At 44.6% G+C, this 60,948-nt stretch overlaps 1 protein-coding gene across 4 annotated transcripts; it reads right to left on the reverse strand.

Annotated features, from left to right (window-relative positions):
* Positions 1 to 23,088: 23,088 nt before the first annotated feature.
* PDGFA (platelet derived growth factor subunit A) lies at positions 23,089 to 50,902 on the reverse strand. 4 transcript variants are annotated; one of them, XR_001373935.3, is made up of 8 exons: positions 50,532 to 50,902; positions 50,155 to 50,251; positions 41,721 to 41,825; positions 39,272 to 39,459; positions 28,299 to 28,425; positions 26,597 to 26,679; positions 25,464 to 25,577; positions 23,089 to 25,355 (listed from the first exon to the last, which is right to left on the reverse strand). XR_001373935.3 is itself a non-coding variant. In XM_006272354.4 (7 exons), exons 1-6 carry the CDS (start codon positions 50,592 to 50,594, stop codon positions 26,624 to 26,626), a joined length of 636 nt encoding a protein of 211 aa, XP_006272416.1. In that variant the 5' UTR covers positions 50,595 to 50,902; the 3' UTR covers positions 23,089 to 25,355; positions 26,597 to 26,623. The 4 variants fall into 4 exon arrangements, 2 of the variants coding, with proteins under 2 accessions (XP_006272416.1, XP_006272417.1); XR_001373936.3 differs by lacking the exon at positions 26,597 to 26,679 and having other exon boundaries at positions 50,532 to 50,900; XM_006272354.4 differs by lacking the exon at positions 25,464 to 25,577.
* Positions 50,903 to 60,948: the final 10,046 nt, after the last annotated feature.

The following is a 60,948-nucleotide window of genomic DNA, read 5'->3' on the forward strand; positions in this document are numbered from 1 at the left end:
CCCAGACAGGACATGAGAAAAAGAAGGAGGAGTTCAGCGTAGTTCAGGGGATGCCATTTGGGGATGGTCCATTGGCTTAGGAACCCACTCTGGTTGCAGGCATCATACGGTTATTAAGATGGGCTGGGAGACAAAGAAGGAGTTCATTGTAGTCTGAGGTCTTCATTTCAGAACCAAATGTCCTTCGGTGAAAGGTTTCAGTTATCTTACAAAGAGGGAAGTTGCACGTTATGGAGCTGCCATGTGGATTTTAACTTAAATTCGCGCCTCTTCTCTGAGGTTTTACATTTAATAACATGTAGAAAAAATATAGAAAATTTATGTTTTGATATTTTAAGGGACCCTTTATCTCTGGCTTGTTATTCCTTCATACTGTTTGAGTCAAGGCCTTACAGCTGAGTTCAACGTGTAACATGTAGGTATAATGTTAAACAAATGGAAGCCTCTTCACTCCATTTTCTTTTTCCCTTTAAAGGAGAAGCACTTATTAGGACACGAGGTTGCGGATAAAGCCAACAGAAACCACTCACTGATATTTTATCATGTATATTGTATTGGAGTCATATATATAAATCAGCATTCACTAATGACTCACGCAGTCATTCAAGTTAGGTGAATGAGGAGGAAATCATGACATTCACTGATTAACTTGCTAGATAAATATGTGAGTTGCTCTAACTGACAGGTACATGATGTATTCAGTCTTAAAAGAAGATAGTAATGGGGAATGGGGGGGAAGTGGACCAAAAAACAAAAGAGCATACTGGAATGTGTTTTGCTTATGTATCCCCTGGACAGCAGTTCATTTTTAACAATACAAAAGATACGTGCGCTGGAGCTGAGAGCAAGATGCATGGTTAAAATATGCTAAAAGACATTGCAGCTAAAGAACTTGAGACAGAACATTTAGCATCAGGTTGCAAAATGAAAGTTATTGGATGGTTGATTTATACCCGCTGTGGATCTGTCCAACAGAGTTTAATAAAGATGCAGGGGACAAATGTGTCAGTATGCCTTAAAACAGGGGTGCTAAACATCCAGCCCACAGGCTGGATCCAGCCCCCAGAGCCCCACAATCCGGGCCCCGGTGTTGATTGAACCCACGAAGGGCACAGTGGACTATGCCAGATGAGTCTGACACCCCTGCCTTAAAACCTTGAGGGCCTTATCCATCCTTTGTGAGACTTTCTGTCCCTCTTGGGCATAAGCACTTGAAGCTAGAAGGGACAGGCACACGAGACTAGCAGGTCAGTGCTGTGCAGTAGGCATTAAGGGTAGATGGATTATGTATGCTGATGACTGACTCTTTTTATGAGCTCTACCACAGACAAGAACATACACAACTCCAGCCAGCGCACATGGGCACAAGCCGTCTCTCAGGATTAAGCCCAGAAAGATATAAGTCAAATGAATAGTCATGGCTGAAAGTGCAGCCACAAGACACCAGTCATCTCACCAGAGCTGCTGTTCTCCGATGAATTGTCTCATTCTACAAGCTGGCCGCTGGCAATTTTCTAGTCAATGGAGCCCATCAAGGATGGGCCAATAATATTTTTTCTTTCAGAGTAAACAGTCTGGAAAAGTAATTGCATAAAATGTGTCCAAATCATTATTAACTAGTTGACTTTGCTAACCCCATTCCCTTTTCTGAATGCTGCATAGACTGACACAGCAGTCTGTTCAGAGTTAAATCACTCGGGACGTTCAGTAACTCTGCTCCCTGAATTTGCTGCTCCATCAGACAGATGTAGAAAATTATATTCCCATCTAATTTTCGAAAAATGCCCAGTGAACTTACTTTGCCTGCACTCTTATACTTGTGATTAGAAGGGTTTCCTGTGTGTCAATCCTGCTATAGTTATGTGCTAAATGACAGGAGATTGCAACATGCTGACTGGGTTATTGCTGATTTAAAAAAAAATCCTCTCTCTGAAACATCAAGTTCTCACCTTAATTCACAGCTGTAGTGGGTAAGGAAATCAGTACATAGAGAAGCAGCGCTAGAGGAACTGGATGTAAAGCAAAGACAACAAGTTGTTCACTATATATTGCATCAATTAGACTTCACCCTCTGGGGAAGGTGACTAGTTGTCACTGGCTTGTTTAAAGCGCTGCCAGTATCCAGTTGTTCTGAGAGTTTATGTCGGGGCATTAACATGTCTCACTTTTTCCTCCCACTGTGTCACCTCCTTCCCTTGTGCTGACAAGTGAATTCAACAGCCTGCCCTGCTGGCCCTGCACTTGAAATGTAAATCAAAAACATGGGACATAAAGTAAGGTTTCAAAGTTACCCATTAACCAGGGCGGAAGGGGTGGTGCAGCAAAAATAAACATTTCCAAGTTCAAGTCTGAAACCATGGAGTGTGATGAAAAATCTTCCTCCTTCCCCATTACCTACTAACCTTTAGAGCAAGCCCTTTTCCCCAGTGTAGGAAATGTTCATTGGCTCCAGGACTTCCCAACTCAGGTGCTTGGCTTACAAATCTGAAGCCACACTTCAAAGCCAGAAAGACACGGTAGGATTAAACCCTGCCACGCTGCAAATTAGCAGCATGGTGAATCCTTGCATGTGCAGCATGTGTGGTTTGCAGTGCTGCACACTTCATGTGCACACTCATGGGGATGCACCCTAATGGTCTACATTTTCCATTTCAATAGGAGTTGAGGACACTTACTCAAAATCCTTCCAAGCCTATCCTCGTTAAGGTGTGCTACTTTCTGCAGCCAGCCACATGCAAGACAGTGATGTGGCTTGTGTCCTCTTGGATGACATTTGACTTCCCAGTCCAAATGGCTAGGTACTTGCTTCCAGCTCGGGCAACCTGGAGTACAGCTCCATAGCGGGGCACAAGCTAACACCTGTGGAACCACAGCAAGATGCAACAACCACTCTCCCACTGCACCCCATGAGGATGTTCAGTCCCTCAGGCTGAATAAATCAGGTGTGCCAAAGCCATGCCATCTCAGCCAAAGATGCTCATTTAAGGCAGTGGAAGTGTTGCCTAAATAAATACGGACAGGCTGGACTCTGCATCCCCAGGATAGCTTCAGTAGAATGGACTGGGATGAACAGATCTGTAGCAGGCAGGGAGTACCTAACATGAGTTTTAATACCTGATCACATTATTTTGTGGGTCACCTCGAACAGTATCAGATGAAGCTCACAGCAATTCCTAATTGTATCTAGCAAAACCATTTCTAAGAGGCCCCTCCTAAAGCCAGTAGCTCAGCGCGATCTGTAGTGTCATCATCACCCACTGGGGCCTAAGCTGAAGATTGAATTTAATACCAGTAGGTGAACTTGGAAGAGCGTGAAGAATTGGCTCAGCTCAGTTAAACCCCGACACTCAGCCAGAGAATTTTGCCTGAGCAAGAAATTTTCTTGGGAGATTTCTGAGTCCCTTTGATTGCTGTCACCACCGTGGTGATGATGTTCTGTTGTCTTCTTCCAGTCCTCAGCAGAGCCAAGAAATGCTGGTTGCTGGGAAATGTATTCCTTTAAAAATCTTGTTGTGACTGAATTTGAGGTTGGTGAAGATGCCCAAAGGGAAAGGGACCTCTTCCATTCAGCCACCGGACAAAAACCAGGTGGGTAGCTGCTGCGGGAGTTCAGCGTCTACCCACAAAGAAACATTTTGGTGAGAGACTACCTCCATTTCTAAACCCCAGGACCTCACTTCCCCACAGAGCCTCCTAGCAATTAGCCTCAGACCACCAGTTTACCAGGGAGGCAGAATAGCCCAGGGGAGATGGTCCTGGCTGCAAGTCAGGAAGTCTGGGTCCCATTCCCAATGCTGCCACCAGTCTTACACAAGCTATTTCATCTCTAGGAGCTTCAGTTTGCCAGTGTGTTAAATGATGGCACTCACCTTCTTGGAAAAGTGCTTTGAGATCCATAGATGGAGAGCAGCTGGTGTGGTTATTTTACAGAAGCCCCCCATCGGCAGAACAGTTGGTGAAAACATTTCCTCCCTAAAAGTCTGAGCTATTTTCAAACAAGCTGACTGTATATTCTTAGTTGTCTCCTTGAATACTGAAAAATTGCATCCTAAAGCCTGCGCATGCCTACGATCAAGTAGCCTTTCTGGAAATAGTGTTCCACTCTGATGAAGTAAACTCTTCCTCCCTCATTAGACTGCATCTCAGAACAGATCAAAGCCACTTTATTGGCAACGCAATGGCAATGTCATTGTGTGAACTCCTCTTCTATTAAGGAACTGGATCTCCTTCTCTTTATTTTTAGAATAACCATGCTGAGCTTTAAAATTGCCTAGATTATAATGTAGCATTTAAATGATTTGCCCTGGCGGATCATTTTGCATTTGAAAGTTGCTACAAGCTGGTAAAAAAAAAAAAATTCCACTCTGTCTTCCTCTATTGCTTAGGAAATTGCAATCCTCAATCTGCAGCTTGAAAAACATGTTGCCATGGAAATGATGACTGTGCTGTCGTAAATAAAAGTATTCTGGGGTCACTGGGGTCTGCAACATAAACAGGGACACACAAAACTGCCTGGGAAAATGCCAAAATGCTTTAAACATATAGAAGGATTATTTTAATAGTTTAGCATTTGCCCCCTTGCCATCACGAGGGCTGCTGAAATTAGCACCCAACTATAAATAACAAGATCCCTTTAAAAACAGAATACAAAAATCTCTGCTATTAGCATTAATAGCAACAGATTAGGAGAACAATATTGTGACCGTGCTGATAATATTTCTTTGTTGCATCTGATATGTATTTCTCTCTGCAATGTGTTCAGCAATTAAAGAGAGCAACATAGCAGTTCTGCAGCACGCAGTGTCATACTACCAGAACGCTCCTGTGAAAATTGGAGGAATCTGTCTAGAGACAACCTACAAAATCCGGTTGATGTCAGGAAATTGTTGAATTGTAGAATGCATCCATTTGAAGCGAGTCTGCCAGGGATTCACAGACCCTGTATCATACATCTGTCAGATCGGGGTAGGTCATTAAACCTGAATAATCCCTGGTTCAAGTGGAAACACCTTGGGACAGTGAGTTCCTCCATCTGCCCTGTGCAAAGGGAAAAATCTCCAAATACAGCAAAACACCAAAAGGGGCACGCTGCACAAGTCCTGTGCAGATCCCATTAAAACTAGCGCTGCTTTGAACAGCAAAAGCCGTGTTAACCGGCACTTTATTAGCCGGAAAACTCTACTAACCAGCATCCGAGGGACGCGGCAAAAGCGAAACCAGAAGTACCATGTCTGGGGGACTTCCAGTTTTGCCGCCGTGAGCCGAGTTTTTCTTTGTCACTTCTTCGGCCTACAGCCCGGGGCAAAGCAGCCTGCGCGGGGCCCCCCACCCTGTCCCCTGGCACACTGATGCCAGGGAGTGCACCAGATGGTGCACATTTGATTAACCGACATATTTAATTAACCAGCATCCCCCATTCCTGAGGGATGCCAGATAACAGAGCTTTTACTCTACTAGCATCTGCATTGGGCACCTGTAAATCTTGTTGCAGGAAGAGGAAACTTTGGGTCCCAAAGCTGCAAAACCCCAGGCCTCTGTTTAACTTTGGATGTGCAAGTGGTCCCATTGACTTGGATACAGCTGCTTGTTGTTGTTGCTTGTGTTGCAGTAGCACCTGGAAGTCTCTATCGGGGCTGTGAACCCCATGGTGCTTGGGGCTGTACAAACATAGAACAAAAACATGGCCCCTAGCCCAAACACCTTAGTATCCAATGGGCATGAGCATATAGCAGGGCCGGGCAATTATTTTGGGCAGAGGGCCGCTTACTGAGTTTTGGCAAGCCATCGAGGGCCACATGACAGGCAGCCAGGGGCAGATAAATATTAATTTTCTACATTTTTAGGGGCCCCGCAGGCCAGCTAGAATGGCCTGGTGAGCCACATCCGGCCCCTGGGCCGCATTTTGCTCACCCCTGGCATAAAGTCAAGCACATGCATACATGTTTGGATGGAACTTAATCTGGAAATGAAACATTTAAAAACTGGACATCTAATGCTCCCTTAAGGCAAAAGCCTTCACCAGAGAGGGTTTGGGGCACGCCACCTGGAGGGAGTAAGGCTTATGTGGCAAAGACACATGCCCTTCTCCTCTGCTATCTGCACAGGCTTTTAGAGCATTGAAACACACCTAAAGGAATGGAAAATACACGTCTCGCTTGTTTACCTCCTGTCTCTTACTCTGCCCGAGATGGGGAAATAATGTTTCCTGAGATGCTGGAACACATATGTCTACCGAGGATTCTGGCGGCTGTCCTGGCTCCTACTGCATATTAAAAAATGATTCATTTGCTCCTCAGAGGCAAGGAGGACAGTACCAGCTGTATCACCTCTTCAGAGCTGAGTGACAGCAGCAGTGATGTTTCCACAGGGAAGCTTCCTGTTTGCTTTTTGTACCGACATTTATAGACCAGAGAAAAGGGAGGCAAAATGGAGGAAAGATTAGTGAGAAGCTGAAACAAATGAGAATTGGAAGCTATGCCACCAAGCCGTACCCCCAAAATGTGCTTGTGCCCTTTCTTTTTCCTAGAGTTTTCTTCTGCCTTTTTTTTTTCAGTGGGGGATAGGCTCCCCTCCATACCCTCACGTTTCAGACCTTTATGATAGCACCATCCCTCTCCAGTCATCCCAAGGGTCCAGCAAGTAATATTCCTCATATCGATAAATTAGATATGCACAGAGAGCCAACCTCGGCGAACTCAACCGATCCTTTGAGTTCTATAACGATAATATATCAACAGAAAGCGTTTTCTCCACCTTTACGAGAAGCCTAGCTGTGCTTCTGGCAGTTCAGTGTGCCACGTATCAGACCAGCACCACCATACACCATCCTAATAGACCAGGGGTGGGCAATTATTTCAGGTGGAGGGCTGCTTACTGAGTCTTGGCAAGCTATCGAGGGCCACATTACAGGCAGCCAGGGGCAGATAAATATTAATTTTCTAAATTTTTAGGGGCCCCGCGGGCTGGATAGAATGACCTGGTGGGCCACATCCGGCCCGCGGGCCGCATTTTGCCCACCCCTGTAATAGACAGTCCTACACATTGTTCGCAGAGCCATGCATATCGTTGTCCATTGCTGTCCATAGGGACCATGCTATCATTGGAGAAACCTAAACTGATTTGCCGCTTGCCAGCTGGAAGTTCATGCTCATTGTCCTGATGGCTTGTTTATGGTGTGGGTGATGGAAAAACCAGGCTCAAAAGTTACCCAGGATGACGAAATGAAGAAATAATCTCTACCGTGCCAGGCACAAAAGGGAAGTGGAAAGGAAGCTTGGATCCTTTAAGCGGTATACAACCAAAACAAAAAAAAGGTACATACTGAATCGTGCAATCGATAGGAAATGCATATGAGGTGTTAAAACCCACTTGAAAGCAGACCCCTGGCTGTTGCACATTAGCTTTTGGGGTACTACTCGAATGGATTGAGGAAGATTTGCGGTTCCTTTCAAATTGCTTTCAAAATGATCCCCTTTGATTTTATGTCAAGCCTTAGCTGCTTGCGTTAGCTGGAAATTAGAATGAGAGCTTTGCTTGAGTGTGAGATCCTACAAAGTCAAAGGTCTTTATCACGGTGTTTTGTTCTGTTTTCCTTCCTTGGTGTGAGAAAGGGATGTACGTCTGAGCTACCAACGTAGAACCAATGAATCAGAAATAAGTAACAGTAAAACCAGTCTAACTTTTATACATCCAAAGCGCCTCTTCTAGGCACACAAAGGCAATACGTAAACACAGAGAGCTGCCATTTGGAGATGGATCAGCAAACCACGCGGTGGATTTAATCAGCTTTGAGAGAGAAGTGAATGTGTTGTGTTGCGAGGGAAGCTGGAGCCTTCTTCCATGTTGGTGTCCTTCTGCACAAGCACAAGGTGAAAATAGTGTCCTCACTGAGCTTGGAGGCTTCATTCACCATGCAAGTCAGCTTTGCTGCTTTACGGCCAAGATTTGAGGATAGGTTTAGCAAAATCCACCTTACAATGCATAGGGTGAATATACGTCCGGGTTTCCCCCAAATGCCCTCTTTTTGGGTCCTCCCTTCACTGTCCAGGTGTTGTTTTTTTAAATATCAACAAATGTCTGGGATTTTGCTCTGCCTCTGCTCAGCATTGAAGTTTTTCTCGGCACTTCCTGCCTTGCCCCAGCAAGGAGCTGCTTGGTGCTGGGAGGAGCGGGCCATGAGGGCAATTGGAGGCAGGGTGCACACAACTCTGGGGCTGCAGCAGGGTAGGGGAGGCAGGGGAAAATGCCTGCCCCTCCGATGGGAGAGGGGGATGGGGGGCTTGTCGGGGGTAGCAGGGAGCTGCGTGGCCTGGCTGGTGGCACTGGGGCCAGTGTCTGTGCTTGCCAAGGGCAGGGCAGCCTGGAGATACTGCAAGGCTGAGGGGAGCAGGGGGCTGCGGGTCAGGAATGAGGGGCACCAGAAGGGCTGGGGGAGCAGGCAGCTGTGGCTTGGGAGTGAGGGGCACTGGCAGGGTTGGGGGGGCCTGAGACTTGGAAGTGAAGGGCAGGGGTAGGGCATGGACATATCACTCCCCCCCCATAATATTACCCCCCTCCCTGACAGGTATCCTCTTTTTTGAAACTGGAAATATGGTAACCCTAACACGGGTATTTAAGAATCTTGGGTAAAACCACGTTCACATTCAGGCTCCGTTATTGCTGATAGGGTCTGACATTTCCAAGTTTAAACAATGATTAGAAAATCTCCTTTTTATCATTTTAAGAGGAACAACTCAATCACAGCCTTGGAAAGAAGAGAGAGTAGAAAGCAAGAATGTTATTTTGAGGTAATGAAATAGAAAGGCCTGAATGTCCACGTGGAAAAAGTTGAAATGTGGCACTGTGGCTTATCCTTTATTACTCAGGGTTCATCTATCCAAGGATCAATGCATATACAATAATAACACCTAGCACAAAACATATTCATGTGTGCACCCACATACACAAATATATATATATATATACACACATATATATATGTGTGTGTGTGTGTTTGTGTGTGTGTATATATATATATATATATAATGTGTGTGTGTGTATATATATACAAACAGAACCAATAATCAATCCAGTGCAGTATGCCCTAGGAGTACCCTGCCTGGTTTAATTTACCTTGTTGTCATTGAGCTATCACCTGTCACCTAATGCTCCATATGAAACCTAATCATTTGATACCAGTACCACTGTGCACCACTATTCATTTAAATAAAACAGTGAATGCCCTTTCTTAATTAGAAGAAACTTTCTGTTTTTTCTTTCTGCAGAAATGCTGCTGTTTGGTTTGAATTTGCATCCAGGAATATGGCTTATTTCCAGAAGCACGGTTCTTTCTTGACTTTCAAGGCGTGTTTCATTTCTTGCTGGCAAATAAACATGAAAGTGAAAATGTTGTTGGGGGGAGGATATAGAACATAGGGTGGAGCCCAGTTGTAACCCATTGTCCAAAGCATTTAATTAGCGTTAAGAAATGAACTCTAAAAGCTGATTAAAAGGAAATCTTTAACCTCCAGGGAAAGTCCATTTTCCTTCACTTCCCATACCTTTGCAATTTTCACAATGCAAGAAGGAAAATATTAATCTCAAGACCTGGCTCATATCAACCATAGTCGTGTAAAACCCAATCTTTGAAATGGCCATGTATTTCTGCTTCAGTAATCATTAGCGGCTATAATAAACTGTAATGGTTCTGAGGCAGGATTTTTTTCCCTGCTTTCCTGTGTGACCTATGTTGCTATCAAACTCTAGCGCTTTTTGCCATCCTGGCAACTCCCCATTCAGACTCACTGCACTTTCAGAAGGGGACACAAGGGACACGCGTGAAAAAAGTGTAGTTACGTGCAATGGGTTGGTCTTTGATGGAAGTGCAGCTAGGAGGAAATGTGGCCTAAGGCAGGGCTGTCCAACTTCTGAATGGCTAGGGGCCACAGGGCTCCCTGCCGCACACTGCACAAGCTCAGGCCATGCCACATCATGTGCATCCCATTCCCCCGCACCATAGCAGCATACCACCCGTCTCCACTGTGCTGCCCCTACACCCTCCTACCCCGCAGCCATCCTCACAACGGGACCTGCCCGCTATGCCACACAGTAAATGCCCTGATGTACCACACTAGAGCCTCCCACTGCACCTCGCAGAGTCCTTGAGTCCCTCCAAGTCACCCAGACATGGGCTTCCTCGGGCTCTCCCCCATGGCTGAGGTCCGGCTGTGGAAGCCAGGCAGCAAGGGAGCCCCAAGACTATGATGGCAGCAGCTGCCACGATTTGGGGGGTGGGAAACAGCACCTGACTGGGAGCCCAGGAGCTCCATGTTAACTCATAAGGGCTTCAAGCAGCCCACCGGCTGCCAGTTGAACTGCCCTGGCCTAAATCCCATGGCCAAGGTCAAACAGAGAAGTCAGGGATAGAGTAGACATTCAACCCAGGGCTCTCACACCCAAAGGTAACACACTGATCCCTCTCCCGGACAGTCTTCCTACCTCTGCCTCACACCGCCCTTGGGTAATCATTTTGCTTTTCACTCTCCCCATAGGCAGTAAGCAGTTGAGGACAGGAACTGTTTCAGCCATGCTTTTGTGAGCAAAAGTGGGCCATACTATAGGCTGGAGCTTCTGGACACTGCAGTTGTAGTGCTGATCAGGTCTAGCTCTACTACCATGTTCTTCCTTTATAGACCTCCATGGACAAAACTAGTTATAACAGCTCCCTGAAATTCAGAGATCATTTGGTAAGCTAGTAAGAGGAGATGAGTCTCTTCCATTGCTGCGCAGCCTTGGCTGAGTGCTGAAAATGGTTTAAATTAAAGATACAGTAGTTCCCACTGCTCCTGACTGCAGAAAAGAGACATAGGATTTGTAGATATACTGCCGCCAATAAGGCAGAAGCAAAACGTGCTTTTATTTGCAGAATGAAATTCCAGGGGCACCGGAGACGAGCCAATGGAATATGAATGCAACGTAGCGAGTACCGACTGCATGAAATTCTGATTCAAGAAAGGGCAGACAGCTGGGTGTTCTGATAAAATGGGCCTTTATTTTTAATTCTTTCTTTCATTATCAGGATTTTGGAGACATGTGTGTGTCCCTGCAACAAAATACAGTTTGTTTCATATGCAGCAAAATTGGAAACAATCTCACAAGTAGCACAAAACAAAAGCCTACCCCAAAGAGAAAGCTATAAAATTTAAGAGGCACCCAGGCTTTCAGAAGTGTCTGGTTCCCGGTGCAATGGGTGGAAGGGTGGCCTGGTCTGGCAATAGTTCAATCCTTTTGATATGAAGAACAAATACTTTCAAAATCTTGAGAAAAAGCCAGGGAAAAGCTATTGCTATTTTCTCCTTATTGCTATTTTCCCCTTCTGCCCCACTTCATAGTTTTCAATAGCTCTTTAGAGTTTTCCTCTTAGGCTTTCTTCGGTTGCCCTCTCTCGGGTCCACCTGTCCTGCTGTCCACCTGTCTGTCCATCGCATCTCTAATGCAGGTCTTTCTTTTTTGCTGCAAACTGCTCTTCATAAGCTGCTGCTTTCTTCTTAGCCTCTCTATGTGATTCCTTTCAGGGGCGCTGCAACGTGCCACGTATGGTGAGCAGCGCTAGGTGTGCAAGCGTGATTTACTGGATAAACCCAGAGTTTTCAAATAGTGTCAAAAACATTTGCCCTGTTGAGGTCTTTCTGAGTTTCACTCTGTTATATTTTGGTAGTGAAAATGTAAAAGCTGGTATGTTCTGAGGAGTGCCTTGAGAATGACTGCTCTGTATTACCTAAGGATAGAAGGAGGTGGCAAAAGAGCTGTAAGGATATAGAAAAGGGGTAGGGTTAGGGAAATTGGGAAGACTGTAACGATTCAGTTCCATTGCACTTCCATCTGAGTATGAATGCCAAATGCCCCCGGAGGTTGGCGGGGTACGGTGAGCTCCCGCAGGCGGCAGTGACACTGTTGGCAGAGGGAGCGTGGCCGCGGTGAGTGGGGAGCTTCCTCAGGCAGCCACGGTGCTGTCGGCGGTGGTGGGGGTAGGTGGTGAGCGGCGACCATCCACAAACACCGCTCGTAGTGTCGGCAGCAGCCAGTGGCGATTATGGACCGCCTACAGACACTGCCGGCAGTATTGGCGGGGGGGAGATGGCGAGCGGCGACAGCCCACAGGCACTGCCAACAGTGTCGGTGGCGCCTTTTTGCAGGGGCTGCACCGCCACGCTCAGGGGGTGCATGTGCAGCCGTGTGCACCCTCTACCCATCGCCAATGCATCTGAGTGTGCATAAAATGTGCAAATCCCTACTCATGGGCAAGACTTGTTCATCCTTCTCTACCATTGCCTTTCGCCTGCCCTGTTTCGCGCTCTTTCACCCACATGCAGACATATAAAAAATGGAAAAAAAATACTTATCACCCCACCTACACTAACTGCCTCCATCTATGACCATAGGGCAATAGCAGGGAGGCTTCACTAAGCATTCAATGAATTCATAGGATGATAGGAAAGTAGAACGGGAAGGGGCCTCACAGGGTCGTCGAGTCCAGCCCCCTGGTCAAGGAAGGATCATCCCTGATTAATCCAGTTGTTCTCACCACCGGTAGTAAAAACGGCTGCTGTAAGTTATGAAGGAAACAAATAAATTTGTGGGTAAACAAGGATGCTTTTCTGTTTTGTAAAGATGAGGCAGGCCCAAGGGTGAGTCACAGGCTACTAGTAGCCATGACTAGTTACCCTTGACAGCAGAATCCACCAACAATAAGCTGGTGATTTGGTGTTTGAAAAAATTAAAAGACTTTTGATGCTAACCATGTCAAGGAAAATTCTGCGTCCATCAAGGTTAGTGAAGTTTTGGCGCTGACTTCAGCAGAGCCAGTATTTGCCTGAGCAAAGAGTGGTCCTTCCTGTTATGTCTGCTGAGCTTGATGCTAATGATGAGCTACTTCCTTGCAAGTAGGAGGAACATTGCCATGGCACAGGTTGATTTGCCAAGCCCACCTCAGGTAACACTCTCCTCCTCGTTCAAAACCAGCCTCTCAGCTCCGCGTTTTCTTGGCTGTTGAAAGGAATCTATGAAAACAGCTCACCTGGATTCCCAGGCTGCAGTTGAACCGTATTTCCAGACGTAAAATGATCTCCATATATTTGGATACTGGCCCTGCAAGGGACAAAGACTGACATCGTTCATAGAAGCCATCGACGAGTGTTTTGTCCAGCCCATCCACTGGCACTGGATCCGAGCGCAGCAGGTGACATGATAACCCGCCAGGACCCAGCCTGAAGACCCTAGTGAAGAACTTTCCACTTTCATCAAGGTGCAACCTGCCATTAATAGAAACCTGGATCTGATTGTGCTGCGTTACATTTTGCAACCCCAGCAGTGCCAACAGCGTGCAGCACGGCTCTTCTGCAGAAGGCTTAGGAAAATGCCGGGCACTGCAGGTAGCACTTTTCTTTTCCTTTTCTAATACCTTTCCCTCCACAAGCAACAGATAAGCCAACATAGACACAAATGTGCAATGTTAAAATGCTCCCAAGCCAGGGGAGCTGTGCCATGAAGTTCAAAGGAATTAGCCTTCGCTGCATTTCTTTTGACCATGCAGCTTGTCTGCTTTGCCTCCCAAGGAATGTATTTTTTAACAAAGAGAGTTCATGAAGAAACATGTCTAAATGAAGCAGCCATCCAAATAAACTGAAGCACTTGCAGGAGAAATACAAACCTTAGCCCCACGCGCTCCCCTCATTATTAAACAAAGGTCAAGTCGGGTTCACCAGTGTAGAATGCGCACGTGAATTATGAGATTGCTGCTCAGCTTTCTTTCAAGTTGTAGGCTGGAAACAGATGGTGGCTGTAGCATTAATGACAGTGGAACATGTTCCTGCAAGCCTACCCATTTTTCTCTCTCTCCTCCAACAGGCAGCTGCAAGGAACATTATGGAAAATCACATTAATAACCGGCTCATCCGCACCGTCCCCCTGTCCAACAACCCACCTTCTGTAGCCACTGGGGGACAAGAGTATGGCTGTGATCCTGGTCACCGATTGGCTTGTTAAAGCCCTAAGAAAGAGTGGAAAAGATGCCATGTGAGGTTCACAGACAGAACTACCTTGTTGATAGTCCTTTCACTAATAGTTTATTCCCACTAACAGGTTTTCACTGCGTGAGATGCTGCTGATTGCGCTCACCCAAAGACAGTTGCCAATGCCAAAAGCTCACAATCTAATCAGACAAGATAGGCCAAGGGTGGGAGAAAGGAAGTTTTCTTTTTATTCCCATTTTAATGATAGGGAATGGAGGCCAAGAGCTTCAACCACTCGCCCAAGATCCCAGAGGAAGTGTGAGGCAGAGCCGGGATTTGCAGCCAGCTCTCCTGAGTCCCAATCCAGCACTTCAAACACAAAAGCATTCTTCCTCCATTGACAGATACTGAATTGACATCACCGAGGACTGAAATTTGTTAGCAACAGCACAGTTGCAGCAAAGGCTGCTATTGTATAAATTGCACCCTTCTCCGCGAATGCGTTTCAACCCTGATGTGATGGGATCACTGTGGGAAAAGGGCAGTTCACTCACTCATCCTATTCAGTTCTTGCTTTACTTGGTGCATCTGACAGCAAAGCTGCCAGCATTTTTATCATTACAAAGGTGAGATCTTTTGGCTAACAGAGCAAACTCCTTTCACACAGGAAAATAGGCAAGCGTCTTTCCAGTCCTTCTATTAGCCTCGACATTGCGCACTAAAAATATATCTGTTTGAAAATGTACTATTCATTGAAAATGCCACCAGAACCCAGCCAAATGTATAAGAAAGGTTTGTGTCCCCAAGTGTTTGCAAGGTGACAGACAAGAGTGAGATGCAACACTTTGGAAATAACAAGGATGCTTCTAAGTAATAGGAGGACCAGTCACATCACACAACTACAGAGCTATCACTGAGGGCCATTTTAACCATCATGGCAGAGATGAGGTGTACGTTATATGACATACACTTCATTCAGTATTACCATAGTGTTTTGCAAACATGAATTATCTGAGCCTTGCATCCCTGTAAAGTAAGGGAATAGCATTATTTTGCACGTGGTAAAGCCAGAATCTGGCAAAGGGATCAGTATCAACGCAGATGCAACTAAAATGAGGGTTGGCTACACAGCAAAGTGAAATGAAATTTGCAGATACCAATCTGTGCAATTGTCACCAGCAAAATGGGGACTGGGCTGGTGCAGGCATTAAGGCACATGGTTGACTGCCCAGAGGTAGCAAGTTTGAGGCCATTGCTCACAGTGCGGCCATGTCAGATTCCAACAAAGCTGCAAATTCTGCAAAATACCTTGTCACGAGGACACAAAAAAGGGAAGGACTAGCAAAGCTATTTGTGGCTTTGCCCATGTTGCACCCCCCCCCCCCCCCGATGGGTATCAGTATCAAGTCTATTTCACTGAACAATATAGTAAGAATTTCAGCACTAACTTTAACAAATTGAGCCTTAACAACTAGGATTTGTGCTTTAGGGTCTAGTCAGAACAGAAATTAGCCTGTGCAAGTCTTTTATTTTTAAATTTGAAGTAAAAATGTGCATCTCCATCCCTGACACTAGGGCTGTCAAATACACGGCCCATGGGCCAGACAGCCCATGAAGGTGGGATTTCTGTCTCCCAAAGTTTCTCAATTTTGTGTTAGTAGAGCTGGCACCCTGACACCCCTGATGCACAGGCCCCTTTCCCCACCACCAGATTGATGGGTTTTTGTGGCCACTGGCAACAGAAATCAGCAGCAGTCAGTGACGGGAAAGGGAGAGGTTGAGTGTTGATGGCTTGAACCCCCTGGGTGCTGGCTGTGCTGAAACAGCAGCTCTGGCAGGCGTGGTAAGAAGCCCCTGGGCAGGATGACCCACCCCCTTGCTGGCAGGAAACATGGTCTGCAAACTGATTTCAGTCTAACACCGCCGCCTTACAAAATGGAAGGGGTACATTATGTTGAAAACCCATTTCCTGTTCAGTGTTCAACACTCCTCTTTACTACTAACGATACCAGTAGTTGAACCAGGACTTCGCAAGGCAGGTTGAAGGATTCATGCATTTAGCATTTTCCCAGAGGGGAAAATCTTTGTGGATGTCATGATTGTTACCATTACCTGAGTATCTATTTATCTGTCTGCCTGTCATCATTATGAATCATTTGCATCCTCTGAAACAATGCATTTTCTGTAAGTAATGAGCTCGAAAGCGCATTAGAAGTTTCCACTTCTGGTTTTATCTTCTCCTAATCTAGCTTGAAAATGCTTCTGAAACTGCTGTAATTCTTCACGGATATAAGATCAGTGTTCGCAATATCTTCCTTAATTAAACTAGGTAAGGCATTGTGAGATATGATCGGGTTGATTTCCTACCTTTTAAGATGTAAGTTATTTTTGCCCTTGTGGTCACAAAGAAACATGCCAAAGGAAAGAAGGGAAGAAGACACTGTGGTGGGACATGGGAGGGCCAACACTGCTACATACCATATAGCATAGCTCAGCTGATACGTTAGGCCACTAAATGCATTCAGCTTGCACCATGGCATAGATTTTCAAAATGCTGCAGATCACGTGTATGCACAAAAGGCAACGACAAAGGCATTGTATTATCAGACCAAGGTCTTCCGGACTCTAGTACAGCAAGGTGCTTAGGACAATCAAGTCAAGTCAAGCCAGTCCCGAGGCCTCTGAAACCATTGGGGCACTTCGGGTGTTATAACAACCCTCCTCCACTCTGCCCTGTGTCTGGCTAGCTTTGTGCACTCTGAAGCCCCATCCAGTCCTTAATATCGGTTCCCCAGCTCTTCTTGGGTCTACATCTTTTCCTCTTTCTCTCCACGGCACCCTGCATTATGGTGTTGGCAAGGGTGTCCAGTCTTCGTGTGATGCATCCAAACCATCGCAGCTTCCTTCGTCTCACAACCTCCAGTGGTTCATAAGTTCCAATTTCTTAACTGATTTGCTGCTTGACAGACTCATTAGTCTGGTGTTCAGTGTACAAGACACGCAGCAGTCTCCAAAGAAGCACATTTCAAATGCCTCGATTCTGTATGCCAACTTCTTATCAAGTGTCCATGCCTCACAGCTGTAAAGCGTCGTAGAGATGACCACAGTGTGCAGCAGATATCACTTTACCAAAGAAAGTAGGCAACTTAAGACCATGGCTACCTTAAAATATGAGAGTGTCAAAGGAACCACTTACCTGTTTGAAGTTAAGCTTTGGAGTATGCTGCTGAATCTTAACCTAGGTGTATGTGTGTAGCTAAGATGAAACATTTGCACCCACTTAACACCAGACATGCAATCGGAGTACACAGCCCCTGGTTGCTATCCACATTTGGCATGTTCTGAAACTGGAAATCAGACCCATCATCCTCTTCACAGGATTTTGATTTGCTCCGTGCTTCAAATACATCTAGGTTGCTTGGTTATCTTTTACTGAAGTATGCCAGGGGAACTGTGTGCATCATGGACGCATGCTGAAAATATTTAAAAGTTTGCATTTTTGTAACAGCTGCCATACGTGATCGGCAGCTGAAGTGGATGCCTGGTACATGGGGCATATTGAGCATGTGTGATTGTCCGAGGAACAGCTCAATAATTTATTAGGCCTATGGAAAACAGATGCAATCAAGATAGAATTCCCATTTGTGTGACATTTCAGGGAGGAATTGCTTGGAGATCTGAGATAAAAATGCAGTGTTTTTTGCTATGGTTAGGGGCTAAACCCAGGAAAGAGCTTGGTTCCCAACTGCTGCCTAGGCATTTGCAGTCTGCCAATATAGACTATTGCTGGGCTGCACTTTAAAAGAGGGCACTACCATCCTGCAAGCTACAGAGCTGGAAGTAGAGGCCCACTTGCACAGAGCAGCTAGCAGCTTCAGGGCCTGTGTCTGCAGTGTTGCTTCACTGCAGGTAGGTTTGCAAAGGGAGGGCAGCTTTTGGGCTGCAGTCCTTAGAGGAATCTGTGCAGATTGGTATTACACTTGTCTGCCATCCAGATTCTGCAAATACACAGCCTGAACTGTACACACCAACAGTTACGCTGCAGTCCACAGGGCTGCTCCTGTGCCTACATGTGTCAGCAGAGTTGGACTTTGCAGCCAGCATTTCAACATGGGAACCAGCATGAAAGAAAACGTGTTGCCGTGTGCACCCCATTTTTAGGGAATATCTGGCTCTCGTGTGATACAGTGTTACATAAAGCAAATCATATCCACTGTGGCAGCATGTTATAAGTTAAATATAAACACATCAGATAGGCAAGGACATTGCCTTTGAAATGCCAGTAGTCTGGTGTTGACATTTAGCTCTTGCTGCTGGCTCAGTGGTAAACTGGCCATGTAATAGTAACTTGAAAAGTCATTGCTGGGAAACTGCTTGACGGAAGAGACTAACCTGAGGCCTGACCTCACCCCCTAGGGAATGTGCAGCAACATTCACGTTGACTTCGGTAGGATCAGCATTGGTCTCCACGCAGAGGCTGAGATTTTTCAAAGCCAGCCAACACATGTCAGTCCAGTTACAATGAACAGGCTTTTAAAATCTCCACCAGCAGCATGCATGGATTCTGGGTGATTTCTGATGCACGGACTGGGGGTGCTGAACAGCCAAAGCTCCCCGATTGCAGAGATCACTCCACGTCTGAATTTGTCCAGCACGGGCGCAGAGGCTGTGTACAGCACCTCACCCACCCAAGCCCCATGTGAATTGAGTCTTACTCACTTGGTGAAACAAGAGATGTCCAGAATGGATTACTTCCCCTTCCCCCTGCAAGAAAACTAACTCATTTCCATGAGTAATTCCCTCTGCTAATTGCCAAGGAAAAGTCTGGTTACAGATACTTTGCATTTTTGACAGTTCAGAGGCTCCCCTAAACAAAGTTGTTGTTTTATGTTTTGTAATGGCTCATTTTCACATCTGGGGACATCAATCTAGTAACAAGCAAATTCCAGAGTGGATGAAACTCTGGGGGAAATTGCCATTTCTAATTAAGCTGCTGTTCCAGAAAAATGAATTTATCTTTACAGACACACTAAGAAGAAATCTTTATCTGGATCTTATAAATAGTAGTACAGTCTCATGCCTCCGGTAAACTTCATCTCTACCAATGTCCATAGAGCTACATCCACTGACGTTAGTTGTGAATCTGGCCCTTTAAGTAGGCACCTGCTTAATCACTTGCAAGAGCCCTGAGCTGTCTTTGGGATAAGGCGTGTCCCACTTTCATGGCTGTCAAAGTCCACCCAAGCCCTGATGTATTGATAAGTGAAGAGTTCAAAAATTATGGTCCACGGGAGATGATCATTAACTTCTGAGGAAGTCTGAACATGAATGTATTTTATAAATAGTCACTTTCTGGCCCATGAATGATCCCAAGAGAGGTTATTTCTCAGGTTTTTTTCCAGGTGCTAAAGAAATGAAGAGGGCCAGATTTTCAAAGCCATATTCAAAATCTCACTATGCTGTTATCTAACTCCCTTTGAGAATCTGGCCTTAAAAAATGGCCTGCATGTTCATGTGTTGGGTGTCCTGATTTCGGAGCGTCACCCTTGAGATACTATACCCGAGGTCCAGCCCCTGCTGCCTGGTTGTTTCTGTGCTTTAAAACCAACGGCTGTCTCAAGATCAGGGGCTGGAGCACGCTTCCCCCTCCTCCCTGGGTTGCAGTCACACTCCCTCTTGCTTGCTCTTCTTCCGGCTCATGATTTTGTACTCCTGGTTGGTCAGTGCATCCTCTTTGGCACGAGGTGGGGGTGAGCATGGACTAGTCCATGGCCTGGCTGTTAAGAAATGCCCCCTAGGAAATGGGAGATGTGGGTTTGGGCCCCATGAGATTAGGAGGGCCTGGAACCCAGGTGTCCCCCTTCTTTGATAACGTTTAAACCACCAGGCTATTGGGAAAAATGCAGGTGCCACCACTGCCATTCGTGTCAAAGGGGAGGTGCTGTTTCCTATTGAGCTCCACACCGCTGTCCATGCGGTGCCTCCCCGTTGTGTCCTCGGGGTTTTAAGAGGGGACAAAGGCCCCCCCACGCTACATGCTTTGGATTCCAAAATGACGGCCCATCCCTCGCAGCCCTGAGTCAGGCACACGCTGCATGGAGCAGCACAAGTCAGATGCACTCCCGCACTTAGCGCTTCCGATCAGCTAGTTGTAAATGCTTCACTGCTGAGCACCGTGTTAACCTGGGATTACCCACAGGAGGCATCTGGTTTTCCCCAATCATTTCATAGGAAGCCTGGGTGCCTCACCGTGTTAAGTTGGATCATACGACTGGGAAAGGTGCCCGCAAGGTTGATTTGCATCGAGCGCAAATCAACAGTTATTTTAAGATCTTAAAAGGAAAATGGGGTGAGCAACAGGGAGTCTGGTAGGCAGTTCTATACCAAATGCAGGCAAGGTTAGATTACCAGTGAAAGAATTAAATGCAATTGTGATTTGATTCACCTCAGTCCCTTCAAAGAAAGGGATGTGGTGAAATCCCCAAAGAAATCAAAAGCAAACATCTCACCGACATCAGTATAACCAGGATTTCATCCATAGCGCAGAGGCCTGAACACAGGCCTCTCATCCTAAGGAACCAGGTGTTAGCGACTCTAGGAGAGAAGAAAACCACAATCTGTTGCTTTTCATTCAAGCAGCCGCTGAACACAACGTTCCCTGCGAAAACAAGTTGCTGCACCCTGACTTGTCCTTCTGATTTACAACCATGTTGATTTGCGTGCCCTGACTCAAAAGTCATATGGCATGATAATGCTGTAGTAGTTCAAGGAAAAGAAGCCATAACCTTTTATATGTACCAGGACGATTAGACATACATGACTTACTCTAATTTCTCTCTCTCATAAATCAAATGCTTAGAGCTGAGTAAGGGCACAAGTTACATTTCACAATTAAAAAAAACCCCTACCTTCTGTCCAAATTTGTGATCTGCCAGATATGCCTGGTTTTAATGAATGCACTAGGGCAAGTTATATATCCAGGTGAGTGGAAATTCAATACTTATCTAAATCAAATTGCGATATTTCTCCTGGATCCTAATTTGTCATCCTAAACTCAGTTTATTTATAGCTAACATTTGCCAATGTCATGCTTTGGGGGTAGGAGCAATAATTGCATTGGATATTAAGCATGGTCCTAGGTACTACAATGTATAGAAGCTACTTATTAAACCTTGTGTTTTAACATGACAAACATTGTGGGGATGTGTCCTACATATTTCTCTTATTCCTTCATACCAGTCTTTTCAATCCATCCTTGAGGTTGGTTAATTTACAATGGAGATCTCATTATGAGTTGTCATTGTCACCATCATGTCCCCACCCCTGCTATTGCACTCACAATTCAGGAAAACACAACAATTTCAAGAGGCGCACTAAAGCATAAGCTTAACTTCATTTATCTGACATCAATGGGACGTAAGCATGACAGAAAGGGAACACCTTACTATTAACCCATGGATAGGCATATTGTAGCCACTTCAACAAGACACCCAGCAGGGAGAGGTGAATTATGGGGAATGAAAACAAATTGCTGACTGCCATTCCCATGTTCCTTAAACTGAAGCCTGAAAAAAATGGTCTCTTTTCCCCGACCCCTTGCCAAAAACTCTGTATTTCTGATATCAGCTAAGACCAGAATCAGGGCTGCAGAAATGCCAAGTATGTGCCCCACTTGAGACGTAACCACGTGCTTTTGTTCTTAAAAGGACACAAGATTTTTTCAGCCCAAGAGAGGTTCAAATAAAGGTTCAAAACAAGACTTTCAAAACCGCATAGGGAACCTAGAGAAACTGCAGTTAAGTTCTAGTAGGAACTGAGCATCCAAATCAGATGCTCAAAATGTAAGACTAAGTGCCCCAAGATTTACAGAAAACAATAATTTCCCACCGTTTCATTAAAGCCTTCCATCACTTCCCACCCTTCCCTTTTAATAGGGTGTCTATTGAACAGCTCTTGGTTTTAGGATATTTGAAATTGTTGGTTATGCCCTTTTCTGTTAATACTGAACGTGTTGTAACTTATGTCTCATAATGTACCTTCTACCCCTTTTGCTAATAAAGAAAATAATGTTCCCTCCTATTGATGAGAAGAACCACTGCACCTTGTTTGCGAATGCACAGAAAACTTTAATTTACAGCCACATCGGGGAAATAAAGGATTCAAAAGCATGGAAATTGGAAGTTAAGTCTGACACTCGCACTTAAAGTCACTTCTTTTGCTTGAGCATTATGGAGCACATAGTACAGTAACGATGCGCCAGGATCTGAGCTCCCTGCTTAACAGATAGGGGACCAGACCATCAGGTGACGTAAACAGGCATACTTCCATTTAAATCACTGGAGTTTATTGACTTATCCCAGTTAAGGATCTAGCCCTCCAACTGCCCAACTTAACTTTGAATTGCTGTTTTGGGTTACACGCCATCAGGTTACTGTTCCATCTGGGTCTGCTGGAGTACAGAAGTGTATGAGGACTAATACACCTGGACTCTAAATGCCTTCATGTACAATTCAACTGGAATAGAGTCAATGGCAGTAGGGCCATGAAGCTGTTCAGCATATTTTAAAGACTGCGAGTGAGAGCTTCAGCTGATGTAAACTGGCATGGGACCAGCGAAGTCACTGGAGAGTGTCAGTTTATACCGGCTGAGATTCTGCCTCTCAGATTTTGATGATTGCTACTATGTACCATATAAACACTGGGCTTCAGAACAAAGACGTGTATACTCCCAATTCCCGGTACTGAAATCAGCTACAGACTTCAAATCTCAAACAAATGATTACTGGAAAAGTCTTCATTCTCTCCTCCTTTCAAATGTGGCGTGACACAATTATATGCAACTAAAATGCATGCCTTCAGCTGTGTTTTCTTCAGACAAGACCAGACCCTGCAGAGGTGCACATCAGCACTGCTCCATAGCATTCACTGGGGATATCCCAGATGAGGCTATATGAGAATCCAGCCCATGTGAATGATTTGAGGGAAATTCTTGTGTGGCAGTACAACCATAGTCGTCTTGAAAAGTTTGCTCACAAAATGTTCCACGGAAGTGTCTTTGGCATCCTTTCAAACCTGCACAGTGTCTGAATGGGTCACATAGTATTTTTTTTCCATCTACATCATTTTAATGGATATATGAATTCTTTTTCATTAGATATCTTTAGACAAAAAAAAGGAACTGAGCAACATTATTGGCATCCCACTGAAACATAAATATATAAATTACATTTTATACACTTTTTTTTTTTTTAAACGCAGACACATACATTCATGTGCATAACATTGTGAACAGTACACTTAGTGGAGAACAAGCACAGACAGGTTTAGTAAATGTATTTCCAGTTTTGGTGCTTAATGTAACACACTGAGAGAATGATCACAAAATAGAACTGTGACTAACTCTATCTTTGCATTAGCATCCAAAGCCAATAATGCCTGTTAGTTAAAATTGCTTTGTTTGGTTGAAACTGGACATAGCAATAGGGGGAGGTCTGGGGGGGGGAATGTTTGAACCATATCTAAAAGAAGTGGAAAAGTTTTTAAAAAAATCTCTCTCTCTCTCTCTCGTTTTTTTCCTTACGTTTTAAAGCTCTGCAGTTCATTCACTTTTGGAGACATTTAAACTGGGTGGAAACATGATTCTTAAGACATGCTCTTTTGTCATTACATACAAAGGAGAGAGAAATCTTTCATCTCTTTGGAGATGTTTCATAAAGAAAAAAGAATCCAGTAGTTTATTTTACATGTCCAATGTGATAATCGAAATAAAACAAAGGACATATAATCTAAACCACTGGGGAAGGGCAGTGTTTTGGCCAAGAGGGTAGCCAAGAATATCTGGCACAATACTTAATTTCCAAAGCAGCAGAGAAGGATTTACCATTACAAGCCATGGGAAAGCTGAACAGTTAAATCCTTCGGCACTTTGCAAATGTAGGAACTGGTGCCTGAAGACTTTATCTGCCCTGCTATAGTTAAAATATATTTTGAAGATATTTGGGCTATTCTACTACAAAAATATGACCACAAAATGCTTTTTTTTTTTTTTTCGCTTTTTTTGTTTTTTTTTGGTTCAAGAAAACATAGCAGGCTTTCTCAGGTATATAAAACTGTTAATTTTAGATAAAAATACAAACTTCACCTTTACAAAAACACATATTTCTGTTGAATACACATAAAGCATAACATTTTACCAAAAATAAAGAATTTTTAGGTTTTGTTCAAATATATGCAGCAAGGAATTTCCCATGCCACAATGACATTGTACAATGCGGATACAAGAAGAGTTTTTGTACATTTCACACAGCTCCAACATGTGAAATAAACGTCGTTGTATACTGATAAGAATGACAATTGCTAACACAATATCACTATTAGGCAACTGGCATAACTTTCAAAGGGAAATAAAGGATGTTTGCATGGGTATCCTATGATTTGTTTAAGCACGTTGCCTCTTTTTTTTTTTTTTATGCTTTAAATTACAGGGCAGAGGGGGGCAGAGTGGGGAACATAAACCAAAAACGTCTAGAAAATTATGCATAGGTATACCATTTTTATTTTAATACATCTCATTAGTTTGCATCCCACTAGGAGAAATACCATAATGCTTGTGTTCTGCTTACTGTTACACCAGTCTTCTATACGTGTTATCGGTAAATGTAGTCCAAGAGATAATAAAAAGCTAGGCAAAGAGTAAAAAGAAAGCTTAATAATCACTTTATGGTGTAAAAAAAATCCACTTAAGGCTCCCCAGAAGGTTTTTTTTTTGTTGTTGTTGTTCTTTTTTCTTATTTTTGTATAGACTTTAAAACACTACCAAGCAAGGATGTATTGTTTCTATAGTGTTTGCGTGGCATTTGATCACTTGATACATTCCTGCTTTTTTGTGTGTGTGTGCCTGAAGTCCATCAGTGTCCATCCATCTTCATCAAGAAAGCAGGCACATTTCTTGACATAAAGCACCGTTGACTGCTCTGACAGAAATCCACTATTCACTGAGATTTTTGTCATTTATTTGAGTACTTTTGGTATCCTCCATTCATTCAACTGTCTTTCTTTCTTTAGTTTTTCCTTGACTCTTCTCTTTTTTTTTTTCTCTTTTTTTTTCCCGTTTTTTAGATAGGGAAGCTTCCTATTGTTTCACAGAGTGCTACAATACTTGCTTTGATGTCACATTAAACAAATGTACATTGTCTCTTTGTTCTCATTAAGTGTCCTTTAGAGCCAGTTTTTTTCACTTGGGAGAACAAATAAAGTATACAGTCAATAAAGCACCATACATAGTAGGTTCAGGAATGTAACAAACCATGTACATCCATGTCCCAGAGAGAAGTTTGTTTGTTTTTCTAGCTTATTTTCACCTTACATCTGCAGGAGAGAAAAAAGATACAATAACTCCATGGTTAGAATCCAAGGTCCTATCCTCCGAGTAGATGTCTTCAAAAAAAAAACTATTCTGCATGAAGAGTCACTAACCTGGGACAAGAAGCTCTAAATGCTGTTTTGATTGAGTTTACATGCTCACTTTTAAAGACGAATTTTACAAAATCTTTGCTTCTATCATACTACTCCCAATAAATACCTGTTAATCTGAAACAGGATATCAAGTTTAGCATTCTTGAAAAATGATACATTGGTATAAATGAATATCGGACATTGGGAGTTCAAGTGCAAAAAAAATAAAAAGTGTAAAAGTGTTTCAATTAAATTCATCATCACCCAGCAGTTAGGCACATTTACTGCAAAATCCAAATAATTCCCGCTCAAAACATGAGAACCGTCTGCAAATGTTGTGGTTCATATGGCTTCCAGTGTTTTAGAAAGGCAAAAGTCTGTATTCAATTTGGGAATTTTACAGCTGACATCACACTTTGCCACTGTTGATCAAAGAATTTTAACCAAGCTTTAAAGTGAGAGCGGTTTTTTGTTACGCACTGTGAACGTCATGAGTTTTGATGATATCCTACTCTTGAGCCATTGTGATCATACATCCCTGGGAAGCCATCAGACCAATAAAGGTTCTTAGCTCTTTGGTACAAATAGTACGGGGCCTCATCACAAAAAAAATGGGTGTCCTCCTGGGTTTTATTAAAGCAAGCAGCGATTCAGAACATTTCAGCACATGTATAATCAGGCCCAGTTCATGCCAAAAAAAAAAGGTCGATGATCATGCATGTAATTAGATTCATCATACATATACTCAATGTTTTCACAACCGACTGCTTGGAACGCAAATCATTTGTAACCTGACAATTCATTCATGCATTATTATGTGTTGCTTTGACCCCAGGAATCAATAATAATGAAACGAAAGCAAAGGAAGTGGAACTTGAGATTTTGGAAGTTTAGGCATTAGCACCCTCGGAAAAAAAATTAAAACAAAAAGCAAGAAAAGGAAGGAGCTCAAGAATGTAAGATGCTTATGGTGATGTGTAGCTTAAAGGGGAAATACCAGCAGGTAGCATTATTAAAGCCAATCATATCTAATCTCTTTGCAGCCTTGAGGTAGCAGGTGTCAAGATTTGGAATAGTGATTAAGTTGAAGTGATGGTATTTGATTAAGTTTTCCATTACTTGTGCTATTAGGGTGTTCAGCATATAGGTCCTACCTGATTATCAAATAGTTCCAGTAGTTTTTAGGTTGGTTTTAACTTTTTTCGTTTCCGTTTTTTACCTGTTTCCCTAGGCCTTCCTGTTAACATAAGGGCAGGGCTGGTAAAAAGCCCTAAGGTAATGCATTTTGTTGAAAACTGAAGTAACAAAAACTCAAGATGTTTATCTTTCAAAGCAAACTCATTATCCTTTGCATTAAAGGTATAACATTATAGCTGCTGATTTTGAAACGCTGTTTATCAAGGTTTAGATAGTGATTAGACAAAAACAAGCAACCAGTAATCCAACATGGCCTTACAAGAGATCCGGCTATAACTACTGTGACTAGTGTGTCTTCAATATTGGCCCTTGACCCCTGGTTTTCCCATTGCCACCCTCTTGCTAATGCAAATGTTATTTTGCCTACAACTGTGGTTGTAAGTAAATGATTTCTTCTGTTGTGACTATTCCCATCAGGAAGCTGGTTTTGAACTGTTCTCCCAGGTTGGTTTTTTTTCATACATACAAAAAAAAATGCTGTAAACTCGAAATTTCAACTGCTTTGTCTCTGCCCAAGACAAACACTTGGGAAAACTGAATTGGATCAGATATGGGTTTCAGGTATGGGACATTAAACAATTTGCAAACCAGGGAAGACGCCGAGTTTTTATGTATGGATTAACAAGCAAAACAAACACATGCAGCTTGGTTTATATATTGCAGTTTAATGGGAACAGTTCCTAGTTTCTCTGCTTGTAGAGGATAATTTATAGGACCAGACACTTTCCCAGGGTTTCAGCAGCTTTGTGCCTATGGAGCAGCACAGGGCACCAGGATCTGCCCTTCTTTGCTGAGCTGTGTCTGCCACCAGCACAGAGAAGCTCGCAGATGGCATGAAACAGCATTTCCAACCCTGGTCAGGGGGGCACCTGCACTCCCCCAATTCTGAAAGTGGCAGGGTCCCTCGTGAGCTCACGTAAGTTAAATCAAAACTCCCAGGCTACTCTAACTTATCAGGGATGGGATGCGATCTGGGCAGCTTGCATTGTAACCAGCTTCCTGAATACCTCTCACCCCTTGCATTTAGTGTATTTTCGCACAGGAGAGAATCCAGACAGTTTTTTATAAAAACCACACAGACAGCAAGTATTCTTCCCATGAAACCTTTTCCTATATATAATGTAGCAGCTTTACGTTCAATGTGATGACTTAACAACAATCCCTGGGGCATATATAAGAGTGGGTACAGAAATGGCAGCAGAGTTAATGCTGTTGTGGGATTTCAAAAGTCCTTTCTAAATAAAAATTTTGGTCACTTCAAACACGGTCTTCCCCCAAGTGAAATAAATTCCCAGGCTAACTTCCTCCATAAAGTCCAAAGTGATTCTTGGATAGAACTGATAGACTTTACCAAAAAGCTACACAGTGAAACCTTCCAGTTAGGCAAGGTTTCTACATTATGCACTGTACGTTTCCTTTAGAGGGCACACTAAGAAAACTGCTGCAGTTTAACCTTTTAATTCAAAATCTTTTATCCAATACATATCCTAGTTTAATTCCATACCTTCAATATACAGAGGAGTGTCAACTCAATAGGAGTTTTCTCTTTGAGTTCAATGGGTGTACATGTTGACCTTTATTCTTTTACTGTCACAAGGACAAGTATAAATTTTCATCTGAAAAAAAGCATACATGCAAAAAAATAAAAGGAAGACATACCAGTTTCTTCTTCTCGATAATCTGAATTAGAATTTGATGATGTACAGGTGCACTCCATATGCTCTTCTAACCTCACCAGAACTTCTTTTAATTTTGGCTTTTTTCTAACATATTCCACTTTTGCCACCTATGAAAAATGATAGTGTATATGCTATTAACACATAACAGGATTGCAGATACACAGCTAAACGTAGGTATTTTAATGCAATTAGTCTCACTGAGATCTATAACAGATATTTTTAATCTTAGTAGAAAATTACCTATTTTATTGCACAGAATGTATCCTTTTCAATGAGTTTAGCAATTTTAAAAAGACTAGGGTATCCCCCCCCCCACCCCGCAAGAGGCAGAAGTACAACATCTTTGATCTTGACTTCTCTCTTATGTCAGTTTGAAGTCACAAGCAATTCAGGGTTTTTCTAAAGCAAGGTACATTTTTCTGTACAGATCCAGACATCTCCCCATATTCTGAATTATCCGCTTCTAATATATTTCTCTCTCCACCACATTTTACTGATGCTGCATTGATTACCAACTGATTTTAAGACCGACACAAACAGTGATGTTGAAATCACCAGTAAATAATCAGAAATATGAGGAAAAAAATAGCTCCACAAGCGGAAGCTGTTTTGAAACCCAAGATGTGAGTGACATCTCAGTAAGGGACAGTCTTGATCCCAGAGAATTCTTGGAGTAACCTGGGACAACCTTCAAATGAATGAGAGTTCACTTAAATTTAAAAGACAATCCTCTACTTGGGGGCAGGCATAAAGGAGATCAAAAGCTTTTAAAAAGTCTCTGTTGATATGGTACCCATCACACTCAAAAAAGAGTCTCTGTCTAACATGGAAGTGTAGCTGTGCAGAATGCATGTAATTTTGCTAGTATTTGCACTGAAGGTCCAGACTGGTCTAGGTTTTAGTGAACTATTGTGGTTAAACAGAGTTTAAGCAAATTGCAACAGAGTTTGGCTGGCTAGTATAGACTGTGACAGAATACCAACTAAGCAATGTTTTGATATGAACTGGCATCATTCACATTGACAAACCCAACCTTCCTACCACCCCATACAGCTACAGGTGAATTAACTCTAAGTGGAACTAAGATGAACAGGGCCACTCTGGTTTACACGTCGAATTTGCAGTGATGTGACATCAAGTACTCCATTTGACAGATGGGGGTTATGCGGGTTGTCACATAAAACTACATAATTCTAACACTGCATTGCAGTGCACTCCACTCTGACATATATCGGATTATATGCTTACCTGCCTAACAATACTGGTCCCAATTTTTTGCCTATTATTTGCATTATAACAATAATGGTTTTCTGCATATTGGATAAGTGTATGCATGACTTCATAGGAGCTCTGGACCCTCTGTCTACTTTGTGATGCAGCTGTACTGTGCTTAACTACATAACTGGTGAAACCGACTAGAAGCCGTCAATTGCAAGGCTTGTGAGGCGACCCTGAACTGACTAGGTCCTGTCAATTTCAAGACAGCCATTAAAGGAACATGGCCCTCTAAGGAACAATGTAACAGACCTTCACGTGATGCAAAAACCATAGAGCAAACTGTAACTGTAACTGAGGAGCATGGTTTACAATGACTGAATACTCCGGGTAAATGCATAGTCTTTTCTCAGACCCAAGGTCTCACTGTATCTTACACAAAATAAAAGAGTCTCTGGGTCAGTGACACCTTGCACAATTAACATCACTGTGGGGTGCTGATATCTCACTATCAGCCAACCTATATAACAACATCATCGATGCGGTTGTTCAAAATTACCACAGTATTTACGGTCTTCACCAGACCCTTCCAGTAATGGTGTGCTGATGTCCTTAATTGGGTTTCTAACACACCTACTAGCCTTGACATTGAGAAACCAGTGAGCCTCTGTCCTTCTGAAGTACAAAATCGTTCTTAAAAATGAACATAATGATTGAAGAAAGTTACATTTCCCAAGTCCCAGAAGCCTGGCTTCAGCTTTCTGAGGACACACTACCAGTGGCGTCTGAATGAACGTAGCAGGAGCAAGATTAGTCCTGGCACCATTAAAGTCAATGGGACTTTTGCCACTGACTTCAAGGGAGCCAAGATTTCAAACTTACATTTCAGTCACTGTCTCCTTTGTCAACAAGACCTGGAGCCTATTTTGATTTGCTCAGTAAACAAAAGTTCTGCAGAGACAGATGCAGTAGCTAAAATATCCACATTAAAGACATTTTCCAAGGTTGTCAGATTTCCATACAGATTTAGAGCTGGCTGCAACATGTAAGAATACTTTTACGGAAAGGTCAACCATGGGTCAAAGCAATATGCTTCAAAATCTTCTATCAGAGTCTAACTCCACCAAGGCTTTGAATGCAAAGATTTGAAAATGTATGGTACATTTGAGTCATCCGGCATCAAAGGATGACTAATCCTCACAATTTACAATAACAAACAGTGATTAAGTCCTCCATAACCAGAGACACAGAAAGAGACCCAGCAATCATGAAAGAGCTTTGATATCTGCCATGCTTATTCCAATTGTTGGAATTAACTGGCAGCATTGAAAATTACATGCAACCAGAATAAACTATAATCAAACTCTTTTTTAGTCCTTCCCTGGTCTTTTTTTTCTCCAAAAAGACAACTATATATACACCCCTTCCACTATTGACTTTGTATTACATGCACTGAAGAATATAAGTGGAGATATTTAAAGACTGGGCATATAGGAAAGCACAGCTGCAAGGGATCTCATGAGCCTGTTCCAATGCTTGACCACCTTCGTACTCAGAAAGTTGTTTTTAATCTCTAGCCTAAATTTCCTGTACTGATGTTTGAGACCACTGCCCCTGGATCAATCCCCTACAGCCACAGAAAAAAGCCCATTTCTTTCCTCTCTAGAATTGCCCTTCAGGTATTTGAAGATTTATCAAATACCCCCTTGGTCTTCTCTTCTCCAGGCTAAATATTTGAGCTCTTTCAGCCTTTCCTCACAAATCTTGCTTCCCAGGCCTCTCATCATTTCTGTTGCTTTCCACTGGACTCTTTCCAACCTGTCCACATCTGTTTTTGTGGACACACTACTCCAGGTAAGGCCCCACCAGTCCTGAGCATAGCAGAAGACTCAGTTCTTTTGATTTTTAGAGACACATCTATTAATGCAACACAGTAACCTGTTGGCTTTTTTTTTGTGCAAGAACACATTGCTGACTCATATTCAGCTTATGGTCCACTATAATGGATGATAACCTACTTCACAGACCATTCAAAATGTGAGGCTTTCACGGAAGTACATCTGTAAATTTAAACAGACCCCACGCTTCATTCCCTCTTCCTGCTTCAGGCAACACCAGTTACAAAAATGAAGATTAATAAGATGCTGTAAACATTCATTTTTGCAAGTTAAAGCAACGCAGAATACAATTAAATTGCAAAGCCTATGTCATCTCATAACACCTGCTGCCACCATGGGATCTATAATTAATTCTAACTCAAACTGATACAGGCTCAGCGCCAAATTTGCAGCTGGTGTAAACTGACAGCCATGCCAACATAACAGAATATGGCCCTAGATTAGCATCTTTTGGCTTCATATTTTCATCATTTCCTTCATCCCCCTCATCCTGCCATGGTGTTTAACATTCTCCTTGGAGCAACAAGTTAATCACATGCTATTGCGCACTACCCAGTGTTTTGAAGTGGTTAGCCATAAGCAAACCACTCATTCCACATGATCCCCTTTAACTTTTGTTCAATGCAACAAAAACCAAGAGCCTTGATAAAAAAAAAAATCAAGGAAATATTATTTTATCTCAGGGGGAGATCACTTCTATTTGTGCCTTTGAAAATCTATCCATGATATAATAAACCACATCCTATGACTTGGGGTACAGTGTTTCTGTCCCTATGATCTTTGATCACACTCCTATTATATCGATGGGTGCTATGTAGCAGTTATAAACATTTGGTCTGGTGGAAACATATATGTGATACTGCCAGCCCCAAGATGAAGGAAGTGCTTTAGGTTATTCAGAAGTATTACTAAATGAATGGCAGTAATGGCTTTCCTGCACAGAGTCTGAGCTTGGAAACCCTGAAAGCATGTGAGCATAAAAATAACATTAATTCTGGTCAGGAACTTACAGGAAAGTCCTCATCATGGAAGACCACTTTTATATCAATTGCATGTAGGCATTAAAAACTCAGAGCTTGCCCAAATTAGGATGTGGATTAGAAATGGAACGACTAAACCAGGCATCTCTGCTCCACTTCAAAATAAATTAGCAACGGAGGAAAGGAATGAGACTCTATGGACTTTGGCAACCCTAAAGGATGCAATTATGAGGTGAAGATAAAAAGACAAGATGGGGTATAAAATTGGGATCTTTAGAGACAAGAAGTCACCTGGGATCAAACTACAGCTGAGGCAAAGTGTGTTTGCCTACAACAGCTACAAAACTTTATGGCACATGAATTCACTGATGGGATGAAGGCAAAGAAAGATACAGAGCAGGATAGAAGACAACCAGGAGAGAACACCAGGGAGAAGGGAAGTAGTAGATAAAGGGAGTTACTACAAGATGCAACGCATGCAGAGAAGATGGAAGTGTAAATTCATTCCCTTCATGGCTCATAAAAGCTATTTAGATTGACCATTTTCTGATTTGTAGAAGCACTAGTCAATAATATGTTGGGGAGGGAGGGTGTTTAAATCAGAAAAATGGCCTCTTCAAAAAAGAAAGCAGTCATTAAAAAATTTGCATTTTTCAGATTTTTCAGTAATTTTTAAAGACTTTTTCAACCAATTTTTTTGTAAAACAGTTATCAAAATAGCTTGTTTGCTAATATGATAATCTAGTAATTTTAGGAAAAAGAAAGAAAATGTTATAACCATTCTATAAGTGATACAATTTCACCAAAAATTAAAGATGCAAGTCTCTCTCAAACACCAAAACATGGAAAGCATGTTTTTTTTATATCATGAGTTTTACCTGGATTGGGACAAATTTTCAGACCCGTGTGTGTATTTCTTTGTTCTACTATCCCAACAGTGTTTCTCATCTTGGAGGGAACAAGGATGCATCACTTTCTTATAAGCATATAAAAATAAACATAGTTCTTATTGCCCATCCACCGCCTTGTGATGTGTTGGAAAAAATGAGAATATGAAAAAGGGAATCAGTAACTTGGTTGTACTCAAGCTCTTGCTACATTTAACACTTACTAAAGAAAAATCAGAGAACTTCACTTGGCCCCAAATAGCAATCCAGGTAAAAGGTATGGCTATGGATGATTAACTATTATTCAATTTAATTGCATTTGCTTTGGCCCTTTAAAGGAGGCTATAGGTCAGGTGTGGTCATGACAAAGGATCCTGGGAAATGTAGTCCCCTTAGGGATCCTGGGAATTGCATGCTGTTGGGAATGATGGGAAGGCATACCAGGGCATATAAAGAGCAGCCTTAAGCAAGCAGAAACTAGAAAACAGATGGAGTAAGTGGAAGAGGGTTGCTGCTGCAGCAAGAGGAGTGAAAAAACAGCCTAAGAGGGGTTTGTGGTTAAGAAGTTAGGAGGAAGCCTAAAGAAATGCAGGAAGGAACCCAGGGCAGTAACAAAGCAGGTGAAGGGAAAGACCTAGAGCAGCGATTCAAAACCAGGGTGCCGTACAATGTTAGCCCTGAGGTGTCCAAATGCGATTCACAAAATAAACTCAGAGATTTCAACTAGGAATCCACAGTGTTAAAAATATTTTGACCTGTTGTGCCCTTTCTAAGCTCTTTACAACAGAAGAATAGCTCTATTATTTTTCTGTAGTCAAAACATGAGTGACAACTCAGAGCTGGCATTTTCTCAATATAAGGAGGAGTGCCTGCAGCCTAACTACTGATGTGGAGAACTGAGTAGTGCTGAGTGTTTGTAGCTCCTGTGCTTGCTTAAGATCTGTGCGCTGAGGTGTCCAGAAGGACAAACCATGGACCAGGGAAGGAGTCATTGAGGAAGTAAAACTAAGGCAGCGATAATGAAGTGATAAAACCTGTGAGTCAGCAAGAAATGTTTTTATGGGTGGGTATGCAGAACATATCGGTGTCCCTAGCCTGTGACATGTTCCCCTAAGTAGTACTTAGCAGTCCAGGTAAAATGTTCATAATTCATACAGAGGAACCACTGTAACATGGTGTGGGGAAAGCAAGATACAGAAACCAAGTGAGGTCTTCAGGTGTGGAAGTGTTGAGTTACTGCTGTAGGGACTAAGCAGCCATAGACTCTTGTAGGTGCCCAAGACAGAGCGGTGAGAGTGGCTGTCGTTGTGATGGGCCTTGTTTTAGCTGGTCTCTGAGAAACCCCTTTCAGGTGTTAGCCCTTTTGCATTGACCTCCCTGGTGTGACTTCTCCAACTTCTCCATTTTCAGTCTGGACCCTGAGCTAGGCTGTGTTTGCCCAGTGTGTCTGAGTTTGGGTACCTGCGATCCTTCTCGGAGTTCCCGTAGTCAGACCGCCATTCTTTAATAAGGGGAAAAGAGGATTTCAAAACCGTTGTCTCTGTCTGTCCATCTTACCCACAGGCTCATCACTCCTTCACTATAACCCAGGAAGGCCTGATGTCCTTCAGACATCTCATCAAGTCCTGGTGCCCCAGTCTGGTTTCCTCCAAACAACTGCTTTAGTGCTTTCAATCTGTGTTCCTGTCTTCACCTCTCTGAGAAGTAGCTTATCCTTGGCTACTCTTTCCCTTCCCACCTTTTTTTTTTTTTTTTTTTTCATGCCTCCCTATTAAACTAAAACTGGATGTTTTTGGAGTAAACATCCTGATCAATGCAGAGTTTAGAAATCACTACAGAGCAGTCTCATGCCCATCTTGGATATGAGTGGAGAGAGATCATGGAAAAGTAGGTGGAATGATGCTACTATTGTTCCACAGCGTGAAAAGGAAGGCTGTTTTTCCCCCCGATGTCCCTGGCATTAAGATCAGCTGCTTAGGGTTGGCTCTGCAGACAGGGCTTCCTCTATAATGTTCATCAGATCCATTCTCCTAGCTAGCAGGACACAGCCTGAGTGGGAGAATGACCAGGTACTTCTCATGACTATTATTAACTAGATTAGCAATAGTCACAAGAAGCAATTGCAATCAAAGGGATACAAAGGTCCATGATATGCAAGGTGGAGAGAGCATTTAACACATTTCTAGGATTAGGGTAAAACTAATGGGAACTCTCAGCTTTACCAGTTCCAGAGGTACCAGACAGAGTCAAGGGAAATACTCCCACAAACAAACCCCAGCCTACACCATTCCTCAGGCACAGCTCAGGAAGATGAGATCCTTTGCCACAGGGATCCCGCAAGACCCTATTCCAGTCACACTGTGGACTGAGCAATTAGAGTCTGCAACCTAAAAATGACACATGGATTTGATAGCAAAAACCTGCCAACCTTTCAAGTCCGAATCAATGACTGGGTTCTTCCATATTTTTGTATAACGATATAAGTAGGGGCCATAAGAACGTGAGGGTCACCAGCAGAGGGAACTTTCAAACAGCCATTTCATTTGAATCAAAGACACATTTTTTATGCTAGATACAAATAGACTGTTTGCTGAAAGCAGTTTGCTTTATAATCTGGGATTATAAACATTTCATAGACATTCGGGCAGGAAGGGACCTCGTAAAATCATCAGGCCCAGCCCCCTGCCCCAGGGGCAGGAAGTCAGCTAGGGTCAAAGGATCCCAGCAAGATAAACATCCAAATGTTTCTTAAAAGTGTCCAGAGTCAGTGCTTGCACCACCTCTGGAAGGAGTCTATTCCAGATTTTGGGGGCTTGGACAGTAAAGAAGTTTTTCCTTATGTCCAGTCTAAAACGGTTTTCCAGCAGTTCATGACCATTGGACCTTGACATCCCTTGGGGCGCTCTGGTGAACAGGTGCTCCCCCAGATCCTTATGCACACCCCTTATATATTTATAGGCAGCCACCAGGTCCCCCCTGAGCCTGCGCTTTTCCAGGCTGAAGAGTCCCACAGCTCTCAGCCTCTCTTCATAAGAACTGTTCTCCTACCCTTCGATCATGCGCGTGGCTCTCCTCTGCACGCTTTCCAGAGGAGATGTGTCCAATGTAGGTGTTCTGTTGACATACAGGCAAAAGTGCTTCTCACACCCTTTCTTTCCCTGACCTGCCTCTTACAGGGCCCTGTGTAGTGGTGCCATGGTAAACTTGCTACCCTCCACAGCATGGGTTCAAGACCCTGGTCTGGCTTGGTTGTGTCCCCTTCCCTAATCTACCTGTTGGAGAATGGACATCATAAGAAGGAACTTACCATGGTCTTTCATCAAACCAAGACTAAAGGGCCATATGACAAATATTAAAGCCATCAGCTCCAGAAGCATCTCAAGTGCAACAGGAACCTGCATCACCTTTTTGAGAAGACACAGCTTATGCCCTGCTATACTGATGTTGTGCCAGGTCAACTGGTTCGTGTAAGGGTGGACAAAGGTCATAGCACCCAATTATCCCTCTAGCTAGCATCACCAGAAGCACTGGCTAAGAGCTCCAGCTCAGCCCCGCTGCCTGGTGCACTTGTGATCTGATCTGAGGCTCACTAGAATCTGCAGGAGTCTTTCCATTGGCTTCAACAGTCTTTGCATCAAGATCAAGAGGAAAGGGATGTCCCTGACCCTGTACCCACCTGCACTGCAGCTCCACATCCTACTACTAACCGTTGATATTTGGGTAAGATATCATTTTGTCCGCTGTGGCCCTCAGGGGTGTCCAGAAACATCCTTTGCTTTGCCTTGTTAGATAATATGCCTTCAAACCCACTGCCTGACTTTTCTGGGCAGACATGTTGGCAGTGTGAATAGGCTTGCTATGATCTCACCACCTTGTAAATTAAAAGAGGGTGGGCGGGGGGAAGCCTTTTCAATGTTAATCAAAAGAGAGCTTTTATATAGTCTGACATGATGGAAAAACCGAGAGCTCTCCACTGCATTCCAGGAATATCCCAGACAGCCCCTCAGACCAATTCCTCCTACCTTTCCTGTGACCCTCGCACTGGGCTTGCTCAAGCATCACACACACGCGCACACACACACACACATGCACACACAAAGTCATTCAGCTCAATGTGTTCTTGCCAAAAGGCTCATAAAACAATTAATTATATCAAAGGCTACAAGAGGATCTGACTCTGAAGGAAATAAATATGGATTTTGTTCAAGGATCTCTGGTGTGATGGTGGGGTCAGCTTGCAACCTCTACAATAAGCATCCTGTTCCTGTTTGACCTCTTGTCCTTTCTATTTAATTACTGTTTGGAGCAGGGGAACTGTCTTGAAGCTTTCTGAACCACTGGCTGATGGGCGTATCTGTCACTGGCACTTACGCAGCCCTAGAAATCAACTTCTCAGATGATCGCCCTTATAGTTTGCATGCTAATAAATGAGTGCAAGTCCAAAAAGGCCACTGCTGTACCACTGAATGAGATGCCAAGTTACATGGGGGGCAGCAAGACAGGTAACATCCCCGACAGTAACATTAAAACATCCTAACAGAAGCATCAATTCAAGTTCTAGGATCCTATGCAGGAGGAGAGTGGCTGTAGCAAATGCCACTCAACTTCTTCCGCACCCTGTGTGTTGGAAAGGCAGAAGACAAGAGCCAGGCTGTGGTGTAGACAAGCTACCTGGAGTTCTCATCAGGCAGCACAATTCTTTGTTGAGCATTTGCATTTACATTACTATCCCTTTGCACCATGTTAATGCATTAGTGGAAGGATCTGAGCCCACAAAACAGGTGGAAGCAGGACTGGGCCCACAGATCATAGCACTGGGCTTGCCAGTGGTGGTGTTTTACTCCTGGTTCAGGAGGTAGTTTCATTTTAAGCCACTATTTTAAATGACTTAAATTTCTCCAGCTGATTGTCAGCCCAGTGATCAATGTAACAGCCCCATATTTTTCTTTTTCTAACTTAATTATGTCTGCAACCAGTTTCAACATCCACAAGTGAATAGCATGCAAGTGTATCAGGTACTTATTTTTGGAAAAGCTGAGAAAATCTCCTCAGATATTTGCCATCTTATCAGAGCCGGAAGGGTTTTTCAGCCATTTAGAAAATAAATAAAACTGCCCACATTTTTGGGTGTGTTCAGATACCTTATAACTGGCTCAGACATCACACTTTGCATTTGGAAGGCATGTCGGTTAAATAAATGAGTCTGCAGCACCTCTTATGACTCCTCAGCAAGACACAGTGCCTGCTACAGTCCATTTATTTTACTGGGCAAATTCACTTAGAAGGATGTTTATTAAAAATAGAAGTCAACTTTAATATTTGTAAGAAATGGGGCAACAGGTGAATAATGGGGCCAATAAATGGGATTCTGTTGTCCCTTATGCTGGTGCAAGTCTACAGACTTAATCAGGTCCCCTGATTTACACCGATGTGAAAGCAACATGACTATAATAAATACTTCATGAAATATTTAATGGAAAACTGTGGCAATGAGAAAAGGATTTTGCCTAATGAGTTAATAAAGCATGATGCCCTTGAGTCTCTTGCCCCCAGAGACAAGATCATTTGAAACACATTTTTTTCAGATCAGAAGTGTTATGTTGTCACATATAAAAGCCCCAGTTTTAAGCGGCATAATATTTAATTAAGGAAATAATATTCTGTACAGTGGATTGTACAATCCCATGCCCCTTGAGTCAGCCTCTCTTCTGAAATGCTAGTTCTGTGCTGTGACAGATCCTGGGAAAGCTCCAATGAGAACTATTTTTGCTAAGATTTTTTTGGTTAAAAACCACCCAAAAACAAAATGGTGTCCACGACAATCAACTCTACAAGCAATATTTTCTGTTAAACAGATACGAAGAAAAGTATCTGCTAATAGCAGAGGAGAACATATTTGATTGACTGTCTGAAGCACCAATCTTCTTACAGCAAGAGATGCCCTCTGCACCTGTGCAGTCACCATGTCCTCACCTTGACACTTCTGTGATGTATCCGTGATGGCTGGCATTTCACACTGCTGGTGTTGCAGCAGCCAGTGCAACGTTTCACCTCCACGCATGGTGGCCATATCAGGAAATTGGCAGAGGTGGGATCAATCTGACTCCGAGGTATCTCGTATATAACAGTTCTTGTTTTGCAGACAGCAGGGATGGCTTCCTCTACAAACACAAGAATTCACACCTCCAGGTGAACAGCTGCTCTCGCTTTAGAGCACAGATACTTTTGCTATGAACATACGAGAATGAATCCCAACCAGGTGGCCTGCTTTAATGATCAGCCTTGGTGCTGGGCTTGGGGAGGCTGCCACCCTTGACTTCCTATCACACTGAGCACATTACCCCAGAGCAAAGCCTGAGCGGCTCTACACAACCAGACCATGAAATAGGGACCTACCGGCTCAAGTTCCCATGCAGTTCAGAGCATCCACGCTTAAATGGAAATGCTGGCTATTAAAAAGTGACAGTAGGCAAGGACAGTCTGACACCTTCTCTGTTGTAGCAGTTCCCGACCGATAGGGATTGGTCTGTTTTGCAGAATCAGGGCCAGAACAGGCATGTATGTGTCATGCAACCGCACACCAATTGTCTCTATAACATCAATGATAAACCTGATTTCTGAAGCAATCTTTCAGTCCCGCAGCTTCAGCTCCAGTAACTGCCAAACCTCCTTTGTCCATCATCACAAGTGTCATCGTTTCTCAATAAAGCTGATGAACCAGTACACAAGTGGATGTGAACAAACCATTGGAAAAGTAAGAGCAAACCAGCGACTCCGTTCTGTGTTCAACTAAGTACATTATTCTGCCAGATCTCAATCTACAGCAACTAAATACTTCCTAAGAAAGGAGAAGTGCTGAGAGACAAGTGTATATTTCAGACTCTCCAGGGCTCAGAGTTTTAGCTCTATATATTTGCTGTGCACTGAGCAATGGGCTGCACAACAGCATGCTAAAGCCTAGCTGCAGTTCACTAGCTACTCTCTGAAGCATCTGGGTGTCTCTTGCACCCTGGGGGGCGAGAAGGTAGGACTTCTTGAGAAGTGAGATTCTCAAGTACAGGACAAGAGGGTCCAGGAAGAAAATATTTCGTTTCTTTCACGGCAGTCCCTACTGGGCAATCTGGACAGCAAGAAGTTCTCTGAAGGCAGCTTGGTTTTTTTTTACCCTTCTATTGAAGAAGCTATAACAGTTGGGGTCTTGTGAGGAAGGGAAGGAGTCAACGCTTGTACCTCTTCACTATCTTCAGGAGAAGTCTAAGGCAAAGAAAAGGTAGCTTGGTTTGAACCTGTAACTTGAAAGCCTAGTATCCCATCTGCAGTTGGCTTGATTTTGGACACGTTCCATTTTGGTGAGCAAGACACGTCCAAACATCTCTGTCGAGTGGGTGGATGTGACAACAACGGAGGATTTTTCTTCTTGGTCTCCAACGTTGCTGTTAACCTATGATAATAGAGGGCCTGATACTGCAAGATATTTGGCAATTCCTACAAGTTGTTGCGCATACTCAGTTCCCGTTGACTTTTAATGTGAAGAATCCAGCACCTTGCAGAAACGGGTGCCAAGTGCAGCAGACTGTTTCTAAACCACTGTTCTCTAGAGGCAGTCAGTGCAACAGGTGCGCTTGCCAATTTGCACTGCAAATCCAGGTGGATAGCATGTACTGTGCTATATATTGCATGTGGTCTCAGTCTAGAGTTAAAGTCTGCTGACTCCAAATTACCTACAGCACATAAGAATATGTATGGGTTCACAGATAACTAGAATAGTCAAACAGTTGAATCTAATCAGATGGAACAAGAGCTGTTTGCATAAAAATTCCATTTTCAAGGGAATTAACACCTGTTTCATTTTACATCTGTAAATTAGCATAGATTCCATTTGACATCCAGGCTTCTGTTTTGACACCATCATTAGTACTTACTAGGGAAAAAAATGCCTTGTAAACATGCCTGGCCCTCTATGTGGTGATGGAAATTAATGTCAAAGCACTTTGCTCTCTCAATTTTTTGGATAAACTGTTTTTGAAATAAAGAGTCAAGCTGTTTCCTTTTCCAGAGCTTCTGTACTGAAAACCCCACCAACTGTTGTTGTTTTGTTTTTTTTTTAAGCCAGTTGCTGTAGTTGTTCCCGACACTATGAATTATACATTGAACATTGCCACATTTGCTAATAAGGGTCTGGCTTCTAACATGTCACAACTGGAAGGTGAATGTAAACCATTTATTCGTGCATGTCTCTCTAGGATGGATTACCAACCAGAAAGTGATTCAGACGCAACAAGTGATGAGGTCAATAGAAAAAGCAGAAACTATACACGGTCTTTTCCTTTGGCTATGTTAGTTTTTCACAACAGTGCCCTACATGACTGCCCGAAGGAGCCCCCATTATCTGGGTCTATAAGAACAACTAGCGGGTTCTTACCGATGCTTCTTTTTCTGCGAACAGGTACAGGGCGATTCTCTTGCGCATGTTTTGCTGCGTGAACGCTATGAGACCTCAAATTTGTTTCTGAAACTTCGTCATATCCTACAGCAGGGAACAAAATATTAAATCTTAACTGTGTCGTCAGTACGACAGTCCCTTTTATCCTGCTCCGCAAACGTGAGGATAACGCTTTGTCATACACCCACTCTGAACCAACTCCTGCCATTAATTACAATCCCGTTAACTCATGCCAATAGAGCTGCCAAGACATACGTCAGGGCAGAATTTCACATTCAATTTTGCTTATGAAGCAACATCATTTTATATTCAAACCTTCATTTTATTGAAAAAAGTCAATCTTGTACGTTGCATGAGAAAGCTGACCCTGAAGCAAAACAGTGCTTATGAAAGGCCTCAAAAACTTTTTTAAAGCTGAAGTTCAGTGTAGAAATAAGAACATTTCAATTCAGCTACACAGATAAACGTTTGCTTAAAAGTTACTCCTAGAGTCCTGGCAGAGTACGTCACTGGACGTCTACAATGCTGAATACACCGCCATAAGCCCCATAGTAAAATTACCACGTCTATAAACACTCTCTTGTCTGGCTTACGGGAAAGCGCATGGGCTAAGTTGAGAACAAACAGCAACTAGCCTGAGTTTCCTTTTAGTCTCTGCTGCAGAACAAATCCCTAGTGAAGTATCCTAACCTTTGGAGGGGTATCTGAAGCTACTGCAGACTCTGGGACTGCATCCAGGCTTGTCTTGTTCCCTAAATAAGCCTACCACATGGGTTCAAGGGCCATGAGAAAAAGCATAGATGGAAAACTTGGCATTTCGTTTATCATAAAAAAACACGAGAACGACTGCTCCGCTGTTTGGTTTTGTTAAGCGAATCGCTCCCGGTCAGGTCACATGCAGTGGGCTTTGGAAAGCTCTCTCGAGCACACACTGCAAGTGGGGGGCGGGAAGAGATAAACAAAATACAGACTGAAAGGGAACTGGATCCCAGCACTTCAAAGCCCAGCTCCCAGCACTCTGCTTCGCACAGTGCCCTCTGTGTCATAATGGGATGTTTTACAGATTTTTATGGATGGCTCCCAGGAAAAATGCAATGTGCATAAATATGCAGAAGGATGGCACAGGCAAATCGGCTGCGCTTTCTGCTTGCTGAGAGTATGCAACGGTCTGCCATCTCCCGCGGTTCTGCAGTCCTTTCTGCTTCCGCGTTTCGGGATGCATCCAGACGACAGTGGGACCTGTTTAACACTTGGCTATGTGAACAGTACGACTCGCGCACGGTTGCTCTACAAATAAACCAACTCCCTCCCCGCCCGTCTGAGGAATCACACTCAGCTCAGCACCTGCCTGCCACTTCGGGTGCAGGGTGAGACACAAACCCAGAGGCCAGGTGCTGACTTAGAAGAACCACATGCTCTTGGGGATGTAATTTCCCACCTGCCTCGCCCTTTTAAATGGCATTGCCTTTAGAAGCAGGAAAAAGATTCAGCAGATAGTCCAAATGCAACCTCAAATGCACGTTACAATATAGCCAATCCTGCCTATTTTCTGAATTGGGGACAGGTCCTTGCCTGCTGTTCTCAGCTTTGGAGTCTGTCTGTCTGTCTAGGAATATGTGCGTCCCCTATTTGAGCACCTTGCAATACTGAATGGATTTTATCCTCGCAACACTCCTTCCTGGTGAAAAAATCCTAACCTCATTTTATAGACAGGAAACTCGTGGATTGGGTAGAGGAAGTGACTGACCCCAAATGACCCCAGATGTTGGGACTAAGCTTGGGTCTCCTGACTCCCACTGGTGCCACCAGACCATCCCTCCCACCCTAAATCAATTAAGTTAAGCTGATTTTCTCCACTCCTCCTGCCTGTCAGTGGAACGTCAAGGGCTCAGCAGAATCCAACCCTTATCGCTGATCTCCCTTGCAGAGCCTTATTCTGTGCTACTCCTCTCTACTTGAAGCAATACACTGGTTTTCAAAGAAAGTGACACAAACTGCTCAGGCCAAGAGCTTGAGTGCAGGTATTTCTGCTTACCTGCAAACAGGGTCTGTAAGGCTGTAAAACTGATAATCTGAGCCTCACTTCTTGGTGGGGGCAGCTGGCTGGGCTGAAAAGAGCAATCACTCATGATACCCTGAGTCACAGGGGCTGATCGTGAATTGGCTGCATAAGCAAAACCCCCACAGAAGATAACTGATTTCAGGTTCTATGAAGAAAGTAAGATTGAGGAAAGTAATCTGCTACTGAATTAACAAGGAGCAATGGTCTCAAGCTGCAGCAAGAGACGTTTAGATTTGATATCTTAGGAAAAAACTAAGGTGGTGAAGCACTGGTACAGGTCACCCAGAGAGGTGGTGGACTCTCCATCCATGGAGGTTTTTAAGACCCAGCTAGACAAGACCTTGGTGGGATGATCTAGTTGGGGCTGGTCCTGCTTTGAGCAGGGGGTTGGACTAGATGACCTCCTGAGGTCCCTTTCAACGCCAATTTTCTGTGATTCTGTGATTCTGCCACTCATATGTTAAGCCAGGTGCAAGAATGACACATGCTCCCAGAGGTTGGGGAGGCACGGTGACTGCCCACAGGTGGTGTTGGCACTGGGGGTGGTGGCAAGCATGGACCAGTGATCAGTGACCACCCACAGATGCCACCGGCAGTCGCCAGTGGCAATTGGCAACTACCCACAGATGTCACCAATGAGGGTAGGGGTGGCGAGCAGCGACGGCCCACAGACACCACTGACACATCTCCTGGGGGGTGCACCGCTAATCTCATGGGGTGCACGTGCACCCACGTGCACCCCCTACACATCGCCAATGACCAGGTGCTTGAGACTCCTTTAACCTTACTGCAGCATCATGTTCTAAGCAAAATATGCCAGGACCAAGGTGCCACTTGCAAGCAAAGTGCAGGGCTCCACGCTTTAAGAAGGATGTTGGGAAGACAGAGTCCAGAGGCAGGCAACAACAATGATAAAGGGGTGGCAGGCAAGTCAAATGAAGGAAAGTTGAGGGAACTAAGTATGTTTAGCTTGGAGAAAAAAGCCATTAAGGGGAGACATGACAGCAGTCTTCAAATATGTGAAAGCTTCCCATAAACAGGGGGGACACTTTCTCTCCTGCTGCAGAGGGCTGAATGAGAAGCAGTGGCTTTCAACTGTGGCCAAGTAGATTTCAATCAGATATCAAGAAGAACTTCCCTGCTGCTAGAATAGTGAGGCAGGGGAACAGCCTGCCCTGAGAAGCTGTGCAATCTCCTTCACTGGAGGTTTTTAAAAAGGCTGGATGAGCATGGGTCACGGATGATTTAGAAGCAGTATTCCTGCATTCGGACAGGGGTTGAACCAAAAGACCATTGAGCTGCTTTTGGCATACCGAGACAGATCACAGAGAATCATGAGACAGGCAGGCCATTATTTCACTAGCCCCTGTTCTATTGGATGCGATGCCATAAGAGTTACTAAAAAGAAAGCTGCCATGTTGCTCTGACCTCCTAGGAGAAGGGACTGTAACACAAGCTCCAAAAAAACAAACAGCGCACAAGTTCCATCAATGACTCAACATCATCAGTGTCTTTTCATAAGCATGTGTGTATTGTAAGATCACTTTTGCAGTGCTGAAGGCACTTGGCCCTATCCTGTATCCATTTCGGAACTTGGAACTTATTCCATCGCCCGCTGAAGCCAATGGAAAAATTCTCAGCCCTTTACACAGGATGCTGGATCGAGCCCTGAAATCAATAGGAGCTTTGTCTGTGAAGGACTCACAGAATCTGACCCCAACTAGTCTTGAATCCTTATTTATAACCAGAGGAAAAGATTTTTGACTGATTCAATGGATAAAACAATGGTGCTTTAACGATCAGGAAAAAAAAGAATCCTCCTGTTTGTTAAAGCAGCACGGAAACTAACACCGGATCTGCCAAAAGGTCTCCCAAACCAATGATGTCAGAAATTAAGACTATTTTCCCACCAAATATTAACCAATGGTATAGAACTGAGGATGTCCAAAACAGGCAGTGCCCTCGACTCCCAGGACAGTCAGGTGGAGTTACAGGGTTCCACCACCTTACTGGATCACGCCCTATGAGCAAACAAAGTTTTACAGGGAAAGGAACGATTCTCAGTTTATTAATGTAGAAAAAATGTATGTCACTAAGTGACTGCTGAGGGTGCTGTGCTGAGCAAAATGAAGACAGCTTTCTTCTTGGATATGGGATAGGTCATTGAATAAAAAAAAAATGTCTTCATGGCAGCTGATCAAGTAATTTCTCTTTAATCTTTTATGCCCTGATGCACTGACAACATTTTGATGATGGGTAGAAAAACTCCAGCAATTAGCCTTGGTCAGTCCATTAATGTGGCTGAAATAGTTCTTTTTGTCCGACTGGCATCTTTCCATGGAGGTCAGGGAGTAGCTAACATACAACTCACAGAGCTCCTATGACACTGCCAATATGTGATTGCTGCTCTCCTAAAAAAAAGAATATGGAAAGTATCCTAAAAGAGACTACTTTTAGATAGTTCTAACATTACTATGACATCATTTTCCCATGCAGTTTTTGCTCAGAAGGTAGAGTCCCAAACATATATATATATCCACTATATACTTCCGTTCTGCTAACTGGGTGCCATTTTGATGCATATCCCAGATGTAGAGGTCCAAAATCCTGGGTATCATGAACAATTTATGAAATCCCCAATGCCTCTCTCTTTTCAGGATTTGAAAATAGTATGCAATAGCCATTACAGTCTCTCTTACAAATCAGTCATGCTCCCAACAAGCTCAAGGCAATGTCAATCTGTTTGATCATGTTTCTAGCCAATGTAATATTCAGACTCAGAGATCAATGGCATTACATTTGAAAACTTGGATCAATTAAGGAATTGAGATAGCACTATGCAAGAGGTCCTTTTACCTACATGTAACAGAGAAGAACAGCATTATAAAACTCTCTCAAACCATATTTCTTGCATCATTTGAGGGGAAAGGAAAAGAGCAAAATACAGAGGGCTGCATGTCAAAAGCCCACCTGCTTCACTGCTTCCAGGTGGCCTAACGTAAGCTAACGCTTGCACCCTTGTCCATTTTTAATTTGGGACATTATCCAAAGGCCAGTGAAGTCAACAGGAGAGTTTAGTGGATTAGCTTGTTTGTGGTTTAATAACCTAACACAATTACTGCTCTTTCCAGGTGTGTTATTTTACAATATACTGTGTATATTGCAAAGCTGCTTCTGCTGGTTCATAGTCAAAGGCTATTCAATTCACAAATCTAAAGTGCTCCTCGTGGCGGTAGGACTAGAATGGCTTGGTTGGTGCTTTTGCTCCAAGTAAAACACACGCCAGCACGCATGTGCACAGAGAAGCAGCAGCCTTTCCAGGACAGGGGAAAGACTGTGCGATCGGGAGTCTCACTGTAGTCCAAGCAGCAGCAGGAGGCAAGTCGAATATGTGATGAAGTGAACTCTACCTCCCACAGGACGGAAGGGAGGGGAAAATGCGGAGAGCAAGACCCACTCTGCTAGCCAAGGAAATCTGAAAGGCAGCGAAAAGGAATTGCCTCTGTTTCAATGATTCATTCTCTTCACTGTTAGTAGTGAAGTCGTGGACTTTGAGTGCTAGAGCTGTTTACTTCCTGGGATCATGCCGGCTTTATATCTTAAATAGGTAAGGTCAGTCTTTTCTCTTTCACGCTGTGAAACTCCACTCAGATCCAATGGATTTATACCGCTGCAACTTACAGGCCTGATCCTGTATCTGGCAGCACTCCTATTGCCTTCACTAGTTTGATTTGAGGAGGGAGTGCAGGATTGTGCTCCAAAAGAAGAATCTTGGCCTGGATTTTCTTTATTGAATAAATTGATAAGCATTATGTTGGATGCTGTTTTTCTTTAAGTAATACACCAGATGGTCTGGGGGTGTGGTTTCTAATTTTATGAAGGGGGTTATCCATCATACTTGCACTACAATATAGAGTCAAAATCTGTCAGGATGCAGGAGCTGCCCACCACGACTTAACGAGACTTGTTTTGAAAGCATGTGTATTTGCTTTGCTGCCAGAGAGAGAGAGAAAAATCGGCTGCTCCTCCCTTTGTTTCCCCACCAATTCTGCCCCACTTCTCAGGAAAAGCAGAGATTTGCTGCATGAATGATCCTACAAACTCTTGCTCGGAAGAGTAATCCACGGTACTTGAGTTCCCCCCCTGAGTTTACGAGCCCTACTCACTCAGGAAAGCACTGGCACGAACATGCACTACAACGAGTAGTAGTAAAAACAACAAAAAAATGGAAACTGTCTTGTACAAATCCGTTAAAACTGCAGTTGTTACCTAACAGATGCGTTATACTGCAAGAAAGGCAATCCTCCGCTTTCCAAAATATTTTCTTTGCAGCACTAGCTATCAGATATCTGACTTTTTTTCCTCTAGCTCAAGCTAATCTTACAATGCTCTAAACAGGCCCAAGCCTTTATTGCCAAAGGAGACTAGCTGAATCCAGTTTTTTAATTGATTGTATTTTTATGGCAATAAGAAGTCAGGGGAGTAAGGATTACTTATGAAAGTAAAGCTTGCCAGACTGATATATTTAAGCATAAACTGAGATAGCCATTGACTATGTTCCCAGTAGGGATCAATATTGGAACTACTACTTAGAAGAGGGCTTTGCAAGGACTAATCGCAGGAGGAACATGGCAAGACTGGACCTTTCCATTTTATTTTTAATTCTATAAAACAATAATTTTTCACATTCAGCTTTTAAAGGACATTTGTTTCCTGCTTCTCTGCCACTTGCTGAACCAGTGCGTTGCAGTAAAGGGCCAGAATGAAATAATTATTTACCTAGTGGCGAACAGCAAGCATGAACAAAATTCAGTTCGTTTCCTACAGTAATCTTCTCTGATCTGCCACCTTCTCTAATTTATTCAACTGGCACACCATTGCTTGTCAGTTTGCCTCTAGACACGGAACCGTGTGAACTTTTGCTTTCGTCGTAAGTGGTATTTAAAAATGAAGCACTTGTTTGTTATGCTGAAGTATCCGGACATACTATATTCTGGGAGGTACAAAATACTGCCTCAAAGATACCGGAAATAGAGAATAGGGAAAATTCACCCGCCCTTATTTCTCCAGCAGCCAACATACAAATTTCTTGGGCCCTGGTGCACGTGCACGGTACAGACTGCAGTTTAGAGCAGGCTAATATGCATTACGCACATTCAATTCAGGGTTTTGTCCCTGCCTGAAAGCTTCCTTAATCCCAACTTCTGTTTCTAAAAGTATCAACCCAATGCATATCAAGCTAGTAATTAGTAATGAGCCTTTATGGCAAAGTACCCTGAAAGACAGGAGCATTTTAATTTTCACTGTAATGAGACACCAGTTACAACATAATTACATAAAAATTAAGAGCTCTATCAGTAAGCTATGTTTCCCATACATTTCTGTTCACTAATACTTCACCTAACAAGAAGGCAAGCGAGTCAATCAAGACCTGGTAGCACTGAATGATAATGATTTAAACAGCACATATTTCAGAGAAAAAAATGCATAGCATAAGATTTTTTTTTTTAAAGGAGATGCCCCATACCGCTGTGAGCAAGACTCCTTGATTTTTCTCACAAAAGACACGGCTCTACCAAAGATGCTGTTTCCTTCTTCCACAAACTAACAGAAGGAACCACCAAAAGCAAAGGGCAACAACCCAACCTTAATGACACCCATTCAATGCTGCCATGATGCTGAGATCTTTATACCAGGGGGTAGAGCACTGGTGAACCGCACATTCTCCCTCCATTGCTTTGCATGCTTAACCAGGCAGAAAATAACCTTGTGCTATTTTCCTTTGAATAAGGGCGGTATTTGTCAAGGGTAAGCACCCGAGGAAGGGTCCTGGTTAAGATCAGAATGGACAGTTTATTTTCCTTTTAATAAACCCCAGGTCTTGAAAAAGACATGACTTCATTCATAAACATTGTTTCAAATATCTCAAATGCCTCTAGGACAGTAGTTTATAGAGAGCCAAGCCGGAGAAGAACAACAAGAAAGGTTCGGGAAATTCTTCTTTGCTGAGAAATTAAGAGGTCTGGAGCTATAAAGGTCAGGGAGTTAAAACTCAAAGAGTTTCTTTCACCATCTGCTTGTCTGACTCCTGAGCCTGACCTGGGAGTGGATTCTTGTCTGGAGGTAACTGAGGAATTGCTGCCCTTGGTCTGCATCTCTCCCAGCCCTGGTTTGGCTGGAGGGGGGCACACCTGCGGGTCCCTGCTCTGGATCCCGAGCCCTGCGCTAGATCCGTCTGGTAGGAAAGGGCGACTGGAGGGTTCAGACCCGGCGGACACGTGCTGATCGGCGCGGCCCCAGGTGCCAGCAGCGGCATACCAGGCAAGGAAGGAAGGAAAGAGAATAATTTACCTACGGAATCAATCTCCAGGAGGCGCTGCAAGTCGCGGATGCTGTGGATCTCGCTGTGCGCCAGCCTCTCGATGAGCTCCTGGGGGATCTCAGCCTCCTTCAAACAGACCAGACACCCAATCACGGTCCCGGGCCAGCACCTGCGGAGCCCCCGCTCCCTCCTCCCCGGGGCCAGCAGCACGGCTGCGAGCCCTGCGCCTCCCGGCCGGGCTCCGGGGCGCTCGGCGCTGCACGCCGGCTGCCTCCTGCAGCCTGCGCCCCCGAGCAACCGCGGGCTGGTTGCTCACCCCCCACCCCCCAAATACATAATAAATAAAGAAAAAGAAAAATCCCTTGCATCTCCCCCCCTTCCTCCCTCCCTCCTCGGCAGCACGTACCTCCGAGAAGGCAAAGGCCAGGTAGGCAAACCCTAGCAGCAAGGCGCCAGCCCAGGTCCTCATCGCGCGGCGGCGGCTCCAGCCGCGGCGGGGCTCAGCACCATCCCTCGGCGCCCGGGCGGGATGCGTTTGTACGGTCCCTAGTGCGGACTAGTCCCGCCGCATGCGGGCGGCGCCCGGCGGGAGCCCATCACCTGCGCGGCCCCCGCGCTGCAAAGCCACCCGCGCTCCTGCCGGCGGGGAGATGGATGCCCCCTTCCTGCCTCCTTCCAGGGGGGGTCGGAGCCAGGCGGCTGCGTCTCCACCGTGCACCGGGCTGGGGGGGGTTGCTCCGGAGTGGAGTGGGAAATAATCCCGAGGAGGGGAATATAGCGGCGCCTCCCCCTGCGCCTCCCTCCGGCACTCCCTCGCTGGCTGCCTCCCTCCCTCCCCCTCCGCGGCCGGGCGCTCCGCGGACCGCCGCAAACAACACGTCGCGGGGGGCTGGCTTCTTCCTGCGGCAGCGCCGGGGCGGGGGGACCCTGCACCGCCCCGCGCCAGCCGGGCTGGGCTCGGGGGAGCGGGGATCTGATTGCAGCCGGCGGGCCGGCACCTCTGCGGCACGGGCGAGGGAGGGCGAGGGGGTGGGAGCTTCTGCGCAGATCAGGCTGCAACCTGAAGGCATCCACCTTGCCTCGCCGGGAAGGCACCGGGCATCGCCATGATTTGGGCGAGTCCTGGCTGGCTGGCGCTGGGGGGACACATATGCACCCCGTGCATGTCCGTGTGCATGCAGATTGCAGTCCAAGGGGCGTCTCGGGCGAGGGCTGCGGCAGGGAAAGGGGGGCAGAGTTTTTTTTCCTGCTTTCCAACAAGTTGGGGGTGCGGGGGATTGCGCACAAGGGCGATTGCGATGTCCCGGGGTGCGCCTGGCACATGAGCCCGGGCTCCCCGGGACTCGGCGCTGGCTTCCCCGGAGCGGCCGGCCAGGGCTGCGGCTTACACAACCGGTGCCCGAGTGAGCGACGCTCCCGGCTGCTGCCCGCTGAGCGCCTCGCCCTCCGGGCCGGGCAGGCGAGACCCCCGCCCCGCCCCGCCCCGCCCCGCGCTGCGCTGCGGATGGGCACGAGGTGCCCGCGAGCCCCTGCCCTCGCCCGGCACTCGTTGTCACTCGGACAGCGGCAGCCTTTTCTCCTCCAGACAAAGCGCCTTAATCGCGGGAGCAAAGAATCCAGCTCATCTGCAAATCCAGGGGCATTTAAGTGGATTAACTGCAATAACACAAGTGAGGAGGGATAACTATCCTGCGGGGAAGACAATAGCCTGTAAATGCACAGCCAGGGAGACTTAGCCTTTCATCTCCGAGCCTCCCCCCAACCCAGCATTTCAAAAGGGAAGGCTTGCTAGAAGCCCCGAAGGGCTTTACAAGCTCCCGGCTTGGGCATGCTTCGAGGAAACAACCTGCGCTTTAATGGGCGCTTTGCAATTGCAGAGAAGTTTCCCACCGAAACGCAGAGCTGGGCTTTCAAGTGCAGTTTACTGCTCTCTCATCATGTCACGCAGGCTTGCAGGGTGGTCTTGAGGAAGAGGGGGAAGGAGCTGAAACGACTGGGGCTTTGAAGAAATTGGAGTGGCAGCCCTCCGGCCAGGGTGCCCCCACCTCCAAAGGTCTTGCGTGAGAAGGGAGCCGGGTGCCAGCTGCTGAGCACGCAGCTAGGGCACCCCTGGCCGGGGAGAGGTGGGTGGTTACCATCCCCTCTTGGAGGGCCAGGGAGGGAAGGGAGATATCACACAAGCAAGGAAGTGGTGACTTCAGTTTGAAACCGGCTGACCTGTTCTAATCAGTCTCTGGGGTTAAACCCAAAAGGCACCTCTGGTCAAGGTTGCCATAGCAATGATAATAAAAAACAAAGATGCCTCTAAGAAGGTTATGCTGTTCCTGACAATACAAATCTCATTGAGCAATTATTCCTCCCACTCATTGGTTCATTGGCTCATGTTTATCTAGAAGTAGACTTGGCTGGCTACTCAGTGGTAACTCCTTCAAGGAGAGACCTCTAATCAAACCAACATTCAGGATCATTTTCGCTGCTATCTCTTAAGAGGAAACCTTTGCTTGGTTTTGCCTCTACTTCATTCTAGGAGGAATAGACTGCATCGGCATGTTTTTTACATCTATCATTGCTGCCATCAGCTGGGCATCTCTCCTCTGGATCACATTACACTTGGAGCAGTCTTTAACAGGAGACTGTTTATATCATTCCTTGCAAAATATTTGATAATGAGGCAAACTATGTAAGAGTCCAAAGATCAGAGCGACTGAATTAAATTCACACTAAACTCCTGCCTATAGCTTTGTTCTCTTTGATCATTTGTTTCCCTCCTTGCAAAACAAATGTTGTATTTGGAAAGCCTTCCCTATAAGATCTTTTTGTTGCATAGAGAAAAAACTTCTACAAGCACACCAGGATTCTTTCATATGAAGAATGCCATGCAAGTCCAATAAATGGGATAGTGCGTCTGCCTGGTATCTTCCGTGCAGTATACAAGTTTCGTATACAAGTATGCGAAACACTGGCTTTTTATGTAATACCTATATCCACTTATACAAAGGGAGGGATGGTGAAGAAGTTTAAATATTTTAAGTTTAATCTTTTAGTTGAAAAGATGAGGGAGAATGACAAGACTGGTGAATTAAGGAGAACACATTTTTGTCTAGGCAATTAAAAAGCTGCTGTATGTACTTAAGAAAACATCAGAGTTATGGATTCTATTTGGGGATAAAGATCATCTTCAGAGTGTGTATAAACACCTTGGTCAATGAAGTCCTGGTTCGTGCCTGGGCTCAGTACAAATAATAAAGTGAAATCATCCTTAGATAACAGCATCGTTTTCCAAAGGACCTGTACATGAAGTCCTAGGCCTACAGTGGCCCAAATTAGCACCTTTCCAGTCCAGCACCATTTGCAAGCATCCTTTTAGATCTGCTCCGGCTCAGTTGGCATAAACAAGGTTAGGTCAGGCAGTATAATGGAACCAACTCATGTTTCAAAAGAGTGTGCCCTAACATAGTGAGGGAGGGCAAGCAGCTGGGAAGGTTGCTGGAAAGGAAGTAGTCTCAAGGGCCTGAGGGGGCAGCAGGAAAAGCTGCAGTGGGTAGAAGGAGTGTGAAGGAAAGCATCGCTGGGGTCAGAAAAAGTTAGCAAGAGAAGAGAAAAACAAGTGCAAATGAAGCCCTGGAGTCAGGGGAGGGAACCAGGCCAGTTTTACATGGTCCCTCCAATTGCCAGCCACTGTTCTCGTAATCTGATTTCTACGCTGGCATTTCTGAGTCCCTGGCAAGCATTAACAAATGACTGTTAAGTGTCCAGTGCAAGTCTACACGTTTGTAATGCTGTTAGCATGAAACGGGATCCTGCAGAACTTTGCCGGGTGGTTGATTTCAGTTGGGGATTGGCTTCTTCCCTAATCACATTACAATGAATCCAAACAGGATTCCCAGGTGTTTCCTTTTTGTGACTGGCCTGTTTGCTTTCCCGGGCCCTTGATCCTACCAAAGGTGGTTGGTACATAGCAGATGCAAATGCCCTTACAGCAGAAAGCATGGTAGTTCCAGAAATCAACTGCAAAAAGCACGTTCAGGGACTGGCTTCTCATGTCTTTCAGTCTACAATATTAATGACATGGTGAGAGAATCTGAAAAATAAAATCTAGGAAGTCTCATCGGCCAGTGACTCTAAACAAGGAGTACATTTTAAAAGAAGCTCATCTGCTTCTTCAAGGTTGGACTTCTTCCCTTTAACACACACTTCTTTGGCCCGTACTTGTTCATTTCCCTACCTATGCGTTCATAGCTTGTATCTTCCAAATCAGCACCTGTAGATTTTGGCCTGCAGAAATGAATTGCAGGTGGGGATCAGCTTATCATTTTGCTCTGTTAACTACCCGACTGGTATCTGCAGTCAGATAAAGGTACAAGCACACCCTATTTGTGAACTCAGATGTGGACAAAAAATCAATTATTATGTCTGGAAATAGTTATTCTTCCGCTCTCAGCCCTTCCTTTTGGATTTTTTTTTTTTTTTTGGCTCATTCAGTCTGAACTAAGCTCTGTTCTCTTCATAACGTTTTGCGCAGCTCTCCAGGTACGTTCCTAGGAAACTGGTACCTAGAACAATCATAGACACAAATCAATTAAAATGCTTTGGGTAGGTACAGTGATCCGAAAGCAGTCCCTTGCCCTCTCCAGTAACCCATGCAATGAGCAAATAGAGCAGCAGTCCTGGAAAACCTGTTCCTGCTTGCTCTTTAAGGCAGAGCCTTTATGGAGACAGATTGCTGTCTTTTCCAATGGACTGGGATGAGTGTTGAGAGCCCAGTCCTGTTCCCATTAAAATCAGGGGGAGTTTTGGCCTAGACTTCAATATGTACAACATCACACCCTCCTTGCACAGAATCTGGGGGCGGGGGCAAGGGAATTAATAATAGATCAACATTTCCACCCTGCAGAAAGACTTAAGGCATTCTTAGCAATGTTTTCCTTCATTTTCCCTCTAAACTGCCCTTACACACTGGGTTCAGCAAGACAGCCTGAAATGAGGGGTGTTTGCCCTTCACTATTTCTAAACTGACTGAGAGGAGGCACTACAGGGTGACACAAAGTTCACCTTCAGGACAGAGCGTATGAACTGGCAGTGCTGCCAACCTGGACAGTGAGATACCATGTTTAGGCATTAAACCAAGGCACTTGCATACCAGGAGAGAACGCTATTTTAGTGGTATATTAAGCTGCTCCCTTCTCTCCTCCTCTGTGGAACAATGGAATGGCAGCAAGTTGCAATAATTTAGGCCTATCAAAGAGATCTGTTAAAAGTGGGTTGTGCTTTGTCATTAATAGGTAGCGCATTTCGCTGCACGAGACATGTGTGAAAGCACCAGCTCAGCTTAAGATAGACAATGTAGCTATATTTTGCTAACCACAATTTATACCCTGGAAAAGCTCTTTGTTTTTTTGCCATGGTGATGAGAAGTATCTGGGCAGTAGTACCTAAACACCCCTGTCATGCTTCAGGGAATGTTTGTGCCTCAGAGAAAATGGGTGGTCAGTTGAAATCCCGTTCTGTACGAATAATCCACATTTGAGTAATCCTATTGCAGGATGATGGCCAGGAAGGTCTGCAGGACCAGACCCTTTCACATAAGGGCAACCAGCTCTTTCAATGGAAGTGGCTGACCTGTACCGAGTTGTAGACACTTACCACGGCTGTGAAATTATCGGATTGGATTTCTGCCCCTCGTTCCATCGACGCCAAGTTTAAATGCACGGAGATGGAGGGACACAATGGTTACCAGGACACGGTTATAAATACCACTGCCTGGCCAACACTGGGGGTGCAAGCTTCACACTACCGCTCTGGGAGGACTTTTGTGATCTCTTATTAAAGCACAAACTGATATGCAGTTGGTGTAAATCAGTGGGGTTCCACCGAATTCAATGGAGCCGAGCCAGTTTGCTGTGGCTGAGAACCTAGCCCAAAGGCTCCGATCCAAACCCTCCTTGCACAATATGGTGTGCACTTATCTTTAACTAGCAGCGTGGTTTCATTTTTTTTTTAATTCAGCTGTACATCTGCATATAGCTCCCAGCTCCTCCAGAAATTAACCTTCTCTGTAACCATCATCTGCTCTGCTTTGGAGACATTCTGGGCATGTCTACATGTGCGCTTTAATGTGCAGTAGCCTATTCTACTGCATGTTAAAGCATCGCATCAAAAACAGTGCTAATATGCTAATGCACAGTATAAATAGGTTACTGTGCATTAGCGTCATTAAAAAAGTGTGCACTTTTGCTACTGCGCATTAGGGCAGCCTAATACACATTTATGTAGTACCTCATATTAGCTGTACTAAGCTTAATGTGTGGTAGCAGAAGCACATTAATGCACGTGTAGATGCACCTTCTGTCTCTTCAGTTTCATAATTTCATAGTTGGTCGTGTCAGAAGGGACCTAAGCAAATCATTTAGTCCGCCCCCCTGCCATGGCAGGAAAGGATGCTGGTGTCAAATGACCCCAGGTAGGTGGCTGTCTAGCCTTCTTTTGAAGACCCCCAGGGCAGGGGTGAGCACCACTTCTCTTGGAAGTTGGTTCCAGGTCCTAGCCGCCCTGACAGTGAAGTAGCGCCTCCTGATATCTAGCCTGAATCTACTCTCAGTCAACTTATGGCCGTTGTTCCTTGTTACCCCCAGTAGTGCTCGGGGGAACAGGGACTCTCCCATTGCCTGCTGGTCCCCCTTGGCAAGTTTATAGGCGGCCACCAGATCCTCTCTCAGCCTTCTCTTGTGGAGGCTGAACAGGTTCAGGTCCCAGAGCCTCTCCTCATAGGGTCTGCCTTGCTGCCCCCTAATCATGCAAGTGGCCCTCCTCTGGACCCTCTTGATGTTGTCCACATCCCTCCTGAAGCGCGGTGCCCAGAACTGGATGCTGTACTCCAACTGTGGCCTGACCAATGTAGCATAGAGGGGGAGGATCACCTCCTTGGACCTGCTCGTGATGCATCTATGGATGCATGACAAGGTACGGTTGGCCTTCCGGACCGCATCCCCACATGGGAGGCCCGTGTTCATCTTGGAGTCAGTAGCGATTCCAAGATCCTTCTCTGCCTCTGCACTGATGAGAAGGGAGTTCCCCAGCCTGTAGGTATGCTGCTGGTTCTTCCTCCCCAGGTGTAGTACCTTGCACTTGTCTGTATTGAAACCCATCCTGTTCTCATCCGTCCACCCCTGTAACCTGTTGAGATCTAGTTGTAGCCTGTCCCTCTCTTCTAGTGTGCCCACTTCTCCCTGCATCTTAGTGTCATCTGCGAACTTGAACAGGGTGCTTTTTACCTCCTCGTCCAAGTCGCTGATGAAGATATTGAACAGTGCGGACCCAAGGGCTGAGACCTGGGGAACCCACTGCCCACATCTCCCCAGGTCAAAAATGACTCGTCCACCACCACTCTCTGGGTGCGGACCTCCAGCCAATTTGCAACCCATCTGACTGTGTAGGTGTCGATACCACAGACGCCTAATTTTTTTTATGAGGATGGGGTGACAGACAGTGTCAAAGGCCTTCCTAAAGTCCAGAAAGACTACGTCCATCTTCTGACAGTCAAAATAATGATCAGATCATAAGACTGGAAAGAGCTTCCCAGACCATCAAGTCTTATCTACTGTGTTTATAAGCAACTTTTTATCCTAAAGGACCTGCAAAATTGTCCATGTTAACTACTTTCACACACCATGGCTGCCGTATACTTTATAGGGGGAAGCCCTAGAATGTTCCATATGTTAAGAACTGGGAAGAGTAAGACATCGTCAGTGCCTGGGAACAATAATGCCACCAATCTCACTCCCAAACCACAACCAACAATAATGAAGGCCTCTGTCATACCATTAGTTCTTTAGCAGAACTTGCCACTGAATGCAGTGGAGAATGCTGCTTGAAAACTCTGAGCCGTGCAACACAGTACTTGTAATCATATGTGAATCCTTGTCCAGAACACTACATACATAGCGTTGCTCCTCCATACCCATCTGCCTCAGTCTGCTAAGACACGTGACTTGCCACCAACATGCTGCATGACTCTGAGAAAGTAGAAAACTCCATTCCAAGACTTCCTTTCCATGGGTGGATCTGGGATTTTGAAAAGGGGAGTGCAGATGGCATGGCACCTCCTCATATATAGCACAACATATTTTTCCTCAGTTAAAGAGAAACTAGAAGATCTACTAATATGCTAGGGGGCTAGCACTGTATTTATTCACTTTAAGATCAAAGCAAAACCAAATATAACTATTGGAATATGTATTAATTTGCTAAATTATATTTTGAGTTTAAAAAAAAAACACAAGCAAGGCAGAAGGAGTCAAAACATATTGTGTCACTAGTCCTATAGTTATCATAGTTAAATGTATGTCTCTTATTCAGATCCATAAAGCAAAATTCGCCTTCTTGAGCATCTTGACAAGGCCTCCAACATTTCACTGTCAGTCATTTTTACACCTGAGTTAATGTTACCACACCTGAGTTAAGATTTTTAATTAGAGCTAAACAGTCTGCAGGTCTGTGAAACAGAAGAGAGAGGTTACCAGGAATGGCTAGCAGACAGCAATGTTGCAGAAGAAAGGGGAATTTAAATAGTGGAACGGCAAGACCATTACAAAAGGAAAGAGGGCCATTAACACCTGTGGAGTGGAGAGAGATTAGCAGGAATCAGGGATAATAAGCAGTGTGGTCAAATGGCTCTCAATGCTGCCTGAAAAGAAATGCTGCTGCTCCTCCAAAGGAGTTGGTTTTAAAGTTTGGGTGAAGCATGAATCAAAGGGGAGGAGGGTGCAATTGCACCACTGCGAGCCCCCCTTCCCTTCCCCACCCCAGATTCGCCCCTGGGCCTTCGCACTCTCTAGACTACCCACACTTCCATTTTGCAGAGAAGTGAATATTCTTGCTGAGTGCTGTTTCTCTCCTTGCTTCCCTGCTCAGGGGGTGGAAGTTACCTGTCAATAAGTGAGCAGACTCGGGAGTAAGGTTGAAATGTGAGCTATAAAAAGGGAGAGAGATGCTCTTACTCTGACTTTCCCCAAAAATGGATTCTGTATTTTGTGCAAAAGATAAGCCACAGCAGGATCTTGTGGGTTCTGTACAACACTGCATTTGTTTGCCTTGAAATGGCTGATATTTAGCTAGAGGATCCTGCCTTCAATGTTAGCTACTTGAACTGCCTTCCTATTGGAAATCAATGCACAGTGCTGTGTAAAAACCAATGCTAGAGGATATGGCCCTTTAAGCATTGTCTGTATTTAACTGTAGTATGCTCTTTCATGCGCTTGAGTGCTTTTCAGAAATAGCAAGTCATCCTGGAAAGGGAGAGAATGATAAATAATTCTGTTGTTCATGCGACTGAGTTCTTGCATGGAACTGAAGGAGGCAAAGTAAAGTGATGACTCTGCAAGGTAGAGGGGAAGAAGTCCAAGAGCAAAGATGTGATGAAAGCTAAGATGCTACAGTCATCTTGAGCTAAAAGAGAAAGTGATCATCAAAGAGAAAAGTTAAGATATCAAGAAGAAAGCAAAGAGAGAAGGGTTAAAGGAAAAAAATAGACCCTGCTCTGTATTTCTACCAACCACCTAGGACAGCGGTGGGCAATTATTTGGGTTGTTGAGCCACCTAATGAGTTTGGATGGCCTATCAAGGGTGGCACCTGTCTCTTCCCCCCCCACCACCACCCCACCCCATCCTCTCCCGGGGCTGTGATAAGCGTAAAAGCCTGAACCCTCAACTTTTACCACACCTGCTCTCCCGCCCACCCAGAGTCCACCCTCCTGTATCTTTAGTGTACCCTGTCTGGACTTAGCAGCTACCAGCCATGTCCGCAGCTGCCCAAAACATGGTCATAGCTGCAGGCTATGAGCAACACAGATGCCTGGACCTGCCTGCAGCTGTAGCTCACCCTACCCCCCCCCCCCACACACCCCGGGAGCCCTGACCCAGCAGTTGCCAGCCATGTGTGGATAGCTATGGATGCAACACATTTACACTTCCATGCTGGCAGCAACCCCAGTCTAGAGAGAGAGTGCCTGGCATGCTGGAAGCAGCCCTGGACGCCCAGCACCACATGGCTACCAGAGCCTCTGCCTGCCCACAGGCTGGATCCATTCATTTGGCACGCACCCACCCACAGGCCAGATCCAATCAATTGGTAGGCCACATCTGGGCTCCAGGCCATATTTTGCCCACCTCTGACCTAGGACCACATCCTTATTCTGGCTATGTGTCCATACAGGGGAGCAAAGGGACATAAAGCCCCCTAGTTTCCTGCACTGGTTGCCTGCAGTGCAATAGAAGGAAGAGGCACGAGGAGTTTGCTACTTCCCAGACCGTGTACAACGTCAGTCGGTGAAGGTGCACCGAGCCGTCGGGCTGGCCAGCAGAGCGGAGGCAGCGCAGAGCAGGAAGTATGACACACCTGGAAAGAAGGTGTCACAACTCACTTTCCTAATGGAGCATGCAAGAAGCAGGGGCCGCATCTACAGGTGACGCTATGTTTCTGTAGCAACATGCTACAACCATGTAGCATCCACGGGCAAAAACTGTGATGCCGCAGCTACGTCGCCATAGCAACTACGTCACACTTCCCTGTTATAGCGCATCACTACGGAGACATACTGCCTAAAAATAACCGTGCATGGCACAGTACGGGTTATTACTGCGCCGCCTTTTAGTGCTTCCAAAAGGAAGTACCAAATGACGGTGCAGTAACAGTGGCACCATAGCGGCACGGGTGGACTAGCCCAGAGGGAAAACATTTAGACCCCACTCTGTTTCTAGGGCAGCAGCACACATGTGATCCCTTCTTATGGCTGGATTGCAAAGTGCTCTAACCTAGTTTTTAATCT

Source organism: Alligator mississippiensis, chromosome 13 (genome assembly GCF_030867095.1).
Source record: "Alligator mississippiensis isolate rAllMis1 chromosome 13, rAllMis1, whole genome shotgun sequence".
Lineage (NCBI taxonomy): Eukaryota > Metazoa > Chordata > Crocodylia > Alligatoridae > Alligator > Alligator mississippiensis.

Excerpts from the sequence above, each read along its gene's own strand:
- PDGFA (XM_006272354.4), bottom strand. The coding sequence starts at position 50,594 with ATGAGGACCTGGGCTGGCGCCTTGCTGCTAGGGTTTGCCTACCTGGCC. Across the intron at positions 41,826-50,154 it reads CCTGGAGATTGATTCCGTAG|GATATGACGAAGTTTCAGAA; the intron begins GTAAATTATTCT and ends TCCCTGCTGTAG. Across the intron at positions 28,426-39,271 it reads TACATCACAGAAGTGTCAAG|GTGGCAAAAGTGGAATATGT; the intron begins GTGAGGACATGG and ends CATTTTTCATAG.